The 72,089-nt window shown below is 37.7% G+C and overlaps 5 protein-coding genes across 5 annotated transcripts; 4 read left to right on the top strand and 1 right to left on the bottom strand.

Moving 5' to 3' along the window:
- Positions 1 to 4,649: 4,649 nt before the first annotated feature.
- On the bottom strand, positions 4,650 to 5,609 carry LOC128100965 (olfactory receptor 4F3/4F16/4F29-like). Its single transcript, XM_052723696.1, has one exon. The coding sequence runs from the start codon at positions 5,607 to 5,609 to the stop codon at positions 4,650 to 4,652; it is 960 nt and encodes a 319-aa protein (XP_052579656.1).
- A 15,528-nt stretch (positions 5,610 to 21,137) lies between these two features.
- On the top strand, positions 21,138 to 22,091 carry LOC128101678 (olfactory receptor 4F3/4F16/4F29-like). Its single transcript, XM_052724995.1, has one exon. The coding sequence runs from the start codon at positions 21,141 to 21,143 to the stop codon at positions 22,089 to 22,091; it is 951 nt and encodes a 316-aa protein (XP_052580955.1). The 5' UTR covers positions 21,138 to 21,140.
- A 19,567-nt stretch (positions 22,092 to 41,658) lies between these two features.
- LOC128101561 (olfactory receptor 4F15-like) lies at positions 41,659 to 42,624 on the top strand. Its single transcript, XM_052724805.1, has one exon. The coding sequence runs from the start codon at positions 41,662 to 41,664 to the stop codon at positions 42,622 to 42,624; it is 963 nt and encodes a 320-aa protein (XP_052580765.1). The 5' UTR covers positions 41,659 to 41,661.
- A 13,123-nt stretch (positions 42,625 to 55,747) lies between these two features.
- LOC128101603 (olfactory receptor 4F3/4F16/4F29-like) lies at positions 55,748 to 56,713 on the top strand. Its single transcript, XM_052724859.1, has one exon. The coding sequence runs from the start codon at positions 55,751 to 55,753 to the stop codon at positions 56,711 to 56,713; it is 963 nt and encodes a 320-aa protein (XP_052580819.1). The 5' UTR covers positions 55,748 to 55,750.
- An 11,928-nt stretch (positions 56,714 to 68,641) lies between these two features.
- On the top strand, positions 68,642 to 69,580 carry LOC128101595 (olfactory receptor 4F15-like). Its single transcript, XM_052724848.1, has one exon. It carries the CDS (start codon positions 68,642 to 68,644, stop codon positions 69,578 to 69,580), a length of 939 nt encoding a protein of 312 aa, XP_052580808.1.
- Positions 69,581 to 72,089: the final 2,509 nt, after the last annotated feature.

The following is a 72,089-nucleotide window of genomic DNA, read 5'->3' as shown; positions in this document are numbered from 1 at the left end:
CACCTTCTATTGTCTCACCCTGTTCTGGAAATATAGATTTGACTTATGAACCTAGAAACCCCTAAAGCTCTGTAGTAGGATGAGTGTTCTTGCTGTTTCTGAGGTTTTTTTTTTTTTTTTTTTTTTTTTTTTTTTTTTTTTTTTTTAACAATCCTCTCATGTTTGCATAAATCTCAAACTATTGCAGAATTCTTTCAGTTGATTGTCTTGTTTTACTCATTAGAGCAGTGTGTTTGGACCTTGAGTAGTTTCTCATAACACCTTAAAACTATGAAAAGAAATGAGTCAATACACATTTATGAAGGCAAATACAAATTAATATAAATGCAAAGCCCAAGAAAGACCTAGAAGCGTACGTTCTACATGATACTGTCTGAAGAAATATAGGCAGAGGCCCTGAATTAAGGGCCACCATAAAAAGGTGTTTGCCTTTATTTGTGAAGTAGTTTTAAAGCGAGAATAGGATGCCAAGGAAAAAAGGCCTTCTAAATATAGCAGTACTGACCCACATGTGAACTCACAGAGACTGTGGCAGCATGCACAGGACCTGCATAGGTCTGTGCAAAATGGGGTCCCAGAGCTGAGAGGAGAAATGGACACGGCACTCATTCCTAACCCAGAAGCTATCTGCAAATGATAACCACTCACAAACGAAAATTTAATTCTCTCTGGTGTAGTCTTAATGGATATAGAAACCACTCTTAAGGCAAGATCTTATGCCCAGCAGTAGGTGGTCAACACAAAATGAATTCTTTGGCATTTTTGGAGGTTCTTTGTCTCATAATGCTTTGCCAGGGCTTTTTTGTTTGCCTGTTGTTTTTTTAAACCTTATAGGACCTTTGCATCTATAGTGTGGTTTCTGCTTTTGTGTTTTTTGTGGGATTTCTGTGTGAGTGAATGTGTGTGTCTCCGTGTCTATAGGTACTTCTTGTGCTTTTTCTTTTGCTCTTTTTCTTCTGCTCATTTCTTTGTTTTTCTTTTTTTTTAAAGATTTATTTATTTATTATATATACAGAAGAGGGAGCCAGATCTCATTACAGATGGTTGTGAGCCACCATGTGGGTGCTGGGAATTGAACTCAGGACCTCTGGAAGAACAGTCAGTGCTCTTAACCTCTGAGCCATCTCTCCAGCCCTCTTTGTTTTTCTTATTTCTACTATATTATTATTATCATTATCACATGCCTGTCTGTATTCTAATGAAGGAGGGAAATAGTGTTGGAATGGGTGGGGAAGTTGGGGGTTCTGAGAGTAGTTGGGGGAGGGGAAATTGTAATCTCAATATATTGTATGAAAAAACTATTTTCATAAAAATAAAAAGAGAATAGGTCCATAATACATTTTGTATATTTAGAACATACTTTAAAAACTTAAAATGTTACTGAATGGTCATTGTTGCTATCAAGTCATGCTGTGATAATTTATGGAGAATTATGAATTTTCAGAGTATCACCTGCCAGTATTAAAATGAGAAATTTATTTACTGTAATATATTAGATACATCCTAGTGGTTTGCAGAAGTGTTTGAAAGCAAGTTTTTGGGACACAGAGAGCAATGGCTTTAGAGGAGCCTATGGAAGAAGTCTGATGTTTTTGTCCTGCTGTGCACAATCTCTTGTAAAGCATTTGCAACCGTAAAGGCAGTGTTATGAATTATTGTGCTATTTTTGAAACTAAAATTCATATGTTTGGACAATTGTATCATGATTTGTTTTATTTTTATATCCCTAGTTTAAACTATTTTAATCATTTCTTTATACATTAGCTTAGGATTGATTTTTCTGCAGTTCTACAGCTTTATTTTGTTAAACAAGTATTCACTGACTATTTAAATCTTAACAGAAACTTGTGGATGTAGAGTTCTATGAGGCAATGCTCCTTCTCTGCAGGAGTTTCTATTCTGTAGAGCTAGAGAATGAGAAACAGAGTTTCAATGTCACTAGTTTAGTGTGGTGGAGAAGTATATGCAAAAAGTCAAAAAGACCGCAGACTGTAGTACGCTTGAGCACACCAGTGTGTCAAGTTATCTGAGGCACTTCCAAAAAACATAGTCAAAAGCCTTTAACATTTTTCAAGAAAATAAGAAGGTTCGACTATGTGAGAGCTGTAGTTTCCAGAGACCAAACATATGAATTAGCTTAAACAATTCTGAAGACAATATGACAAATTTACAAGTAGATTAGAATTTATCAACCACAGGAAACTAAAAAGGAAAACAGAATAAGAAAGTAGGTAGGAATATGGTATTGACGACAAGAGACTATTGTGCAGTTTCCTCCTCGTAACATTTTCATGGGGTCAAAATTCTACCCCTCATTCAACATCCACCTCAGTGTCTTTTATAAAAAGCTCTCCCAATATCAAGAACAAATGTCACAGCTTCTCATTTTATACTTTTACTCTTTCTTTTCACATAATATACAAGAAACAAGTTTGCCTAGAACTGATTAAACTGTCATTTAATTAAAGGGAAGATAATTTATTTTCTTTGAGTTAAAGTCTTACTCTGTATCTCAGTAGTTCTCAACCTTCTTAAGGCTGTGTCCCTGTCATGCAGGTCCTGATATTGTGGTGACCCCAAGCCATAAATTTATTTTCATTGCTACTTCATAACTGTAATTTTGCTATTGTTATGAATTATAATGTAAATATCTGATATGCAGGATGTATTTTCATTGTTACAAATTGAACAAGTTAAAGCATAGTGATTAATCACAAAACAGTATGTAATTATGTATTGTGAAATATTTATTTCTAATTATAAATAAATGAATGTTTGTCTTGAAGCAAGGTATAGCATGAGTAAAAGTCTTCCATATAACAACAGTCAAGGACATTGCTACCTTTCGCAACAATATGTGTAAAAAGTTGATTTCAGAACTAAGGTTGGGATTGCTCCTTTCTCACCAGATCAGAAATTCTCTGGTCAGTCTTTGCACTAGCACAATGAAGATCTTCTTCCACAAACCTTCTTCTGTATTTAAACTTGATATCCAACAAGCTGGATACCCTGTTTCACAAAGGTATGTTCCCTTCAGAAAAGAACTGACTTCCCAGAGGTATCCACTGAACATGGCATAACAAGACACAATATATCTCCCAGAGACAACCACTGACACAGCATAAAAAAACACAGTAAGACTAGGCATAAACCCTCATGTATGACCAAGTATTTTGAAAAGCATTTGAAATAATTCAATATTGACTGTTTATCACATAAAATATCATAAATTTACTAGAAGCCAGAACTTTATTATCATTTACTCATGTAGCTGTCAACAACATTGTTTACTGAATCATAACTGATGAATTTGCTTTTCCTCAGAATCTTTTACTTTAGATTTTGCTCTTGCTATAGCTACTAGCTTTCTATATAGACATTCCCCTGTCGTGACCTAGACCCCTGTGGCTCCTTCCTTTCTTCAGCAAGACTTCTAAAGTTCAGTCCAGTTCTTGGCTGTAGATCTCTGCATCTGCTGTCATCAGTTACTGGATAAAGGCTCCCTGATGACAATTAGAATAGTCACCAATCTGATTACAGTAGATGGCCAGTTCAGGCACCCTCTCCATTATTGCTAGGAGTCTTAGCTGGGGTCATTCTTGTGGATTCTTGGAAGTTTCCCTGGCATCCGGTTTCTCCCTAAACCCGAAATGGCTCCCGCTATCACGACCTCTTTTTCATTACTCTCCCTCTCTGTTCCATCCCCAACCCACCCAACCCGATCCCTCATGTTCCCATCTCCTCTGCCGGCCCCCTCTTCCCACCCTCCACCCAGGCCCCCCCAACCCCCAGTTTACTCAGGATATCGCTTCTATTTCCCCTTCCCAGGGAAATCCTCGCTTCCCTCTTTGGACCCTCCTTGTTTCCTAGCTTCTCTGGGGCTGTGGATTGTACCTGGTTATCCTTTACTTTACACCTAATATCCACTTAGGAGTGAGTACACATGATGTTTATCTTTCTGGGTCTGGGTTACCTGGCTCAGAATGTTATTTTTCTAGTTCCAATCTGTTTCTAGCTAAAGATCTTTATTTTGTGCATTCCTGCTGCCTTACAGACACTGAGCAACCCACAAGGTGTAAATCTGGGCAGCTGGTAGATCGGAAGAGTTCTGTCTCTGAGAACCAGTGTCAAAGAATGTTTCCAACATTTGATATAGCAAAGTATGTTGAGTGTGTGAAGTTCCAGCAGTTGCCTTTGCTGTCGTAAGAGACACAGCATCTGATAGAAACCACATTTTAGGTTGAATTACTGCTTTTCAATACTTTTAGAATTCAACTGATTAGATCTGCAGAGAATACTTGAGGAGGCACTTCACAGTAGATATTTAAAACACTAAATTGAAGAGACTTTTAAAATTATCTTTTAGAACTAAATTTAAAAAGTATTTAATTAAAATACAATTAAAGAATTTTTCTCTTCCCTTTTCTCCCTCATACTACCCTCATGTCCCTACCAATTCAAGGCCTTATCTTCTTTTATCACTGTTACATATACATAAAAATTATATACACATATATATTTTTATATACTATATAACATGTAAATACAACGTGGTGAGTCCATTTAATATTGCTTGCATGTATATGTTTCTAGGGAAGACCACTTAGTACAGGATAAAAATGATTTATCTCCAAGAATCTCTATTTTAATCAGAAACTCTTGAACTCTAAATGAAAGAATTTTTTGAAACTTAAAGTCCTAATAAAGAGTCTCCTCATTGCAACCTTCATCTCCTTATTTCTAAGTGTATAGATGACGGGATTCATAAAAGGAGTGATGATGACATCAAAAATTGCTAAAAATTTATCTATGGGTAACGTAGGGAAAGGCCACACATAGACAATAATGCAAGGACCAAAGAAGAAAACCACCACAGTGATGTGAGCTGAGAGAGTGGAGAGGGCCTTGGAGGAAGCACCTGAGGAGTGTTTCCGGACCGTGACCAGGATGAAGATGTAAGACACAACCAGGATGAAGAAGGTGGCCATGGAGATGAAACCACTGTTGGCAGTGACCAGGAACTCCAGTCTGTACGTGTCTGTACATGCAAGTTTGATGAACCGAGGAAAATCACAATAAAAGCTATCCATTTTATTAGCTCCACAGAAGGGTAAATTTACAACAAAAGCCAGTTGGGCCACAGAATGGATAAGGCCAATGATCCAAGCCAGAGCCAAAAGAAAAATGCACATTCTTAGACTCATGATGGTGAGATAGTGGAGGGGCTTACAGATAGCAATGTACCGGTCATAGGCCATGACTATGAGCAGCACCATCTCTGTTCCTCCGACAGTGTGAATGAAGAACATCTGAGTGATGCACCCATTCAGGGAGATGACTTTGTGCTTCCTGAAGAGGTCATAAATCATCTTTGGAGTAGCAATGCTGGACACACCTGTGTCTAAGAAGGAGAGGTTTGCCAGCAGGAAGTACATGGGGGAGTGCAGGTGATGGTCTGAGATGATTGTGAGCACAATGAGAAGATTTCCCAGCATGCTTGCTACATAAAATACTGTGAAGAATAGAAAAAGGAGAATCTGAATTCTCCATGAATTGGTGAGGCCCAGCAACAAAAATTCTGATACTACGGAGTGATTTCTTCCATCCATCAACTTGTGCAAGTCTGACCATAAGGTGACTATTCCCTGGAGGGCACAAGAGGGAGAAAATATTATTATTAAGCAAAGGGGCGTCCTGGTTGTAAAGCAATGACTCAAATACAGAACACTAGAGACATCCTGTTGTTTTACAGGAAGATTTTACAGAGCTTTCATAGAGACCAGGTACAGGACTTTTCCTATGCTTGCATATTTAGGGTCACTTCATTATTTAATCCTAAGTTTGTTTGGAAGTGTATAGCCAAGGAAGGAAAACTAGAGGCAAAGGTACTTGAGAATCTGAGGAGAGTCAAACAAGCTCTGCAGACACTTGTGCTCACTAGCTTCCATACAGGAAATTAGTGCCACGGAATCTAGGCATGCTAAAAGAAATTTGTGCTTTTTGCCTTTGTGAATTGATTCCTTACTTTGTTCTGGAATTTTGTGTGTTTAAATTACTGACACATCTTGGTTTCCTAGGTTTGCATTAGTGTCATCAATGAAAAAGTTACTTTTTAAAAATATTAAATCTTTGCTTGCCCCAAATAGTGCTTTTTCATGCAATAAATTTGTTCTCAAATAATTTAATACATGTACACAATGTAAACTGACCACTCTCATCCCCATCCCTCACCATCTTCTATCTTCTTACCACCTTATCCACACCCCGTGGCAAATCCTCTTTCATGTTCTATCTATTCGTTTTGTTTTGTGACCAGTTAGTCTAATCAGGTCCATCTGTGTAAGCATGAGTCTGGAGGTCTCTGTTGGAGGCTGGTGGGCTCAGTAGTGGGTACACAACAGGAGACAATGATTGTTCCTTTCCTAGAATCTATCAATAGCTAGTGAAGTGTAGTGCCCCATGAGCCTCTTATTCTTTCATGAAAATTGTATGCAGGATCAGTCTGAGGCCCACTGCAGGTAATTGGTTATCAATATATATGAAGAACAATGGATGACTCTACTTCCAGCCCTAGCCATGACTGATACTGAAGAATGGAAATGTCGGTCTTGTTTGGAAAGAAAGGTAATGAAGCTCTTACCTGAATTAGTCAACAGAATCTGTCTTCAGATGGGAATCACACTTTTAAAGAACTAAGAGATAACGAGAAGCTTCAATCATATGAGAGCTGCAATTCCCAATGAGAAAAACAGAAATTTCTTTGAAAGAAGCTTAGGAGTAAGTGACAGAAATCAAGACTATATAGAACACAGAAACTAAAAGTATATTAGAAATTTATTGCTATGAAAAACTAAAAGGATAAGAAAAATAAGCAAGTAATATAGAATAGAAAATAGGAACATATTATGCACTGTTCATTTGTAAGGCTATTTTGTGATTAGCATTCTACTTTTATTTTATCTTGGAGTCTTTTTTAAACTTCTTCTCCAAAAGCATGAGCAAAAGTTACACATACTTATTTGATCCTCTTCTCTGCCTCTTCTAGAACACACAAAGAAAATACGTGAAGAACTAAATTGTAGCTTAAATTGAGGGCAAATAATTTATGACCAATTGTTGTAGGCAGATTGTCTGTCCATAGTTAGGTTGGAGTGATATTTCTCTACTGCAAATCATCTGTTCACAATGTGTTTTACTTACATGGTAATTCTCGAAGTGGGAGAATTTCTCCTGGTTGAGAGGAGAATAACTTCACATTCAGACTGAGAGCTGCACCTTTTAACAAACAAAAGAGCCTTATGTTATTTTTCCCCAGTAAAAAGACTTCTAATTAGTGTGGTCCACTGAGTCTATATTGTCACCCAGGGAATAAAAAGGACAAAAGGAATGAAGAACAAAGGCATTTCACACAGATGTTCAGAAATATTTTTTGCCTCAGAATGAGTGATAAAAGTAACTGATGAGAAAGTCAGAACCTCAGAAATCTAAGAAGCAAAGATGCTAGACAAAAGAGTTAACTACTTATTCTAGAATTAGCAATGAAGATTCAGCCAGTGATATAAACCAGCACACACTAAGCTATCACTCACTTTGGCAATTTGTGTCTTCCAATTCCATAAAGTCCCAAGCCTCAGGCCTTAGACTGTAGAGATTTTCCATCAGAAATACAGTCAAATAATTGGTGCTGATTCCTAAGTAGAAGAGGCAATGCTGTGTCACAGAATTTTCAAACAACTATCTGTGAATATATTTAACAAAATTTTCTTAACATTTTATAATTTTCCTTCACAGTGTTTTCTCTGTTCCTACAATTGCCATCATTCTTCAGATTTTAATGCCTCAAGATAATTTCTATGAAAAAGTACAGTTGGCAAACTCAAAGATCACTGCCATGTTCTCCTACAACTCAATGTATGAAGAAAAGGAAGCAGTGGCATCCAATGTTGAATCTATAGCCAATGCTTAATAAATATTTTCTTTCTACTAGTATATTTGCATCAAATACAGTGGCTATCATCACAAAGACAAAAGATGACAAATTCTTGTGAATGTGGAGCAAAGGAAACTCATACATTGATGAGTGTTGATGAATGAAGATTAGTTTAGATGTCAAGTGAATATATGGAGATTCCTCCAGAAAAAATATTAGCATCTCAGTAAGATGTTTGCAGTCTTATATTGATTGCTGCATTATTCATAGAATAAATTACAATGCACACTATTGAAAAACAGAGAAACTTAGGGAACATTCTGAAAATGTGTAGTCCTTAAATCTTTGAGAGTTGTATCTAGTTTAGAAGGAACACTTGTTTTTAATCAAAATTTCAATTGTTTGATTTTATCAGTAAAGACTTGGGAGCCAGATGCTGGGGTGAAAGCCTGGAGGCTCAGAGAGGCAGAGAAAGCTCCCATATTACCTTCTTCCCTGTCCGCTATTACAGAAAGGCCATTTTTCATATGCCATCACAAACAAACAAACAAACAAACAAACAAGCAAACAAACGTTTGTTTAAACCTCAAACTAAATGTCCTCCCTTCTTCTTGTGCATTTCTCTATTCATCTCCCTAATTCCCTCTTACTCTCAATGTTTTTGCTTGTCCACTTCTTGTCAACTGACAGCTCTGCCTCTTGACCTATGGTTGACTTTATTTAATCCTGTTTGCAATAAACAGAAATCTCTTGAATTAAAGATATGTACTGTGGCTGAGTGCAGGCGGCCATGTCAGAGAAGCAACAGGTGGCAATTGAAGTTCAAGGTGTCAGCCCACCAGGAGGTGAGTCCCTGGTGGGTGAGTCTTGGATAGGCAAGGCCCTGAGACCACAGACTCCAGAATGTCTTTGCTTCTGCTGTGCCTTTACATGTTTGCTGTTGCTATCTTTCTCAGGTATCTGGCATGATGTGAATGAGTGTGGGGAGATCCCCACTGCCTGTAATGTAGTGTGTGTATCTCATGGATACATCCTGCTCTACTGGACATTTTTACCTGTGGATTATTATGAAGATTATTTCTTCCTAAGCTGTATTGATAATAATAATGATAGTTTAAATAGAGTTTTGATGATTAAAAATAAAAAAAGAAGTGTCACACAGCTAGAATACATGAGTATTCTAGTATTGAGGAGCCATGTAGACTGTGGCTTAGCTTAATGATTAAGAAATACAACTGATTCTCAGGATGATTTTTTCTAGATCCATCCACTTGTCTACAAACCTCATGATGTCATTGTTTTTCTCTGCTGAGTAGTATTCCATTGTGTATATGTACCACATTTTGTTTATCCATTCTTCAGTTGAAGGGCATCTAGGTTGTTTCCATGTTCTGGCTATTACAAACAATGCTGATATGAACATAGCTGAACAAGTGCTCTTATGGTGTGGTTGAGCATTCCTTGGGTATATGCCCAAGAGTGGTATAGCTGGATCTTGGGGGAGATGGATTCCCAATTTTCTTTTTTTTTTTTTTTTTTGGTTTTTCGAGACAGGGTTTCTCTGTGTAGCTTTGTGCCTTTCCTGGAACTCACTTGGTAGCCCAGGCTGGCCTCGAACTCACAGAGATCCGCCTGGCTCTGCCTCCCGAGTGCTGGGATTAAAGGCGTGCGCCACCACCGCCCGGCAGGATTCCCAATTTTCTAAGAAAGCGCCATATTGATTTCCAAAGTGGTTGTACAAGCTTGCATTCCCACCAGCAATGGAGGAGAGTTCCCCTAGCTCCACATCCTCTCCAGCATAAAGTGTCTTCAGTGTTTTTGATCTTAGCCATTCTGACAGGCGTAAGGTGGTATCTGAGAGTTGTTTTGATTTGCATTTCCCTGATGACTAGGGATGTTGAGCAATTCCTTAAATGTCTTTCGGCCATTTGAGTTTCCTCTGTTGAGAATTCTCTGTCTAGTTCTATAGCCCATTTCTTAATTGGACTGTTGGGCATTTTGATGTCTAATTTCTTGAGTTCCTTATATATTCTGGATATCAATTCTCTGTCAGATATGGGGTTGGTGAAGATCTTTTCCCATTCTGTAGGCTGTCGCTTTGCCTTGTTGACCATATCCTTTGCTCTACAAAAGCTTCTCAGTTTCAAGAGGTTCCATTGATTGATTGTTTCTCTCAGTGTCTCTGCTACTGGTGTTCTATTTAGGTAACCCAGACTCAGAAAGACAAACATGGTATGTACTCACTCATAGCAGGATACTAGATGTGGAACAAGGATGACTTGTCTGCTACTCACATCACCAGGGAGGCTACCTGGAAAACAGGACCCCAAGAAAGACACGGGGATCGCCCAATGACAGAGAAATGGAATGAGATCTACATGAACAGCCTGGACATGAGTGGGGGTAGTGAAAGGCGAGGGTCGAGGGAAAGAGAGCTTGGGGGAGCAGGAGATCCCAGCTGGATCAACAACAGAGAGGGAGAACAAGGAATAGGAGACCATGGTAAATGAGGACCACATGAGAATAGGAAGAAGCAAAGTGCTAGAGAGGCCCACAGAAATCCACAAAGATACCCATACAACAGACTGCTGGCAATGGTCGAGAGACAGCTCGAACTGACCTACTCTGGTGATGGGATGGCCAAACACTCTAATTGTCGTGCTAGAAACCTCATCCAACTACTGAGGGATCTGGATGCAGAGATCCATGGCTAGGCCCTGGATGGATCTCTGGGAGTCCAATTAGCGAGAATGAGGAGGGTTTATATGAGTGAGAATTGTTGAGACCAAGGTTGGATAAAGCACAGGGACAAATAGCCAAACGAATGGAAACACATGAACTATGAACCAATGGCTGAGGGGTCCCCACTGGATCAGGCCCTCTGAATGGGTGAGACAGTTGATTGGCCTGATCTGTTTGGGAGGCATCCAGTAAGAGGGACCGGGTCCTGTGCTCATTGCATGAGTTGGCTGTTTGAAACCTGGGGCCTATGCAGGATCACTTGGCTCGGCCTGGGAGGAGGGGACTGGACCTACCTGGACTGAGTCTACCAGGTTGATCTCAGTCTGTGGGGAAGGCTTTGCCCTGGAGGAGATGGTAATGGGGGGGTGGGCTGGGGGGAAGGTGAGGGGGGCGGGAGGGGGGAGAACAAGGGAATCTGTGGCTGATATGTAGAACTGAATTGTATTGCAAAATAAAAATTAAAAAAAAATTTAAAAAAAGAAACAAACAAACAAAAAAAAGAAATACAACTGATTCTCAATAGACGAGCTATTTTAAATTTTTTTTTTCGAGACAGAGTTTCTCTGTGTAGTTTTGGTGCCTGTCCTGGATCTTGTTCTGTAAGATCAAGATCAAGCTGGTCTCAAACTCATAGAGATCTGGCTCTGCCTCCTGAGTGCTGGGCTTAAAGGCAGATGCCACCACTGCCCAGTTTTAATTTTTTAATCTTAATGTTGGGAGACGTGTTCACAGGTTTTGGTGTGCATCATAGTTGAAACAATCCTCACAGATATGGATCCATTTACAGTCTACTTCATGTTGACATCCAGTTATGCCAGCCCCATTTGTTGAAGATGCTTTCTTTTTTCCATTGTACATTTTTGGCTTCTTTGTCAAAAATCAGTTGTTCATAGGTGTGTGGATTAATGTCAGTGTCTTCAATTCAATTCCATTGATCCACATGTTGGTTTTTATGCCAATACCAAGCTGTTTTTATTACTATAGCTTTATGGTAGAGGTTGAGGTCAGTAATGGTGATGCCTCCAGAAGTTGCTCTATTTTACAAAAGTGTTTTAGCTGTCCTGGGTTTTTTGTTTTTCCATATGAAGTTGAGTATGTTTTTTTCTAGGTCTGTGAAGAATTATGGTCAAGTCCTGACTGGAGTAGTCTGTAATGCCATATTCTCTGAGCCAGTTGCCTTGAAGCTATTTTTGGATGCTGGATCATCTGAGCCTCTCAGGGGGTCTTCTTTGGACTAACCATATTAGCCTGGAAGTAATCCACAGGTTCTCATCTTCTGTGGAAACAAAAGCAGAACCTCTTTTCCAAAGCAGCATATCCTTATACATAAACTTTGAAGTCCAGATACCTTAACTCAACAGCTTTTACAATCAAATGTCTTTGTGCAGTTAAAAATCCCAAAGACAATATAATCCAGATTCTCTGTGTGATTTTCATCTTTATGTGGCTTATTTTTTATATTACTTTTACTGTCTCTTTAAAGACTATAACTGTCTATATTTATTTTTTTTCTCTCTTCCAAGCCTACATACATTTTTACACATACTGTAAACCATTTAAAGTCTTATTTCATCTGAATCTGCCTTATTGTGAATCTATTGTTTTAAACTGCAGTGGTTAGTACTGAAGCAGCAGCCTTGGCTACTGACTTCTCCCACCTCAGCTTTTCAACATGGTGGAGATAATTCACTGCCAGCTCTGGGAACCATGTTGTCTGCTGACTCTGGGATGCAGTGGGTTTATGCTTCTATCAAAACAGCATGTAGCCCAGAAACTTTTTTTTGTCTGTACTAACAAAGGCTAAATCCACCACGCAGCTTTCCTGCATCCACTCAATTTTTGACAAAGAAATCTAAAATATATATCGGAGAAAAGAGCATCTTTAGCAAATGATGCTAGTGAAACTGAATTAATACATAGAGAAAACTGAATCTGTTTCTCATTTCTCATGCTGCAAAAAAGTCAATTCCAAGTGGACAAAAGACCTCAACTTAAGACCTGATAACCTGGATCTGATGGATGAGGAAGTACTTCAATATAGGGACTAGAACAATAATAATGCCTTGTAGTGTAAGCATTAAGAATAGCAATCAACAAATGAGGTCTTACAAAACTAAAATGCTTTTGTACAGAAAAAAAATTCATTTGAGTGATTTAGGTATCAGGGTTAACTGTTGTTTGTAAATGAATTGGGCAATGTTCCTTCTCTTTCTATTTTATGGAATAATTTGTGGAGTATTGGCATTAACTCTTTTTTGAATGGTAGAATTCTGTGCTAAATCCATCTGGGCTTGGGCTTTTCTGGTTGGGAGACTTTTTTTTTTATTTTGCAATACAGTTCAGTTCTATATATCAGCCACGGATTCCCTTGTTCTCCCCCCTCCCGTCCCCCTCACCTTCCCACCAGCCCACCCCCCATTCCCACCTCCTCCAGGGCAAAGCCTCCCCTGCGGACTGAGATCAACCTGGTAGACTCAGTCCAGGCAGGTCCAGTCCCCTCCTCCCAGGCCGAGCCAAGCGACCCTGCATAGGCCCCAGGTTTCAGACAGCCAACTCATGCAATGAGCACAGGACCTGGTCCCACTGCCTGGATGCCTCCCAAACAGATCAAGCCAATCAACTGTCTCACCCATTCAGAGGGCCTGATCCAGTGGGGACCCCTCAGCCATTGGTTCATGGTTCATGTGTTTCCATTCGTTTGGCTATTTGTCCCTGTGCTTTATCCAACCTTGGTCTCAACAATTCTCGCTCATATAAACCCTCCTCATTCTCGATAATTGGACTCCCAGAGATCTACCCGGAGCCTAGCCATAGATCTCTGCATCCAGACCGGTTGGGAGACTTTTAATGACTGCTTCTATTTCACTAGGTGTTATAGGTATTTTTACATTGCTTCTAAGTTCTTTATTTAGTATTGATAAGTGGTGTCCATCAAGAAAATTATCCATTTCTTTTAGATTTTCCAATTTGGTAAATACAGATATTTTTATTACATAATATTTTTATTGATTATTCAGGAATTTCACATCAGACACTCCAATCATACCCACCTGGCAGTCCTCCCAGGTCTGCTACCCGCCACCCTTGTGACCTCCCTGCCCGCTCTCACTCCCCCAAAAAAGAAGAGAAAAAAGTCCAATTTGTGTTACCCATATAATCACTGGAGCATGGTCAAATTTTCAGTGGCCAGCCCCTTAAAGAAAACTGAGTCCTGCCCACACACCTACCAAAAGCCATCAGTTGTTGAGAGCTACACTTCAACATCCTTATCACAATTTTTAAGAGTTCTTTTTGAGAGATTTCTGTTGAGGCTGTAACTTTATTTTGGGTGGGGAATGGATTACAATTTTTAAGAGTTCTTTTTGAGAGATTTCTGCTGAGGCTGTAACTTTTTTTGGGTGGGGAATGGATCACAATTTTTAAGAGTTCTTTTTGAGAGATTTCTGTTGAGGCTGTAACTTTTTTTTGGGTGGGGAATGGAGTGAGGGTAGAGGTTGTCATAGAAGCTGTCTATGTCCCTCTTTCTCAACTGTGAGTCTGTAGTCATTAATACTACTGCAAAAGTAGCTTCTTTGCATTTTACAGTCAGCAGGAGCATAGATCATGGACTTGCATATGGTTTCTGGTAACAGCACATCTGTATGATCTCAGGTGGTAGAACAGACCTCACATCAACTTGGCCCTTGACAGTTGCATGGCCAGTGGACATCAGCTCAGCTTTAGATAGCAGCACAGACTATGGACATCTGCATGGCCATTGGTGGTAACATGGGCCATGGACATCAACAGAGCCTTTGGCCACAGTAGGACCATGGATCCATACATAGCCTTCTGTGGCAGCACAGCCCACAGACATCAACATGGCTTCAGACAGCAGCACAGACCACAGCATGGCTTTCACTGGTAACATGGACCATAGACATTAACACTCCTTTCCCCCTACACTGCAGGATGATGGACATCCACATGAACCTCAGGCTTCAATGCAGCCTGGGGCAGTGGACCACAGATACCGATATGATCTCCAGGGGAAGTATGGACTATAGAGGTCTTTCAAGGAGGTCCAATCCAGAAAATGAACCATTCTTTATCTTGGACATCTGTTGTTTAGAACCAGGTTGCTACTGTGGCTGGGTAGCATGTTCAGGGGCTTGGTTTGCACATGCTCCAGGTTGTTGCATACCTCCCTGTTAGTCCCACGTGGCATTGATGGGCTTCCTTGTCCTCTGCAGCCTTTTCTCAAGCCTGTCACCGCTGTTGCATCTCCACTGTGCACTCACTGTTCCATTCCTCCATCTTTCCCACTTCTCCATTGCTTATTTATTTATTGTAGTGGCACTGGAAACTGCAATGTGTCACACAGAATATACATATACAGACACACACACACACACACACACACACACACACACACACACACACACACACACACATTCCCAAACAGCTTTGCCTGCAAATATTCATTGCAAAGAGTCGTTAGTCTGGTTCAAGGCTTCTCATTTATGAAGCACCATAAATACTGGACCATTGCTGAGACGTCTCGGATAGCCTGCTGTTGTCCAGGGTCAGGGTGATGTTGTGGCTAGGCAGGGCATCTTGGGCGAGCTTCTGGCTGCCGCAGACCTCCCTGCTCTTGGTGATTGCCTCCTGGAGGCTTGCTCCAGGGCTTGACCGTTATGCTTGTAGCCTGCTGGGCAGCACCTCTTTTCTGCATGCTCCACTACTCAGCAGGATGGGCTGCCACCCTAGTGGCTTCATGTTTGGGGCCAGTCAGATGGTGAGCCTAGGACTGGCCCCATTTAGTAATGACATGGAGCTCCTGCAGGACCTCCAGGCCACTGCACACCATCCTGTCCTTGGTGCCAGCAGCCCCATGGCTCATCCAACATGACTTTTGTGCTTGCAGCCTGCTGGCTGAGACACAGCAGCCAAGGCTACAGATTTGTCATTCACCACACATGGCTCTGTTCCATCATCTTTCTCTCCAATTTCATGAGTCCGGTTTTTAAAAGCATCTTCCCATAAGACTTGCCTCCACCCGCGGGCCCCCCCCCCCCGTTTGCTTTCTCCAGAATAAAATTTTTAAGATTCTCCAGATTTCCTTAGTGTTGTTATTTCCTCCTTTTCACCTTCTTTCTCTGCCTATTAGTTAATTTGGATAAGGGTTTGTCTATCTTGTTGATTTTTCCCAAAGAGCCAGCTCTTTGTTTCATTGATTCTTTGTATTTTTATTTGTTTGTTTCTATTTTATCAATTTCAGATTATTTATTGCCATCTACTCCTTTTGGGTATGATTGCTTTTTTTTGTTCTAGAGCTTTCAGGTGTGCAGTTAAATTGCTAATGTGAGATTTCTCCAATTTAAAAAAAAAGTTTATTTATTGTGAATTTCACATCATGCATTTAGATCCCACTTATCTCCCCTTCCCCTTGCATCTGTCCTCTGCCCTTGCAAGCTCTTGCCCAAACAAACCCAAATTTAAAAGAAAAACAAAAAATCAAACAAAACAAAGAAACAAAACAAAAACAAAAAGTAAAAGAGAGAAGAACCCTGTAGAAGCTGTAGTGTAGCCCATTCAGTCAAACTGTTTACCTTTTAGTCCATTCATCTTTACTTGCAAATGTTCATTGCTATGAGCCATTGATTTGGCTCAAGGACTCTGGCTTCTGCCATGCCACCAATAATGGGCTGTCACTGGGGCTCCTCTTGGATATCCTGTTGTCCTATGTCTTGGAGATCTTGCTGTTTTGGGTTTGTAGGTTCGTTCCCTTCACATGCTCCAACAGTTAATAGATGGGTTGGATGCTGGGGTGGGCCAACTCATAGTCCTGGTTCTGGCCCTGGGTGGTAGCTGGGTTGGTCAACCTGCCAACTTTCTTTCATGGTCACTACCCAGGTGAGCTCTCCAGCAGTGCCCTGGCTAGTTCACCCAATGCAGCCTGCAGCAAGAAGTGGGGCCAGTTCTGCTCACAGGTCCTCAAATATGGCTCATCCAAACTCACAACACCAGGGTCAGCTTTACTGTTTTTTTTCCCCAGGCAAGATGCAGGGCCCTCTCTTCCAATTGCTTTAGGGGGCATTTTTTAATGTAAGCACTTAATGCTATTAACTTGTCTTTTAGATCAGCCTTACATCCCGTAAATTTGGTTATCTTGTCTATTCATTCAGTTTTTTGGTTATCTTGTCTATTCATTCAGTTTTAAGAAGTTCTTGATTTCTTTTTTGATTCCTGTCTTGATCCATTTTTCTAAAGTCTTATTATGATGAGTATGTACTGAAGTATCCATTTGTCGATATTCATTTACATTTATATACATATATATGTGTATTTATACACACACACACACACACATATATATATGTGTGCGCTGTTGTGCTGTCAACTTTATGCCAGCAGCATTTTGTGGTTGTATTTATAGAGTTTGAACTTTCTTGTTAGTGACTTCAAGAAGTTTGAATGTATGAGCATTTTATAATTTCTTAATTTTAATTAAAAACATTTATTTTATATGTAGGAGTGTTTTGCTTACACATATATCCGTGCACCATATGTGTGTCTGGTGCCCATAGAGGTCAGAAGAGGGTGTCAGATCTACTGGAACTGGAGTTATGGAAGGTAATGAACAGCCATGTGGGGTATCTTCAAGAACAAGTACTCTTTACCATTGAGCAATTTCTCCAGCCCCCCTTTAAAAAAATTGATAGATGTTTTAGTAACGCCATTCATGTTATTCACTGGATTGGACTTTGTAGGTAAATCTATGCCTGTAATTATACAGATTGTTCTTTTACTTAAAATGAATGTTTAATGAATAGATTCTGCCTCTCAAATTATACTATTTATTTAGTGCACATTTTAGAGTTGCCTGATTGTTTACTATTAACTTATGAATTAATATTTATTTATGGTCAGAGTTTAATCACAATATAGGATAAATTATTTTTTTAAAGAGCATAGCAATGCTACAACAATTCCATTTCTGCTTCCCTCTTTCTCCTTAGCATCATAATATGAGTTTCAAAATTTTTCAGTTTCACTGGCCCAAACAAATGGTTCTCTAGAGAAAATGTCCCTGAGCCACAAGCTACTTCTAAACTACATGTTTGCAGAATTTTTGGTCATTGGCCTCTTGAGATATGTATAACTAGTTTCATATTTTCCTATGGCAGGATATTATTAGACACTTTATGTTAGGGAAACATAGGACATCTGAGTTTGTAAAGATGCTGTTCTTTTCATGCAGGTAAAAATTGATGGATATAGAGAACTGTAAATATAAATTAGTGGTTTTTATTTATACACACAATGCTGTTGTTGGAATTATTGTGAACTTGGTCATATCATAAAGTTCATGAGGGAGCCATACCAGGGCAAATAACATTCAAGAAAAGGAACTGAGCATCACAAGAGAATCATTGTAAAAATAGTTAATGTCATATTGGGAAACGATAGCAGACTTTTTGAGATAGAAACACTATATGTAGGGAACTATGAAAACATTGGAAACAACAAATAACTTTATAGTGTTTTGGATTAATCATAGATTACAGCTAATCTGTTCTTTGATGATTACAAAAACAAGTTTAACTTCTACCTCTTGATAAATAAGCAAAAATTTAATGATAAATAAAAAAAGTCATAAGGATTATATATTTTTATTCATTAGCTTTCAAAAGCGATTGGTACAAACTGATTGTCTTGTAAAATACAATCAGATTTCCTAGGAACTTGTCAAGCGTCTCAAGGGAAACATCATAGACACCCGAGCAGAAATAAAATTTGGCATGGAAATCAAAAGAATCAACACTGAAAAAGTACTTCTTAATGTAATTTCACTTTGAAATGAGATATGGAAAATTTCAAAACCATATATAAATTTTCCAAGACCTGGAATTATGTTTCTTGTTTTATTCATAATTACTATCGATATAAATTTTATCTTAGAATTGTTAGTAGGATAAGGAGGCGTTGAACTTTTGACAAATCAGCATTTTTCTAGTTTTGATAGAGAATGTGAAAGATAATTGGAGTAATAAAGAAGTTATTGTTAAAAGGGTTGAGTTTCTTTAAGTTTTTGGGCAACTTTCTTTTATGCATGTACCTAAATATTTTAAGTAATATACAATTATTTACATTTACCATAATAAGTAAAAATAAAGGTGTTTTTGAATTAAAAAGGAGAGACCCTGGTTTTGCTTTTGTTTAAAGAAGGTTTGTGACTATTTGGAAGCTAAAAATACAAAATGTAAGAAGATAATGAACTTGCAATGCTTGTGGACACAGGAGGAAAATGGAGAGGATGAATGATTGTTCACATGACCACTAACAAACCTTGTTGGTGTCTATCCATTTAATTCAAGTCTTTATTTGGAAATAATTATCAAATTTGCCCTTCATGATGACTAAATATCTGGAAATTAGTTTAGGAAGATTCCTGAAATCGGTGTAAATCAAGGAAAGCAAACCTACAACACAGGGCAAAGTCTTAGTAACACTGTCCCTTGGCATCTGCATCTAGAAGCCTTTTAAAGACTTTCCCTCTTGACTGTGATTTGGAATTTGACTTTGCCTAGTCAAATTAAATATTTAATGTCAAACTTGATCAGTTTTTATAGTTTTGGATATTTGAATATGTTCCAGACTTACATGTCATTCTAACTTCAAACTATATTTTTTATTTAAAAAAATATCCTAATTCTTGTTTAGATGATGGGGATTGGCAATGTGAAAGACAGATAAATTCTTAACTGACAAATACTCAGCCAGAAACACCTCTAAGAACTTTAGCACTTGAGAACTACTTGGGGGTATAGTGTAGATTTTCATTTCTGTAGATGTGGACCAAAAGCATTGCAAATAATATTTCATAAATTATTTTAATTAACAAATATTATATGCACATATTTGTGTTATTTCAATAAGTACTTACAAAATGAAACAATTAAATCAGGCTATTTAACATATGCATTATTTATATAACATATAACATGCTTATTGGGGACATGATAATTTGAAGTTCTACTCCTAGTTTTTCTCCAGAATGAAACATATGTTATTAACTATAATTAGCACGATGCATAATCTTCTCACGCTAATGATCCCATCTCACTGTTTGTAACTTTTGACCAATATCTTCTCATTCTATCTCTACAATCCACCTTGTTCATTGCATGGCCCACCATTGTGTTCTCTGCTTCTATGACTATGACGTCAGGGTCCACATTTCAGTGAGACCTTGAGTATTTTTCTCTCTCTCCTTATTTCTCTTATCATAATGACTTCCAAGTTCATTAATATTATTACAAAACCCAGAATTCCCTTTTTAAATGTTGAGAAATATTCCAAGGTGTGTGTGTGTGTGTGTGTGTGTGTGTGTGTGTGTGTGTGTGTGTGTTATTATGATTTCATTAATGCAAACAGGTTATTTTACATACTGGTTTCCTGTAAATTATGTTGAAATGAAAAATGAAAGATACTTATTCATTATAATTTTTAATTTCCTCTATATACATATACCCAAAAGTAATGTTGCTAGATCCTGCTAGATCCCAAGTTCTATTTCTTGTTTCTTCTGTTTTTGTCTATTATTTTCTTCTTTCCTTCTCCCAGCAGCTATCAGTTGTCAATAGCTCCTCAACTAGGCATGGGACTTCACGACCACTTGTTTCTATGCTGAGGTTTTGTGTGGCTTGAACTTTTGCAGGTCTTGTTCATGCTGTCACAACCTTTGTGAGTGTGAGTGCATATGTGCAACTGTCCTTCTGTGTCAGGAAAACAGTTTTCTTGTTCACCACTTTTAGATTTTAAAAAATTTCTGCCCCCTCTTCTGCAATAATTCTTGAGCTTTAGGAGGAGGGGTATGATACAGATATCTTTTTTAAGGCTGAGAATTTTCCAATCTCTTATTCTTTTTAGTTAGTTGTAGATCTCTTTGTCAATTGCCATTTACTGTAAAACAGCATCTCTGATGAGGGTTGAGAGATGCATTAATGTATGAGTACAACAGTAAGTCATTAGGAGTGTGTTTAATGCTATGTCAGTGTAACAGAGTAATAGTAGTAGGTTATACCCTCAAATCTGTGACCTTTCTAGTCACTAGTTTGTAGCCCTGTTTCAACTTGGAAAAAATCAACCTAATATTCACATGGAAACGTCACCCTTATTGGTTCTCTTTCATAGTGCTGAAAGGTGCTATGCATACTACTGGTAGTCATCAAACCTGTTATATTTAGACTTTTTGATAATACCACTTTCAAGAAGTGTGAAGTGATGTTTCAGTGTGATTGAAATTTACACTTTTCTGTTAGTTAGTCATGTTCCGTACTTGTTCAGATATCTGTTCGTCTTTAGGTTGATCATGACATTAAAGTACAAAAAGGATTTCACACATTTCAGATTTTTCCTTCTAGTCTATTAATGTAACTATCCTAATTTACAGCTTCTCCTGATTCCCCTTTAGGTAGTACTGATGACAAAGTCAATGGAAAGAGTGAATCATTCTGTGTCATCAGAGTTTGTGTTCCTGGGACTCACCAACTCCTGGGATATCCAGCTGCTGCTCTTTGTGTTCTCCTCAATGTTGTACATGGCAAGCATGATGGGAAACTGCCTCATCATTTTTACCGTGGCTTCTGACCCTCACTTACACTCCCCTATGTACTTTCTTCTGTCTATCCTCTCCTTCACCGATGTAGGTATTTCTTCTGCCACTTCACCCAAGATGATTTATGACTTATTCAAAAAGCACAAAGCCATTTCCTTTAGAGGTTGCATTATTCAAATCTTCTTCATCCATGCCATTGGTGGTGTGGAGATGGTGCTGCTCATAGCCATGGCCTTTGATAGATATGTGGCCATATGTAAGCCTCTCCACTATCTGACCATGATGAGCCCCAAGATGTGCATCTTTGTTTTAATTACTGCTTTGGTAGTTGGCCTTGTGCACTCTGTGATACAACTGGCTTTCATAGTAAATTTACCTTTCTGTGGTCCTAACATATTGGACAGCTTCTACTGTGACCTTCCTCAGTTTATCAAACTTGCTTGCATGGACACATATAGAATGGAATTAATGGTCTCAATCAATAGTGGATTCATGTCTGTGGGTACCTTCTTCCTATTGATCATTTCCTATATTGTCATCATATTTACTGTTCTGAAACACTCTTCAAGTGGCTCTTCCAAGGCTCTGTCTACACTTTCAGCTCACGTGACTGTTGTGGTTTTATTCTTTGGTCCTGCCATATTTTTCTATACATGGCCTTCTTCCTCTACACACCTGGATAAGTTTCTGGCCCTATTTGATGCAGTTGTTACTCCTTTTTTGAACCCTGTGATCTACACATTGAGAAATCAAGAAATGAAGATGGCAATAAGGAGAATATTTGGACAGATAATGGGCTATAGACAAGTCTCCTGAATAGACATTGTGGACAGTCTTAATTGAGCACAGAAATTCATTATCAGCTAACCCTTGAGGAAAACCTTTCTTTGCATATGTTGATATGTTTTTGTATACATGCATACATACAAACATACATATATACATAAATACATATATATGCCATTTTGTCTGATACTTATAAGGAAAGGATAATTTCTTCCGAATGCATATATAAAATTACATGTATTTATAGTGCAATGATTATATTAATCAGGAGCCTTAATTCTTATGGATTAGCATTTGTTTGAAACAAACTCTTAGACATACAGAAGAGGAAATGTTTCTTTAAGACTTTCAGAACAGGGAAAAATTTTCATTTTGAATAGAAAAATCCTCTTATAAGCTGTGGTTTCTGGCTATTATTTCATGGAACATTTATATAGGGATATTGAGTTGAGTAATTTTTAATGTCTGTACCTTGCACACACTCTTTTCCATTTTTGGGACTTTTCAGATATTGGGTGGAGGTTAGAAATTTCAGAACACCTATGGGAGTCTAAAATGTGCAGATTGAAGCCTTGTGAGCTGTGTGAAATAGCAGAAAGAAGCCAAGGAAACATGTTGACTTTTTCTGACTGAGGAGCAGTTTGCTATTGAAAGCCATTCAATTTCTATTCACCTTTCTTCCACATTTTCACCTTTTCCTTCTAAAAATCATAATTCAGTTTTTGAGAAGTTCATGCATGAGTACAGCTTGATATCATTTGCACCTTTCTCTCTTGCCCTGTAACCTCTGATGTCCTCTAATCTGTCCCTAATTCACAACAGCTCCTTTAATTATTGCTGTGCATACACACATACAGACATATAACTTTCTGAGTCCACTTAATATTGCAAATATGCACATGTGTTTATGGCTAACAACATGGGATTGGATACCCTATCAAGGATGTCATCCCTGGTGAATACTGATCCATATTCTCTCAGAATTCATTAATTGCCTGTAGCAGAATGGCAGTATAGGGTTCTTCTCTAGAGTCTATGCTGCCTACAGTTATGGATCGCTGCCTAAGTTTACAGTACCGAGCATGGATTCCTTCCTATTGAGTCCAGTTAGATAATCTTTGCTTATTTTCCAGGTAGAGTGCCATTCTCACACTATTGGGGTTATCTTGCCAGTCTGGTCATTGTTACGGTTACTTTACAGCTGGGTAGCACTTTTGATTGCTTTTCTCTTTTGCAGCTTGAATAGCACCTTCAGATATTATGAAATAACTGAATCATGATAGAGAAGAGATCACATTACTTAAGGCAACAGAGATGGTGGAGTAGTGCTACCTCTGCTCCTTGCCATAATGATGGTGTCATTATGAGCTCCACATGCCAGACATGTATCTGCAAAGGTTGAATTTTAATCTTCTGGAAGTGTTCTTACTTTGGCATCAAAAAATTCAAAATGTATTCTTTGCATAAATAAAGGATATTAATATTAACATTCATATAGAAATATGAATGAGGGTAGAGAGATGGCTTAGTGAATGCATAAACTTGAGGACTTGAGTTATGATCCCCAGAAGCTGGCCAGGTGTAGTAGACACCTGTAATCCAAGTGCTCAGGAAGCAAAGACAGGCGATCCCAGGGTATGTGGGTTATCTAGACTAGCTGATTGTTGAGCTCTGGATTCAATTGAGAGACCTTGTTACAATAAGTAAAATAGAAAGTGATGGAGGGAGACACTTGACATTAAGTTTAGGACTCTTCATGTCTGTGAACCTCATACACATACACACTGAAGGAAGAAAGAAAGAAAAAGATACACTTGACTACAAAGAGCCAAATCAATACCAAGCATATAGAGTAATGGTGGATGTGTCACAATGGGCTACTTCAAACTAAACTACAGGCTTACAGTAACAAAACAGCAGGTGATGGGCACAAAAATAGTGAAATAAAAGAGAAATAAAATTTAACCAAGATTGCTACAGTCCCTGAACTCCCTTTTCCCTTTTATTGAAAATAGTCTTTTTTCCTCTCTTAATATATCCAGATTACAGTTTCCTCTCCCTCTACTCCTTCCGTTTCCTCCCCACCTTCCCTCCCATACAGGCCCACTCCCTTTCTGTCTCTCATTAGAAAACAAACAGGCTTCTGAGTGATAATAATACAACAAAGATATAATAAGATAAAGCAAAAGCTAATACATCAAAACTGGACAAAATAAACAGAAGGAAAAGAGCCCAAGGAAAGTACACAAACTAGATGTAGAGGTAGAAACACACTCAGGAATCCCATAAAAGCACTAAACTGGAAGCCATAATATATACACAAAGGACCTGTAAGGTAAAAAGACAGAAAATAAGTAAATAAAACAAAATAAAAATGCAGCCAGGCTGACCCAGCCCTCCTCGTAGGCACCACTATGATGAATGAACATGTGATGGAGACGTGGGAAAGACAGAAGAGTGGAGCAGGCCGTGCACATTGTGGAGAGAGGTGGAACTGGAGATGTGTTGTGGCCTAGTGGGGTCAGCACGGGTGAGATCACCCTGGCTCTGGGAGACGATGGAGGCCACCAGAGGCCTTGTTGGTGTTTGTTGGCCCATCCTGCTGCCCCAGACCATGAGGACGAAGCCTGAGTTCCATGTGGACATACAAGGTCTGTGTCGGTGGCTGAAGCCTTGGTGATGTCCTCTGACTTTGATGCCTTAGGGAGGGGTGTGTATTGATATGAGTGGCCTGTGTAGCCACCTGAGGCCATGGTGATGTCCGTACCCATGCTGCTGCTGACCTGGGTCTGTACTGATGTGTGTGGCCCATGTTAACCACTGAAGGCCAGGCAGATGTCCATGGTTTTTGCTGCAGCCTGAAACCATGTTGATGTGATGCTGCTGGTGGCTATACTGATGTGAGTGGCCTGCACTGCCACTTGAGGCCAAGTTGATTTCCATGGTCCAGGCTGCCTCCAAGGGCCTTGTCTGGGTCCACTGGAGGTCATCTCAGTGGTCTGTGCCATGGCCAGAAACCATGTGGAAGCCCATGAGAGCAAGGAAGCTACTTTTTCAGTGATCTTGATGACTGCCGATGCACAGTTGAGAAAGAGGGACAAGGAAGACCTCTGTGACAACCCTTATACCCGCAACAGCCCCCAAAGTAACAGCCTAAACAGAAAGCCATTGAGGAGAACTCTTAAAAAGTGTTACAAGAATGCTGAAGTGTAGCTCTCTACAATTAATGGCTTCTGGTGGGGTGTAAAAGGGGAATGACTCAATTCTATTTAAGGCAAAGGCCCCTGAGAGTTTGACTACACTCCAGTGAGTATATAGATAACACAAATGGAACTTTTTTCTTTTTTTTTCTTTCTATTTTTATTGTTTCTGGGAGGGGAAGTCACGAGGGCGGGGCAGGGGTGTAGACATGGGAGGACTGGGAAGTGAGTGTGATCAGGATGTATGTTGTGAAATTCTCAAAGAATCAACAAAAGTATGTTGAGAAAAATAGAAATAAAAAAATAAGGTAAAAAAAAGCCCGGCATGACATTATAAGGCAAGGAACTTTCAATGACAGCATTGAGTTTGTTTTTTGCTGGCCATTTAATGTTGGGCAGGCAGCCTACCTTTAAGAGTAGTTTGTTTCCCGAGTAAGGCTCCCTTGGAGAAAAATAAAATTTCATTTGCAAGTGGTTGGCAGTTGGAGATAGCTTCTGGGTCACAGATGGGGGCATGTGTCCGCCTCTCCTTTCAGCCTAGGACTCCATCTGGTTCAGACCAGTGCAGGCCCTGTGTATGCTGCACCAGTCTCTGTGTGTCTTGTAATGTCTGGCTATGGGTCTCTATATTTGTTCTCATATGTTGCGGGAGGAAGCTTCTCTTATGACAGCCATCAAATTCTTAACTAAGGTGCCAATACTACCCATTGAAAAAAATGGCAGTCTCTGAAGAGGTCCCATGGAGACCCCTAGGACTGAAGGTCACTCTCTAAAAACTGGCAGCAGCACAAGAGGTCAAGCTGGTACAGGCTTGGTGCCTCACCCCCGACGTTCTAGTCTCTTTGGCATGAGAAGGTACTTACAGGCTATAGAAAGAGAAATCTGGACACCCATCTAGCCATAAAGCCCTGTGACCTATAGTCTGTCCTGCCTGAAGAATGTCCTGGGGCAATGGTGGCAAAGAACTTTTGGGAGTTGCCAACCAATGTTTGATTTAACTTGAGGCCCAGAGCACCAGAGGGAGCCCATGCCTTACACTACCTGGATGGCCTGGAACTAGAGACTCGATAGCCTAGAGACCTAGAGTAGTACCAAACAAGACTGGAAAAAAATCAGTGAAATAATTCCTAATGACAGTCTACTGTACTCATAGATCGGTACTGTGTCCAGTTGTCATCGGAGAGGTTTCCTCCAGCAGGAGATGGGAGAGGGTGCAGAGACCCACATCCAGACATTATGGAGAAAGAGAGAGAGAGAGAGAGAGAGAGAGAGAGAGAGAGAGAGAGAGAGAGAGAGAGAGAGTCTAAATTGGAGGTTTCCATTGGGTCACTCCTTTCAGAGATTGGGACTTTCATAGAAGAGAGGGAGGAAAGACTGTTGGAGTCAGAAGGCATGGAGAACACCAGGGGACCATCACCCATTGAACAAAAAAAAACAAAGGAAAACTCATATGGACTCACAGAGACTGAAACAGGGTGTGTGAGGGTCTGCACTAGGTCCTCTGCATATATGTTTTGGCTGTCGGCTTGGTGTTTTTGTGGGACTCCCAACAGTGGGAGCAGGTGTGCCTCTAACTCTTTTGCCTGCTCTTCAGACTCTTTTCCTCCTATTGGGCTGCCTTGTCCAACCTCCATATGAGGGCTTTTGCCTTGTCTTATTGTATCTTGTTTTGTTGTGTTTGGTTGTCATATCTTGGAGGCCTGCTCTTTTCTGAAGAGGAAAATGAGTGGGAGTGGATCTGGAAGAGATGCGAAGTGTGGGGGAACTAGCAGGAGTGGAGGGAGGGGAAACTGTGGTTGGTATGTATTGTATGAGAGAAGAACCTACTTTCAATAAAAATGACAGTCTCTTTAACAAATGTGGGGCTGGTAAAAGTTAGATAAGCATGTGTTGATCTTTTTGTCTCATCTTGCTAAAAAAAAAAAAACAACTCAAAACTGATAAAAAAAATCTCAATAGGAGACCTGAATTTCTGAAACTAGTGATGGAAAACATGGAGCAATGACTTCAATGTGTAAATATAGCCAAAACTTTCTCAATATAACTCTAATGGTTCATGAAAATATAAGTTTTGACAAGTTATACTGCATGAAATTGAAAAGTCCATGCAACAAGAGAAATATTAAATTAAAGAGTAACCCTACAGAATGAGAGACAGTTTGTGCCAGCTATCCATTTAAATCATATTCATATCCTGCATACATAAAGAATTAAACCAAAAAAAGAATTAAAAAATTAACCACTAAATATGCTCATAATTTAGTCAATAAATGGGCTAATTAACTGAATCAAAAGTTCTTAAAGTAAGTAAAATGGTCAATAAATAGATGAAACAAATTGTAAACATACATAAGGGAAGTGAAAATCAAAACTACACAGAGATTCCATCTCAGTTCAGTCAGAATGGCTATCTTTAGGAAAATGACAAACAAATATTGGTGAGGATATAATAGTAAAAGAATCTTTATACATTGTTGAATAAATGTAACATAACCTAGTTACTATGAAAATCAGTATGACAATTCCTCCAAAAATTAAAGACTAGCCATAATACACTCTAGTTATAATATTTTGAGCATACACCTCTTAAATCAATATTAGCTTTCTGTAGAGATATCAGTATTCCCATGTTTATTATACCATTATTCACAAAACCCAACTTTGGAATTAGCCTAGGTACATGAGTAGATAAATGCACAAAGAAAATATAAAATCTATATGCAGTCCAGTATATAAGTAAAAGAAGTAACAAAGTTATATCATTTTCAGGAAAATTGATATCCCTATAGCTTATCATGTTAAGTGAAATAAGCTAGATACAGAAAGATATACTTTTCATATGTGGAACTTAGAGGAAGAAAAAACATGAAAGCAAAAAGTAGTATGGGAAAATGAAACAATATTAGAGAGAGTGAATATGTTTAAAGTTCATTATGTTAATGTGTGAAAATGGCTTTATAGATCCCTTTACTTTGCACTATTGCATAAGATAATGGAAGCAAATAAATTCAATAATATCAGCTATGAAATAAGAGACACTCAAAAGTGAATCTGCATGTGTCTCAGTTTTTTACTTCACTCAGTAATTATGAAGTACTTCTCAATTACCTGACATTTCCTTTATATATTTAGGATATTTCAGTGACAAAATACAAAAAATACAATTTTGGCACCTATATTCTAATTGAGATAAAAAGACAGTAAGTATAGTAAATAGTAAGTTATAAGCAAGATGAAAATGTGTGCAACAACATAATTGAACAGATAGAGATATATCTGGAACTGCAGAAGAGATGTGAGGATGTGGTGCAGTTTTGCTTCCAGGTGAATCAGGGTTAGATTTCTGGATAGGTGCCATTGAAGAAAACTATGTTATAGCTGAGTGAATTGCTATGTAGCTGTTCCATAAAAACAAGAAGGAAGAAGACTATTCCAATTAGTGCAAATGTACAAAACATCCATTCTTTTCAAGAACTAGTAAGAGGTTTAAAAAAGGCACAATTTTGTCTCTGTGTGTGAATAGTGGGAGTACAGGAGGGAAAATTATATTGGATACTGTGCATCATTGCAAAATATTAGCTTTTTTTTTTTTTTTTTTTTTTTTTTTTTTTTTTTTTAATTTATTTTAATTTATTTTGCAATACAATTCAGTTCTACATATTGGTCACGGATTCCCTTGTTCTCCCCCCTCCCGTCCCCCTCACCTTCCCCCCAACGCCCCCCCCCATTTGTGTTGTTTCTTTTTTTTTTTTTTTTTTCCCCTTTTCTATTTTAATAAAAAGGAAAAAAAAGAAAAAGGTTATAACTAACAAAAGAAAAACTATATACAAAAGTACAATGACTATATACAATATATACAAGTAATAAATGTCTAAACAATGTCTAGTCCATTTGTATTTGACAAATTCAGAGAAAATAATTTCATTATCTATCCTATTTTGTTAAGTCCAAAATGTATCTAATTCACTTTCTATCCTAATTAATCTTCAACTATAACTAACTAACCTTCAACTATAACTAACTAATCTTCAACTCCCTCAGAGACCCAAGAAGGAAATAATATTAGCTAACAAAAATAAAAACAGAAAGTGCATGCAAGCAACTTCCAAAAAATTTGTGAGTTGACAGAAACAGCCAGCTGCCTGGACAGTCACCTGAGGTTTCTCCACAGTGTTGGGGCATCATCTTCAGCCTATAGGCTTAGCATATCTGACAGACTCATTTGTGAAGTAGGATGTACACAAGGTCGACAGTTCAACCTCACATTGGGTGAGAGCAGTCCATGTACCAGAAACACCTGAATTCCACTAGTGTCATGTCATGATTCAGGATTTTAAATTCTGGAAATTGTTGTTGATTTTTTAATTCAGCTGTCCATTCTTGGCTGTGTATATATGGCTTCATCTTAACATCCCGTTCTTCTCCACATCCCTCTGTCAAATGCCAGTTTACTATTGCGAGGCGTGAGCTTAGTTACTCTTCAAGAATAACTGTTTCAGCTGCTGTTCCATTGCACATCAGAAGCCATCGGCCCACTGCCTATTCAGCTGCCTTCGAAGAAAAGGGCACTGTACCTTTTCCAAATTGCGAAGGCCACTTCAGGGATGGTGCCATATTGTCCTGGCCTCAGAAGATGCCTTTTGATAAAGCCATAACCACACTCGTTTTGGCAAGAATCAGTAGTCCTTTGTTTCATGTCCTGTCTGTCCATTTTGTCAGCAGTTGATTCAAGGATACTTTGTTGTCCAGTGGCTAACTTTTGCCACAATGAAAGTTAACTCCATATGCAGTTTCTTCAATGCCCATATTTTCTCTGAAGTAGATTGGTACTGCCAGGAGCCGACATGTCTCATAATCATAACAAAAAAGAAAAATTTTCTAAGTTATTAAAACATTTTAAATGCCATATTCTGTAGATCTCTGAAGGGTTTGAAGATGACCTGTCTAAAATATATCTGCTCAATTTTTAAAACATATCTAATATGACTACAACTTCTATTGTAATGTCTAACTACTAACTTTCATTTCTTTTTTTTTTTTTTTTTATTAATTTATTTTGCAATACAATTCAGTTCTACATATCAGCCACGGATTCCCTTGTTCTCCCCCCTCCCGTCCCCCTCACCTTCCCCTCAACACCCCCCCCCATTCCCATCTCCTCCAGGGCAAAGCCTTCCCCACAGACTGAGGTCAACCTGGTAGACTCAGTCCAGGTAGGTCTAGTCCCCTCCTCCCAGGCCGAGCCAAACAATCCTGCATAGGCCCCAGGTTTCAAACAGCCAACTCATGCAATGAGCACAAGATCTGGTCCCACTGCCTGGGTGCCTCCCAAACAGATCAAGCCAATCAACTGTCTCATCCATTCAGAGGGCCTGATCCAGTGGGGACCCCTCAGCCATTGGTTCATAGTTCATGGGTTTCCATTCATTTGGCCATTTGTCCCTGTGCTTTATCCAACCTTGGTCTCAACAACTCTCGCTCATATAAACCCTCCTCATTCTCGCTAATTGGACTCCCAGAGATCCACCCGGGGCCTAGTCATGGATCTCTGCATCCAGATCCCTCAGTAGTTGGATGGGGTTTCTAGCACAACAATTAGGGTGTTTGGCCATCCCATCACCAGAGTAGGTCAGTTCAGGCTGTCTCTCGACCTCTGCCAGCAGTCTGTTGTGTGGGTATCTTTGTGGATTTCTGTGGGCCTCTCTAGCACTTTGCTTCTTCCTATTCTCATGTGGTCTTTATTTACCATGGTCTCCTATTCCTTGTTCTCCCTCTCTGTTGTTGATCCAGCTGGGATCTCCCGCTCCCCCAAGCTCTCTTTCCCTCAACCCTCGCCTTTCATTACCCCCACTCATGTCCAGGCTGTTCATGTAGATCTCATTCCATTTCTCTGTCATTGGGTGATCCCTGTGTCTTTCTTGGGGTCCTGTTTTCCAGGTAGCCTCCCTGGTGATGTGAGTAGCAGACAAGTCATCCTTGTTTCATGTCTAGTATCCTGCTATGAGTGAGTACATACCATGTTTGTCTTTCTGAGTCTGGGTTACCTCACTCAGGATGATTTTTTCTAGATCCATCCATTTGTCTGCAAACCTCATGATGCCATTGTTTTTCTCTGCTGAGTAGTATTCCATTGTGTATATGTACCACATTTTGTTTATCCATTCTTCAGTTGAAGGGCATCTGGGTTGTTTCCATGTTCTGGCTATTACAAACAATGCTGATATGAACATAACTGAACAAGTGCTCTTATGGTGTGGTTGAGCATTTCTTGGGTATATGCCCAAGAGTTTTATTCTGTAAAAGGACAATCATTTCTAAGCAGTGAGGTGACATATTAACATGAAAAATTTAATCTTTGACTGTCATGGTTAGAATAGTACTGATGAATGTACTACAAATGTCTGCATATTGTCAAGAGTTGAATTTAGTTATGAATGGAACATATATAATAGATTCTGTAGCATCACAGATGGTAATTCATACTAATAACCTCAATATATCTTGAAGGGTTCTCTAATAAGCTTAGACAACTGATATAACCACAGGAAAAAGGAAAATTGAGAATAACTCTGTTTTTAATTTGATGTGTAAAGAGGAATTCTCATCATAGAAGACAGGGAAGACTTCTGGAGTTTCAGAAGACTGTAGGGAGTTTCAGAAGCTCAGTATTTTTCAGGTTATATCTAAGAAATTTTAGATATTTTCATTAAAACCAAAGTAGACAACCAGATATACAAATTTGGTATACATGCCAGAAATATGAGGCATTATTTGGCATATAGATATTACTTAAAGGTATGAGACTTGATGAGAAAGACTAGAGAGTAACTGTAGATAGGAAATAGATGATGTTGAAGACTCGAGCCCTGTACCTACATATATGACATGATAAAAATAATGAGGATAGTCAGTGAAGACATAGTATGAGCAGTTAGTGATATATGAGTAAATCAAGATAATTTTTTTAGTGCCAAGAAAATCAAACAAAGCCAATATACTGATGGCACAATAAGATCCTGACTTAAAAAAGATGATTAAAAATCATTCACTTTTTATCTTGGAAAGCATCAGAAACATGTAAAGGAAAGTTTTAGTGGGATGACTAGGGGAGAATCTTCAGTGGAATATTTTGGTAGAAAATAAAAGGAGAACAATGGAGAAAGATTAGGGACTAATCTTCTGAAGAATTTTTTTAGGCAAAGAACTTCAACAGAATAGGAGGTTTTACTATATACTTAAGTAAGAGAGTAGGCAAAACCTTGTTGAATGCTGAGGGTACTGGTGCAATAGTTGAGGAAACATGGATGATGTGGAAGAGAGAGGGAAATGCGAAAGCAGGTCATGGGTTTGTGTATTTGTTTCCTTCTTGTTTTGAGTGACCAATGTGAACTTGAATAGGAGAAGCTATGATCTTATGAATGAGACTTTCACCAGATGGGATCTGTTATCATTTCCTCATGAAGACTGAAGGATACTCTGAGACTTCATAGTTCATGAGGCATTCATGAGATCATCATACATCCTTGAGTTTATATTAGAGCTAATCAATTAGCCATATTTGTTGTTGTCCTCTGGTATATATGTGAATGATTTGGACCATGGGTTGGAGACCTGGTGATGTAACCTCTTCTGAGTTTTTCAACCCCTACAAACAACCACAATAAACTCATTGGTTTACTAAGGTGGACTTGGATGGAATCCTTTGGTGTGTGAGTGGCTTTTCTATCTGGGGTTAGTAGATGCTTCCTTATGTGTTCTCAGGGAAAGTCATACAACACTTGGACCCAGAGTAGGGACAGGGAATGAAAAATGTATCAGTGTGAGAAACTGGAGTGGTGAGCCACAAAGTGGTTATCTTTCTCTGCATGATATGTGGTGGCATGCCACTTTTCTGTGGCTGCAGTTGCTTGGTCTCTGCCATGGGTTATAAGACATTCAACTGAAACTGAAATCAGCTCACAGGAAAAATGGCACTAAATGGAAGAATTACAAGTACAAGATATACAAATGGGAACTTTCATATTAGTCTTTTGATTTTATAGGTAAAGTGGATGAAACTAAAGAACTTTTTGTGACACTATTTTCTGTGTTCCATTCATTGAAAGCCACTCCCAAAGCCCATCACAAATTTATTGACTTCTATGGGTATCACAAAAGGAATAAATACATATCTGAAGATTGAAAGCTAACATTCACAAATGAAAGAAAACATGCAATCTTTATTTTTCTGGGTCTAGGTTACCTCACTCAGAATGATCCATTTCCAGTTTCATATGTCTATATGTAAACTTTATAATTTCATTTTTAATAGCTGAATAATATTCTATTGTAAAAGTATAGGATATTTTCATTATCTATTAATTGATATAGGCTCTTCCCATTTCCTTTCTTTTCAAGGTGTTCTAGGACTTCATATTTTACTTCCAAAACTATACATAAGTTTGATTTTTTTTTTTGGTTTTTCAAGACAGGGTTTCTCTGTGTAGCTTTGCGCCTTTCCTGGAACTCACTTGGTAGACCAGGCTGGCCTCGAACTCACAGAGATCCACCTGCCTCTGCCTCCCGAGTGCTGGGATTAAAGGCGTGCGCCACCACCGCCCGGCCTAAGTTTGATTTAAGTAAGTGATGATAGTTAAACTTTGAGATAATATTTACCTATTATCAAGGAATAATAGCAATGATTTACTAAGAAAAAGACTTTGAGATAGGGTCTCACTAGGTAGCCCTGGACGTTCTGGGACTCACTCTGTAGATAGGGCTGGCCTCAAACTCACAGCAATCTATCTGCTTCTGCCTTCTGAACATTGGGATTCAAAGCATACACCACTATGCTCAGCCATAATTGTTTACTTTTATATCCACGTAGGTCAATGATACCTCAACAACTCCAGTTTTCTTATCATCTTTCTACTTAGTGTTATACTATGAGTTATAAAATTCTTTGATCACATAGACCAAACCAAGTAAATCTTCAGAGTAGAGAATCCTGTAACCATGTGATCCTTCCAAATTGCCATGTTTTTGTAGTATCCCTTGGTCAGTGGCCTCTTGAGATGTGTATAATTAGCTTCTTATCTCCCTAATGGATGATTCCACATAGCACTTTATGTGAGAGGACACAGAGAAACCTGACTCTGCCAAGATGGTGTTGTTATCACTCAGGTAAAGTGGATAGATGAAAATAAACTTAACAAAGCTTGAGTGGCTTATTCAGATGTTAGTTTGTGCTTGGATCTGCTGTGGACACGAGTCACATCTTAAAATGCATGTAGAGACTATAGCAAAGGAGAGAACGATCAGTAAAATGACTTGAACAGCACAGGAGAATAGCTCTTAGACACCAGTTGAAGTATTGGAAAAAGCTAAGCAACTAACTGCCTTTGAGCCAGAACCACATTGTAAATGGCCTTGAGAAGCCAAACAATCTTGCAGCATTTTCTACTAAGTTTATGTCATAATTAATCATTCTATGCTCACTGAAGATTGATTGAATGAATGATATAATATCCTATGAACTGCTAAGGAAAATATAAAAAATGCATATAAATAAAAAGGAAAAATTTGTATGTTTCTCTTCACTTTTAAAAATAGGTGAGTATGAACTATTTGCCTTCCATGAATCATTTGGTGAGTATTCTGTAAACAGAAGCAAATTTTTAGAAATTTTTGTTTTCTAGATTGGAAGAATGTCTCATCGGAAGTAAATTTTAACATGAGACCAAAAATCCTAATGCTGAAAATAGACACTGTCTGAATTGAATGACATTTCTAAATCTTAAAATAAAATGTTACTTAAAAATACCAATTTAATATATTTTTCTTGTTTTCATCTGCCCTTTATAGTTGGAATTTTTGTATTCATTAGATTCTGATCAGTAATCTGTTCAGAAAGAATTAAAGAGGTATGAGGTGAACTTTCACATAAATATTTATCTGAAAAGAATACAGGATTATTTATATTTCTCAAACTATTAAATAACTGTAATGATGTTCTTAAGGTAGGAGAGTCTAAATTTCTTTGGATTTAAGAAAGGCTTTGAAACAATGTGCAAAATAAAAATACAGATAGATTCAACTGAGGGAGTTAAATTCCTAATTCAAAAATGTTTTATGTCTAATATTTTGTAAGCTTTACCACTTTTTTCTTCCCAATTATATACCAACTTTTCAAATTTCATAGTTCCTCTTGGAGTTTCCTTTTATCCTTTTTAAAAAAAATTTATTTTATAATTTAATTTAATTTTACATATCAGCCACGGATTCCCCCTCCTGCCACCCCCCCCCCCCGCCTTCCCCTCATCCCACCCCCCATTCCCATCTCCTCCATGGCAAAGACTCCCCTGAGGATTGAGTTCAACTTGGTAGATTCAGGCCAGGCAGGTCCCGTCCCCTCCTCCCAGGTTGAGCCAAGTATTTATTTCTTTATTTAATTTTTTGAACTTTGAGAATAATTTTATTTGACGTTAGAAGAAAATTACCCCAGAGAAGGCAAGGTGTAAATCTCAGCAGGAGGAGAGACAGGAGAACACACACACACACACACACACACACACACACACACACACACACACACACACGAGAGAGCCTATGAGTTGAGCTAGCATGAAGGTCAGACACATATGACACATATGATGAGTTCTTTAAAGAAAGAGCAAAAAAGACCAAAGAACCTGAGAAACATCCTTAGATTGTGTTTATAGAGAGAAAGGTTGAAAGCAAATACTACAATTCATTTGTTCTATTACTTCATAACTTTATGCAATCCCTTTGCCTATATTTTCATATTATACTATCATATATATTTTATTTGCTTTTCAACAACTCAAACATACTGTTTTCCATTTTTCCTTTCTTTTTACTTTCATTTTCTCTCTTACATTACATCCTGTCATCAGCAGTTTTCCCTCCCTCCCTTCAGCTCCTCTCTCTCTCAGATCAACTCCTCCTCTGCTTCCCTTAAAAAAAAAGAGGCCTCACAGGGATATCCACTGAATATGGCCACTGAACAAGATACAATGAGACTGGGCACAAACACTCATATCACAGCTGTATGTGGCAACCCAGTAGGGAGAAAAGGGTCCCAAGTGCAGGCAGGAGAGTCAGAGACACACTCCACTCCCACTCTTGGGAGTCCCACAAGATAACCAAGCTGCACAACCTAAGGTTTATGCACAGGCCCTAGCTCAGACCCATACAGGGTCTTTGTTTGCTGCTTCAGTCTCTGTGAGCCCCTATAAGCCTTGCTTAGTTGATGCTGTGGACCATGTTCTCATGGTATCCTTGTCCATCCTCTCTGGCTCCTAAAATTCCCCTCCACCTCTTCTTAAGGGTTCCCTGGCTCCACCTAGTGTTTGGCTGTGGCCATCAGCTGCTGGATGGTGTTCCTCTGATGACACTTGGGCTAGCCACTGATCTAAAAGTATAGCAGATAGCAGAATATCAAATTAAGAATCATTTCATTCACTATCTTTTGCCAGTCCTATTTGGTTGTATCTTGGGTTTCTGGGCTGTACTGCCTCTGGTTCCTGGACATCCAGGCAGTGTCAGGCATGGGTTCCCTCTCCTGGCAAGGGCCTCAAGTTGGACCTGTCACTGGTTGGCAACTTCCACAGGTTCTGCACCACCATTACTCCAGCACATCTTGCAGGCAGGACAGATTGTAGGTCGAAGGTTTTGTGGCTGGGTTGATGTCCCAGTCCCACTGCTAGGAGTCTTGCCTGGTTATAGAAGATGGCCAGTTGGGCTCCATATCTCAAATCACCAGAAGACTTTGCTAAGGTCACTCTTGCAGATTCCCGTGAGTTTCCACTGCACTGGGTTTCTACATTGCCCTCATGGCCCCCTAATTCTGGTTTTCTCTCCTAGTAATTTCTCCCTCCATTCCTCCCACTGCCCTGCCTGATCCCTTCTCTTCCCATCCCCACCTGCCCCTAGTCCACCTGTAAAATCTATTCTATTTTCCCTCCTCAGGGGATTCATACATCCCCCTTGAGCCCTCCTGGTTACTTAGCCTCTCTGGGTCTGTGGATTGTAGCATGATTACCATTTACCTAACACCTAATGCCCAGTTATAAGTGAGTACATACCATGTTTGTCTTTTGGGTCTGGATTGCCTCACTCAGGATGATTTTTCTATTTCCATTCATTTGCCTGCAAATTTCATGATGTCATTGTTTTTAACATCTGAGTAATACTCCATTATGGAATGTAACACCTCCTTTTATCCATTCTTCAGTTGAGGGATATCTAGGTTGATTCCAGTTTTTGGCTATTATGAATAAAGTTGCAATCAACATGGATGAGCAAGTGGTATGATGGAACAACCTTTGGGAATATGCCCAAGAGTGGTATAGCTGGGTCTTGAGGTAGATGATTTCCAGTTTTCTGAGGAACTGCTGTATTGACTTCCATATTAGCTTTTCAAGTTTGCACTCCCATCAGCAATAGAAGAGTGTTCCCCTTGATCCACATCCTTGTCAGTATGAACTGTCACTTGTGTTTTTGATCTTAGATATTCTGAGAGGTGTAAGATGGAATCTCATAGTAGTTTTGATTTTCATTTCCCTGATGGTTAAGGATGTTGAACATTCTCTGTTTCCATCCAATACTTATTTTATAGGTTTTCTGAATCTAAAGCTTCAGATACCCTGATGAGAAGACAGATGTAGGATCCAACCATATAGGGGTTGCTGTGTAATTGAGAAATTAATCAATGAATCAAATTTGTACTGAGTACTAAACAGATACAGAGTTCCATGAAAGCAACTGTGTTATTCACATTTGAAATTTTATTATTTGGTCACTAAAATGATGTGAATAATGTAATGTATTACTGAATGGATGATAGTATATTTTGAAATGTATTTTGGACATGGCAGTGTGATGTCCTCTGCTTATTCGTATTCATTAATGTTTTTGAGTAATTTATCTCATGAATTGGTCACTATTATGAACAAGAGGAAGGAACAAAATCATGGATATTATTAGTATTTATTGAGCATTCACAAATGGAGCACCTATCTATTGAGGACATGATTGTGTCTATGGTCAATCCACCCTTATCCTGCCCAATCCTTGCCAAATACAGGATTCTGATCTTTATTTCATTCCTATAGCTTGACTGAATTAACCATTTTAATTTGTTTAAACAGAAATAAATCACAAGGTCAATGGTTTCAGTATCTTTTTTGATAATATACAGTCCATGGCTGAACCATAAGCTTAATCATGGGTCCTGAATCCAGAGCCCAGATGTATGCTGTTTTTTTCTCTAGAGGAAACTAAAAATATAATATAATATGATAAATATTTTTATAGAATTATGGACAAAGTACCCTTTTGTGGTGCTGTCTTTGAGAAGTTTAAGCATCCAGATCATGTGGCATACACTCTATGGCAATAATTATGTTCACACCCAGGCTTCATGGACTGATAGCCTGGAAGAGTGTAAATTTTGATATTTGAGTTGTATTGTAATGTCAAATTGCTAGAGAAATTTCTTAATACTTACAATTTGTGTACCTAACATGATGTACACCAGTATCTAGTGTTTTATAGACTTATCCTCCTCTGTGAATCCCTTTTTCTTTTTTTAAATTTTTTAAAATTCATTTTACATATCAACCACAGATTCTCCTCTCATCCCTCCTCCTGCTTCCCCCTGCCTCCCCCCATCCCCTCCCAACAGGATAAGTTCTCCCATAGGGGGACAGCTAAGCCTGGTGCATTCAGTTGAGGCAGGGCTAAGACCCTCCCCACTTTATCAGGAGTGAAGAAGGTGTCTGACCATAGGTAATGGGATCCAGAAAGCTGGCTCATGCACCAGGAATAGTTTCTGATCACATTGCCAGGGGCCCCTCAAACAGACCCCACTACACAACTGTCTCCTGTATGCAGAGGGTCTAGTCTGGTCCCATGCAGGTGAACTCCCTTTTCATTGTTTCAGATAAAGGAAACATATATAGGTGTACCTATATTTGGATCATAAGTCTTGAATCCAGTTAACTCAAAGAATGAAAGAAATGCTAATGGTATAAAGGAAGATATAACATCTGATAACCTTGAAGTTAAACATTTTTTGGAGATAAGAAGAAGTAAGGGCTTATATGTTAGAATAATCTCTGTAATTTTTGGAATGGAAGCAATATTGAAAAAAACCTGAACAATTTTTTTTTTTGGTAATTGACAGAACCAGGCTATAAAGAAAAATGAAAGAACTTAGGTTTTAATTGATATTTTTCATGTTGGCTGCTCCATGTCACAAGGACTATCTCTGTATTAAGTAGGCTATTAAATTTAGAAGTTTTCACGGAACATAACATTATACCGTGACTGCCACCACCTTCTGTGTATGATCACAATCTAAAAATACAAGCATAAAAGCACTTTCATCCTTCATCTTTTATAGAAGTTTAATTAACAAATACATATACATATTTATGGTGTTTAATGAGATGTTTTAATACATGGTAAATTGCATGACTAAAGGGAGCTAAGTAACATTCACCTCACATACCTATTTGTGATAATAACATTGAAAAACTTGGCAGTATTCAAGTATGTGACATAGAGCTGATTTTAACCACAGTCACCATGTTGTATAGGAAATCTCCAGGAGCTCATCTTGTTAACTGAGTATTTTTCTCTTTTGACAAATACCTTCCCTTTCCCCCTTCTGACCCCACCTAACTTGCTTATGGTACATCATTGTATTTTCTTCTTCTATGAGCATAGCTTTTTTTTGGGTATTTATTTGCTTATTTTTTTCATAAATATATTTTGATTATACTCTTTCCCCTCCCCCAATTCTTCCCAGATTCTCCCCGAAATACTACCTGCCCAACTTGGTGTTCTCTCTCTCAAAAAAATCTGAAAATCAAAACAAACAACTTGAAAAGACAAAAAAACACCAAAACAAAACTAAGTAAAGAAAAATCAACAGACCACCCACCCACCCACCCTCTCCCCCACCCACCCACCCACCCACCCACCCAAACAACTAAACAAACAAAGCACACAAAAATGAGTGCATTTTGCACTGGCCAACTTTTCCTGAGCATGGAGCCTACCTTGGAGTGCAGCTGACATCCCCTGCATTGGACAAAACTAAGACTCTTCCAGCAGGTATGCATTCAAACACAGCTTCTTGATTAGGTGCAGAATCTTGTCTACTTCTCTTCTCAGTGCTGGGAATTTGTCTGGCTTAAACTTGTGCAGGTCTTGTGCATACTATCACAGTCTCTGTGAGTTCAACTGTGCATCATCCCAGCTGTGTCTGGTCCTGGGGTCATCCACCACCTCTGACTCTTACAACTTTTCGACCTTCTCTTCGTGGCTTCTTTATGTTTCATTTCCACTGAGATCTTTCAGTAACTGTTTCAATGACTTTATTTTCACTTACCACTATGACTTCTAGGCTTGTTCATGTAATTACAGAATACAGAATTCCTTTTTTTAGGGTTACAGAATTCCTTCTTTTAGGGTTACAGAGTAGTCTGGGGTGCTTGTATGTATGTATGTTATGCATGCATTTATCAATGAAGGCAGATCGTTCACATACAATGTTTATGGATAATGCTATAATAAAACTGAAAAAAGATAGTTTTGACTTGATAATGTCATTTCTTCAGGATATATATACCCTGAAGGAGAGAATTTCTCTATCACATGATAGTTACTCTTTAGTCTTTCCTATCTTTTCTCTTCTCTTCTTTGTCACCTTACACTCTGTGCCCTTCTCTTTTTGTTTTGTATTATTGAGGACTAAGCTCAGGGTTTTATATATGTTAGGTAAATATAAATTTATTGTGCTACAAATCCAGTATGTTTTTAAAATTTTGATGACATTACATTATTATTTTTTAGTGGATGTATTAATTTATATTCTCTTTAACAATTTATAATGATGCCCTCTTTTAAAAGAATTATTTATAAAAATTTTATGTGTATTTACATCTGTGCATATGTCATGTGTGGACAGGTGCCTGTGGAGGCCAGACAAAGGCATTGGATCCTCTGGACCTGAAGTTACAGGTATCTGTAAGCTGCTTGATGTGAATGCTGGTAACCAAACTTGGGTTCTATGAAGGGCAGAAAGTGCTCTTAACTGCTGAGGCATATCTCCAGCCCCTTTAAATCTTCCCAACCTTGTTATCTTTTGATTTCTTTTTACAAAATATTTTTTCACATGTGTTAAGTCATAGTTCATAATAGTTTTAATTCATAATACTCTTATGATTGCTCATGTTCAGCACTTATTCATATCTGTTTGACTTTAGGCTAGTTGTAATGCTGAAGTAAAAACAGGCTTCCATAACTTGGGGGTTCTCTTATTCTGTTAATACAATTGTAATTTACAGTTTCTCCCATTTTCTCCTCAGGTAACATTGCCAACCAAGCCAATGGAAGGTGTAAATCAGTCTGTGGTGTCAGAGTTTGTGTTCCTGGGACTCACCAACTCTTGGAATATCCAACTATTCCTTTTTGTGTTCTCCTCCACATTTTATGTGGCAAGCATGATGGGAAACTCTCTCATCGTGTTCACTGTGGTTTATGACCCTCACTTACACTCTCCCATGTACTTTCTGTTGGCCAACCTCTCCTTCATTGATTTGGGTATTTCTTCTGTTACTTCCCCCAAGATGATTTGTGACCTGTTCAGAAAGCATAAAGTCATCTCCTTTAGAGGTTGTGTCACTCAAATCTTCTTCATCCATGTCATTGGTGGTGTGGAGATGGTGCTGCTCATAGCCATGGCCTTTGACAGATATGTGGCCATATGTAAGCCTCTCCATTACTTGACCATTATGAGCCCAAGGATGTGCATCTTGTTTTCAGTGGCCTCCTGGGTTGTTGGCTTTATGCATTCTCTGGTTCAATTGGTTTTTGTAGTAAACTTACCATTCTGTGGACCAAATGTGTTGGATAGCTTCTACTGTGACTTTCCCAGATTCATCAAACTTGCTTGCACAGACACATACAGACTAGAATTACTGGTCTCAATCAATAGCGGATTCATGTCAGTGGGCTCCTTCTTCATACTGATCATTTCCTATATTGTCATCATAATCACTGTACAAAAACACTCTTCAAGTGGCTCCTCCAAGGCTCTGTCCACACTTTCAGCTCATGTGACTGTGGTGGTCTTATTTTTTGGTCCTGTGATGTTTTTCTATACATGGCCTTCTTCTTCCACACACTTGGATAAGTTTCTGGCCATATTTGATGCAATTGTCACTCCTTTTCTGAACCCTGTGATCTACACATTGAGGAACCAAGAAATGAAGATGGCAATGATGAGAGCATTTAACCAGATACTGGGTTATAGACAAATAATTAAACATTTGACCTGTGAACAATCTTAACTGAGCATAGAAGTTCATTGTTAACCAATTTCTGAGGACAATACTTCTTTGAAATAATATTTCAATATGCTTATTTATAATATAAATGCTATTTTGTTTTATACTTAGCAATAAGGAACAACATTTATGAAAACACAAATTACATTATAAGTTTAATGAAGCTCAATTGCTTAGGAATAATACCTACATGATGTAAACTCTTAGACATAAAGAAGATGAATGTTTATTTTAAGGTCTTCAGAACAGGAAAAACTCTCTCTCCTTTAAAAATATTTATATGTATTTTAAGATTATGTTTGTATGTGTGTGTCTTTGCACCTGTAAGGGCAGGTCCCTCTGGAGTCTAGGAGAGGGCATTGGATATGCTGATGGGGAGTTATAGGTTGTTTTGAACCATCTGAATTAGGTGTTGGGATCCAATCTTGGGTCCTCTGAAAGGGTAGTGCATGCCCTTAAAAGGTGAGCCATCTCTCTAGACTGTCTCTGTTTTTGAATGGAACTGTTTGTTTGTGGTAAGCAGAGACATCTTGTTATATTCCACAGAACATTCATACAAGAATTATTGAGCTAGGTCATTTTTTTTCATGTGTGCACCTTGCATACTGCCTCTTTCTCTCTTGACTTTTCCAGTTATAGAAGGAAGTTAGAACTTTTGAGTGCACATCAGAGTCTTACATATGTATGTGCTTGGTAGGAACTGTGTGAGTTATGTTTGGAACAACAAAAAGGTGCCAAGGAAGCATGTTGGTTTTTTCTGCTGATTATAACAGACTACTCAAAGACATTTAATACCATTTACCTTTTCTTCCCATTTTTCATCTTACTTTTTAATTTTGTCTTTCCATACCACTCCAAGAGAAGTTTGGGTGATATTTGGATGGTGGAGTACTCTTGTTTTATAGGTTGATGCAATGTTGGAATCAAAACCAATATACATTTCTTGTGGCATGCTGGTGCTCTACAAATTTATGGGATCACTAATATTCTGAGTTTTCTTCCAAAAGGGCATATGGGATATATAAACAATTTCACAACAGTTAATCAAAAGAAACCTAAGAAAATGTCCCAAAGCAGCAGAAATTAATATTTTTCAGTAATTACTTTTTTATTAATAGTCTGAATAATCCATTTAAAAAATACAGACTAACATGCTGGATAAGAAAACAGGCTCCATCTTTCTGTTGCCTCTGAGAACACACCCCAACATTAATAATAGACACCACCTTAGAGTAAAAGGATGGGAAAAGGTATTCTAAGCTAGGGAACTAAGACACATGTAGGCATAGCTATTATAATATCTGATGAAATAGATTTCAAGTCAAAATTAGTCAGAGAGATAAGGAGGGTCACTTCATATTAATCAAAAGAAATCCAACAAGAGGCTATTACAATTCTAAGCATATACACACTAAACACAGGAGAACCCAGTTTATAAATGAAATACTATTATTCCTAAAACTACAGATTAACCACAAAATAGTGATAATGGTTGACTTTAATAGCCCACTCTAGTCAATGAGTAGGTCATTAGGACAAAAAACAGAGAAAATCTGAAGTGAAATGACATCATAAATCAAATAGACTTAATAGACATCTACCGTACATTCTACCTCAATACTAAACAACACACATACTTCTCAACAGGGCATGGAACTTTCTACAAACCTGACCACTTATTAGGATGCAAAGCATGTTTCAAGAAATGTAGGAAAGCTGAAATAACATCCTACATCTTATCTGACCACAGTGGTATAAGCTCGTATATGAACACCAGTAGATTCTACAGAAAGCATACAAACTCATAGAGACTGAACAACACACTACTGAATGAAATTGACTCAAGGAAGAAGTTGAGAAGGAAATGTAAAAAATTCTGTAATTGAATGTAAATGAAAACACAGTATGCAAAAATTTATGGAGCATAATGAAGGTAGTCAGAACAGGCAAATTTAGAGCACTAAGTGCCTATTCAAAAAAAAATTTGAGATATATCAAATGAACAACTTAATGATGTATTTGAAGGAAATAGAGAACAAATAACTTACCCAAACGGTAGACGGGAAGAGATGATCAAACATAATAGAAAGAAAAAATCAATAAAATTAAGAATCAATAAAATGGAGTCATTTCTTTGAAGAGGTTAACAAGATTGATAAACTTTATGCAATTTAATAAAATAAAGAGAAAGAGGATCCATAATATTAAAATTAGAGGTCAAATGCAATATATTACAAGAAACACTGAAGAAATCAGTGAATCATGTAGAAATACTTAAAAAAATCTATATTCTACCAAACAGAAAAATATAAAAGAAATGTGTGAATTTCTAGATATATATGATCTACCAAAGCCAAATCAATATGAAATAAGTATTTTATACAACCATAACATCCATTTGAGGTAGAATCAGTAGTTAAATATTTACAAACTAAAAAGAAGACCAGGGAAAGATTGATTCAGCATAGAATTCTCCAGACCTTCAGAGATCAAACACCAATACTTTTCAAGCTATTATGTAACATACAAAATGAAGGAACCTTTCTGAGTTCTGTTTCTGAATGCAGTATTACCCTGATATCAAAACCAGACAAAGACCCAATAACAAAAAGAAGAAAGATAATTATAGCCCAATCTCTGCTGAACATTTAGATTCACAATGGGCTACAGAATACAAACAGTAAATCTACTGTAAACCAAACTCCACACTCTCAGAACTGTACTGTATCTCATCCCTTAGCACAAATGTATGCTTTTTTGTTTTTAAATTAGTACCTTGCCTTTCCCATTTAACTAGATATACCACAATCTTAGAGACCCAGTGGAAAAAATGTGTCAGGTACTTGAAAATGTAATGTGCTGTAGCTTTTCCTTCTTTTTTCTGGGCTCTAAAGAATGGTTTTAAACAATTTAATACTCCAGTTAGAGTGTGTCAAAATACACCACAAGAGAAAGAAATGAAACATTTTGAAGTTGTACAATAGTGCTACTACATTTTCTAATGGCCACTGATGAGTAATGGAGAGTCACACAAAAAGTTCTCAACAAAATGTTATATATACTGAATTCAAGAGCTAATCCAAAAGATTATCTGTGAATCGAGTTGGCTCCATCCCAGTGATGTATGAAAGGTTCAGTGTATGTAAATTAATACATTAATACCACAGTTATAAAGGTTTTGCCTATGCATGAGGCTATGCACTCTGAGGTGACTCTGGAGCAGGAAAATAATATGTAAATTTTGTAGGAGAAAAGATTGATGTGCAGTGTAGAGTGTCACAGTTTCCTGTATCCTGAGCATGTGCACACATACACACACACACACACACACACACACACACACACACACACACACACACACTCTCACACAAACAAACAGTTTTACACAGGGTCTCTAGGTAAAAGAAACAAGGAGACAACGATCTATATCTATAAGACAATCAGAAGAATTCTGCAGGAGAGGCTCCCTACCCAGGTGATTCTAAATTGTGGCAAGTTAACATTAAAACCAATCATAATGTACATATTCTCTGTCTCTCTGTCTCTCTGTCTCTCTCTGTCTCTGTCTCTGTCTCTCTCTCTCTATGTGTGTATGTGTGTGTGTGTGTATGTGTGTGTGTGTGTGTGTGTGTGTGTGTGTGTGTGTGTGTATGTGTGTGTTTATGTGTGTGTGTGTGACCTTGGATTGTAAACTTATTCACATACAATGCTGGCCTGTCCTGGAAGTGAATAGCCACTGAAAAAGATCTGATACAGAAGTCACCCAATTATATGGGCACAATTTGGACTCTATTTCACAATGGGGACTGGGAACATGAAATTTAGAATTTAGGGATTGTATTGGTATTCTTTTAAAATCTCTGATAAGTGGTTTTCATACATTGTAAATAAATAATGATATGTATGAAATTTATCATTTCAAAATTGATCTCCTAATGTAATGAAACGTTTTTTAGTTTATGAATAGGGAATCCTGTACAAACCAAACCTGATTTAGGATAAGATAATCTGAGGGAAACTGTGCTATTAGAACAAGCCTCATGATAACATGCAGACAGTTATCAGGCAATGATATAATAACTATTCATTAAATGGCCTGATGTTTTTCTAATTTGATATTATTTTCCCAGCTCTGCTCAACCCTCAGATAGAAGAGAAGATAGGGTACAAATAGTTCACCCCTCTAGTTACACCTAGATTCCATTTTTCTCCTATTTGTGGATTTATTAAACACCTGTCCAAGCCCTTGACATGAGTATGCCATTCCTTGTAGCAGCCATTTCCTTAAAAGTTGTATAAAATTAAACCACAGTATACTTCACTGTTCCTAAAACCCTTACTGTGCTGTGACACTTATTGAAAATAAGTCTATTTTTGTATGCATTCGTGTTTATTCACTTGTGCAACAGTTTATCACATGCTGGTCTGCTGTTTAATCTTTGTATAAACTGTGTTGTGACTGTTCTTAGAAAGTCTCAACTTTCTTTTTAGGGGGTCCTAGGACTTTGTGTGTGTACCATTGTTTCTTTATGTTATTATTAGTTGACAGATGTTTTAGTTATTTCATTCACTTGTAAGCTTTATTTTATAATAAGTTTCTATATAGATAGTTCTATGCACACTGCTGTGGGAATCTTTCTGTACGCTGTGAATATGTGTTGCTCTGATTGGTTGTTAAATAAAGCTGTTTGGCCTATGACAAGGCACCTTAGAGGCAGGAAGAAAATCTGAGAGAGACAAGAAGGAAAAAGGCAGAGTCTAGAGACACTGTGAGCCGCCGGCAAGAGAAGCAAGATGTGAAAATACTGGTAAGCCACAGTCACATGGCAACTTATAGATTAATAGAAATGGGCTAGTTTAAGATATAAGAGCTAGCTAGCAAGAAGTTTGAGCCATAGGCCATCCAGTTTGTAATTGATATAAGCCTCTGTGTGATTACTTGGGTTTGAATGACTGCAGGACTGGGTTGGACACAGGAAAACTTCCAGCTACATTTGGCTGCCCAACATGTTGGCTCAATTTTCCACCTAAAACTTGAGAGAACTTAAAAAAAAGATTCTAAAACAGAGCTAAAAATAGCTCCTAAGTGTGCCTCTCAGGCCAGGTGCAGCCTGCAGGCTTGAGCTACAGTATGGCAGGTTTGAGGCATATGGGCCTGACCTGGAGCATGGCAGATTCCTACTATGGTACAAGGAGGCATTTCCAAGCCTCATAGTATGCTGCGTGGTTGGTTTAGCTTTTGCTAGTACAGACAAAAGAAAAAAAAAGATTTCTGGGCTACAAACTGATGGATGGAGGCATGGACTCACTGCCTCTCAAGAGTCAGTGGAGAGCATGGCTCCCAGAGCTGGAAGTGAGTTACCTCCACCATGTTGAAAAGCTGAGGTGGGCAGAGCCAGCAGCCAAGGCTGACATTTCAGTCCTAGCCATGCTATAGATTAAAGCAATAGATTCACAAAAAGACAGATCAGATGGAGTAACCTTTAAATGGTTTATGTTATGTGTAAAAATGTACATAGACTTGGAAGAGAGAGGAAAAGTAATATATGCAGTTGTATAAAGAAATAGATAGTTTTAAAAAATAAAGTCTTTAAAGAGACAGTAAAAGTAATATAAAAAATAAGCCACGTAAAGATAGAAATCACACACAGAGTCTGGATTATATTGTCTTTGGGATTTTTAACTGCAGACATTTGATTGTAAAGGCTGCTGAATTAAACCAATATATATATTTTAAAGGTATCTTGACTTCAAAATTTGTGTCTAAGGATACGTTGCTTTGTAAAAGAGGTTCTGCTTTTGTTTCCACAGAAGATGAGAACCTGTGGATTGCTTCCAAGCTAAGATGGTCTTCAGATGTTCCAACATCCAGATCAACTTCAAGACAACTGGCTCAGACAATGCAGCCTCACAGACTACTCCAGTCAGGACTTGACCATAATTCTTAATTTTCTCAGGATCCCCATTAGATTGCCAGTGTCCCCATCCAGCAGGAAGCAGTATAAGAAGCTATACTCAATTTCCCAAAACATTGTTTATGTTTATTTTTATTTAAAGGGGGTTGATTATAAATGCAATCTCTTTCTAAAGAAGAAAAGGGGATATGTATATATATATATATATATATATATATATATATATATATATGATAGGATAAAAGGGTAAATTATTGAATCTAATTTTAAAGAGTAGCAACTTGTTTGAAATGTTTTACACTGCTATGGATTTTAATTTAGTGATACAAATTTAAAGTTAATTGTGTTATACTGTATGTATATTTCTACTCTTGTTTGATATTATGTTTGTATAGCTCATTTGAAATTGTAATATATAATTAAGAAATACAGATTAATAATTAGCCATCTATAATAATCACATTTATAGTCATGTTAGTTTAGTTTTCTAGGTATACACAGATATATTTCAATTAGGTAGGTGGTCTTCAAACACTTCAAAGACCTATAGAATATGGCATTTAAAATGTTTTAAGAACTTTGACTTTCTGGACATTGAGACATGTCTGCTCCTGGCAGCACCAATATACTTTAGAGAAGATGATGGGCATTGAAGAAACTCATTATGGAGTTTACTTTCTTTTTTTTTTTCCTCTGTTACTGGTTTTTATTTTATTTTATTTTATTTTATTTATTTATTTTGCAATACAGTTCAGTTCTACATATCTGCCACGGATTCCCTTGTTCTCCCCCCTCCGGCCCCCCTCACCTTCCCCCCAGCCCACCCCCTATTCCCACCTCCTCCAGGGCAAAGCCTCCCCCGAGGACTGAGATCAACCTGGTAGACTCAGTCCAGGCAGGTCCAGTCCCCTCCTCCCAGGCCGAGCCAAGCGACCCTGCATAGGTCCCAGGTTTCAAAGAGCCAATTCATGCAATGAGCGCAGGACCCAGTCCCACTGCCTGGATGCCTCCCAAACAGATCAAGCCAAACAACTGTCTCACCCATTCAGAGGGCCTGATCCAGTTGGGGACCCCTCAGCCATTGGTTCATAGTTCATGTGTTTCCATTTGTTTGGCTATTTGTTCCTGTGCTTTATCCAACCTTGGTCTCAACAATTCTCACTCATATAAACCCTCCTCTGTCTCACTAATTGGACTCCCAGAGCTCTACCCGGGGCCTAGCCATGGATCTCTGCATCCAGATCCCTCACTCATTGGATGGGGTTTCTAGCATGAACTGAGAAGCTTTTGTAGAGCAAAGGATAAGGTCAACAAGGCAAAGCAACAGCCTACAGAATGGGAAAAGGTCTTCACCAACTCCACATCTGACAGAGGACTGATATTCAGAATATATAAGGAACTCAAGAAATTAGACATCAAAATGCCCAACAGTCCAATTAAGAAATGGGTTATAGAACTAAACAGAGAATTCTCAACAGAGGAAACTCAAATGGCTGAAAGACATTTAAGGAATTGCTCAACATCCCTAATCATCAGGGAAATGCAAATCAAAACAACTCTCAGATACTACCTTAAGCCTGTCAGAATGACTAAGATCAAAAACACTGAAAACAGCTGAGCTGGAGAGGATGTGGAGCAAGGGGAACTCTCCTCCACTGCTGGTGGGAATGCAAGTTTGTACAACCACTTTGGAAATCAATATGGCGCTTTCTTAGAAAATTGGGAATCAATCTCCCCCAAGATCCAGCTATACTACTCTTGGGCATATACCCAAGGAATGTTCAATCATACCACAAGAGCACTTGTTCAGCTATGTTCATATCAGTATTGTTTGTAATAGCCAGAACATGGAAACAACCTAGATGCCCTTCAACTGAAGAATGGATAAATAAAATGTGGTACATATACACAATGGAATACTACTCAGCAGAGAAAAACAATGACATCATGAGGTTTGCAGGCAAATGGATGGATCTAGAAAAAAATCATCCTGAGTGAGGTAATCCAGACTCAGAAAGACAAACATGGTATGTACTCACCCATAGGAGGATACTAGATGTGGAACAAGGATGACTGGACTGCTACTCACATCACCAGGGAGTTTTCTTTCTTTATGGCAAAAGTTAGCCACTGGGCAAGAAAGTGCCCTTGTGTAGACTGCTTGACAGTATGTTGTATTAAGTGGACATGCAGGACCCATAGGAAGGTGACCACTGAACTTTGCAAGACAAGATGGTTCTTCAGGTTCCTGCTTCACAGAGGAGACTGCCAAATAGTCTACAGGACACAAGGAGAAGCAACTAAAAAACTTTAGGCCTATTGGCTGAAGATGGATGCCCCAATGTTACAGAGGAACTTTGGGTAACTACCCAGGCAACTAGTTGTCTCTGTCATTCTAGATTTTTTGGAAGTTGCTTACAATGCACACTTCCTGTTAACTTAGGTAATAGTATATCCTTCTTAGGTCTTTGATGTAGTTGAAGACTAGATAGTTATAATTATAGTTTTCCTTAGTCATGATAAAAGATAAATTAGATATAAAACTTCAGACTCACAAATATAGGACAGATGATAGAATATTTTCTTTAATTTTGCCAAATACAAATAAACTAGATATTGTAACTGTAATTCTTGTTTAATAACTGTTTTGTTATATGTAATTTTACTGTGTTAAAGTTAAAACCTTCCTTTTTGATCAGACAGAAAAGGGAAAGTGCCAAAGGAGATTGCTCTGTATGCTGTGAATGTGTGTTGCTCTGATTGGTTGATAAATAAAATGCTGATTGGCCAGTAGCCAGGCAGGAAGTATAGGCAGGGCAAGCAGATGAGGAGAATTCTGGGAAGAGGAAAGGCTGAGTCAGGGGTCGCCAGTCAGACACAGAGGAAGCAAGATGACAAGGCAGAACTGAGAAAAGGTACCAAGCCACGTGGCTAAACATAAATAAGAATTATGGGTTAATTTAAGTGTGAGATCTAGTCAATAATAAGCCTGACCTAATGGCCAAGCAGTTATAATTAATACAAGCCTCCATGTGTTTACTTGGGGGACACGAGTGGGAGAAATTTGTCCCAACTGCTGCCGGCTGGGACATAGGAAAACTTCCAACTACAGTACACATCTGTGATTATAGGTCACATTTTTACTGAAAATGAAGACTTCACACACATTCTACTTCTTAAACTACACTATAATTAGTATATTAGTTTGATTTAACTCTGATGTTAATTAAACTTTGGGAGAATATTTACCTATTATTAAGGAATAATAGCAATAAGTAATTTTTACATTGAGACAGTGTCTCACTGTAGCTCTAGATGTTCTGAAAGTCACTATGTAGATAGGCTGGCCTCAAACTCACAGATATCCACCTGCCTCTGCCTTCTGAGTGCTGAGATTAAAGGTGTGCACCACCCTGTTAAGTGTTAACTTTTATATTCATGTAGGTTAATGATACCATAACAACCAAGTTTTCTTTTCTTCATTCTCCTCAGTATCACAGTGTCAGCTACAAAAATTCTTTGGTCACATAGATCAAACCAAATACATCTCTAGAGAAAATAATTCTGTAGGCACATGATCCTTCTAAATTACCATGTTTTTGCAACATCTCTTGGTCAGCAGCCTCTTGAGGTATATATAATTAGCTTCTTATGTCCCTAATGGAAGGTTCCATGTGGCAGTTTATGTGAGAGCATACAGAGAAACCTGACTCTGCCAACATGCTGTTGTTATCGTTCAGGTAAAATGGATGGATGGAAATAAACCTAACAAAGCTTGAGTGGCTTATTCTCAGATGTTAGTTTGTGCTTGGATCTGCTATGGACATGAGTCACATCCTAAAGTGCTTGAGGAAGATGAGCAAAGTAGTGAACGGCCAGGAAAAGGACTTGAATAGCACCGGAGAATAGTAGTTAGACACCAGTTGAAGTAGTGGAATAGGCTAAGTAACTACCTTTGAGCTAGAACCACACTGTAAAAGGCCTTGAGAAGCCAAACAATCTTGCAGCATTTTCTACTAAGTTTATGCAATAATTAATCATTCTATGCTCACCAATGATTAATTATATGAATAATATAATATCTATGAGCTGCTAATATAAAATACACATAAATGAAAATTGAAAATTTGTAGTTTTCTCTTCACTGGCTTTTTGTTTTTTGTTTTTTTTTGGGGGTTTTAAAAATAGGTGAGTATGATGAAATATTTGGTGATTATTCTGTAAAACAGAACCAAATTTATCAGAAATTTTCATGTTTTCCAGATTGAAAGTGTATTATAGATACCTGACCAGAAGTAAATTTTAACATGAGACCAAGAGTCTCAATGATGAAAACAGATGCTCTGATAGAAGTCATTTTTAATTTTTAAAACAAAATAGTACTTAAAAATACCAAAAGTTGTTTATTTTCTTGTTTTCATCTGTGGTTTATAGTTGGAGTTCCTGTATTCATTTGATTCTGATCATTGATCTCATCAGTGAGACTTTAAAGAGGTATGAGTTGACTTTTACCTAATTGTCTATTTGAAAAGGATATAGAACTATCTATATCTTCCAGACTACTAAATAGATGTAGTTATGTTCTTAAATTAGGAGGGTCCAAATTTGGTTAGGTTTCCTTGGCTTTAAGAAATGCTTTGATACAAGGTCTGCATAGTGAAATTATAGACAGATTCAACAGATGGTGGGCGATAAGTTCATAATTCAAACATTTTATGCCTAATTTACAGTAAGCTTCCTCATTTTTCTTCCCTGTTATATACCAGCTTTTCAAATTTCATAGTCTTTATATGTGCATTCTACATGATCTAGATCTAGATTTTCCTCTTGTTCTCATTTATTTCTTCATTATCAATTTTTTGAAGCTTGAGAATAATTTTATTAGTGTTTAGAAGAAAAATACCCTAGGGAGGGCAAGTTTTTAAATCTCAGCAACACTTTAGGGGAGGAAGTAAGAGTAAAAGTAACACTTTAGAGAGAGAGAAGCAGAAGCAGAATAGAGACTGAGAAAGAAAGAAAGAAAAAAAAGAAAGAAAGAAAGATAGAGATAGAGATGTGTGTGTGTGTGTGTGTGTGTGTGTGTGTGTGTGTGTGTGTGTGAGAGAGAGAGAGAGAGAGAGAGAGAGAGAGAGAGAGAGAGAGAGAGAGAGAGAGAGAGAATTAATTAAGCTAACATAGTGGGGAGGGAAACTTTAAAGAAAGAGTAAGGAAGACCTAAAAACCAGAGGAAGTATGCTTAGGATAAGCTTAGGGCAGAGTTAGAACTGTTTAAAGCAAAGATTACAACTTATTTTCTATCACTTTATAACTCTATCTAATCATTCATATTATATAATCAAGTATATTTATGTGGTTTTAAAGAACATAAATACAGAATTTTCCATTTTAACCAAATACTTATTTTCCCTCATTTTCTAGGTTTTCAGATTCTAAACTTTGGGATGCTAATATGAAGACAGATATAAATTCTGCTGTATAGGGGTTGCTGTTTGAGAAATAAATTGCTGAATTAAACTTTTTTTTTTTTTTTTTTTTTGGTTTTTCGAGACAGGGTTTCTCTGTGTAGCTTTGCGCCTTTCCTGGAACTCACTTGGTAGACCAGGCTGGCCTCGAACTCACAGAGATCCGCCTGGCTCTGCCTCCCGAGTGCTGGGATTAAAGGCGTGCTGAATTAAACTTTTATTGAACACTAAACATACATTTAATATTCCGTGAGAGCAAATGCACTAATTTTACATATAAAAAGTGTTTTTTTTGGTTGCTAAAATGATGTGAAATAATGTGTTACTGAATAGGGGATAGTACATTTTGAAACATATTTTGGGAATGGTATTTGATGCACTCTGCTTATTCATATTCATTACTGTTTTTGAGTAATTTATCTCATGAGTTGGTCACTATTATGAGCAAGAGAAATAGGAAGTAAGGCACTGATATTATAAATATTTATTAAACATCCACAAATGGAGCACCTATCTATTGAGGACATGACTGTGTCTATGGCCATCCCACCCTGTCCTGCCTGATTCTTGCCGAATACATGATTCTGATCTTTGTTTCATTCCTATAACTTAACTGAAGCAACCATTTTAATTTCTTTAAACAGAAATAAAACACAAGGTTGAGGGTTTCAGTATCTTTTCTGATAGTAGACAGTACATAGCTGATTAATCATGGGTCTGGAATCCAAAGCCCTTATGTTGTCTACTATGCTGATTCTTCTCTAAATAAAATGAAACTACAGTATAATATGATACATATTTTTACAGAGTTATGAAAAAGTATACTTACATGATTTTTGTGTGTATATGTATGTGTGTTTGTAATCCATGTGTCTACCAATGCTCAATGAATAGAGGTTGTTCATCATAATATTAACTTTTATGCATAATGGTACAATGAAAAGGGGAAAACATATTGACATGATAATGTTTTCTTCTTGATATATACCCTTAAGGTGAGGATTTCTATATTATATGGTAGTTCTATTTTAATCATTTGTATCTTTTCTTTTGTCTTCTTTTTTCTACCTTACAACCCTCTCCCCACTTTTCTTTTTGTTTTGCACTGTTAAGAATAAACCCAGGGTCTTAAATATGTTAGACAAGCACACCAATACTGTGGGGCAAATCGAGTCTGTGCTCTAGTTTTTGAAAACTTTCCATACTTTTTTCTTTAATGGATGTGTTAATTTACAATGTCATCAACAATCTGTAAGAATATTCTCTTTATAAAGGTTCATTTAAAAATTATTTATAAGTGTCTTTGTGCCTAAGTTTATGCTCCATATTTATGGAAATCTCCTGGAAACCAGGAAGTGTCATTAGATCCCCTGAAACTAGAACTGTAGACCACTGTCAGTTACTTGATGTGGATGTTAAGAACAAAACTGGGGTCTTTGGAAGAATAGCAAGTGCTCTTTACTGATGAGCCATCTCTCTAGGCCCTAATATCATCTTTTAAAATCCATCAAACCTTTTTATTTTTCATGTTTTGATAAAAGCTTTTGTTACAGGTGTTAAGTCATATTTCAAACTAATTTATAATTTATGATTATTAATTATGTACAGAACTTACATCTCTCACATTACTCACTTCAAAGTTAGTTGCAATGTTATAGTAAAAACAGGCTTTCATAACTTGGGGGTTCTCCTATTTTTATAATTAATAGTTTCTCACATTTCCTCCTTCAGGTAGCACTGCCAACAAAGCCAATGGAAGGAGTGAATCAATCTGTTGTGCCAGAGTTTGTGTTCCTGGGACTCACCAACTCTTGGGACATCCAGTTATTCCTTTTTGTGTTCTCCTCCATCTTTTATGTGGCAAGCATGACAGGAAACTCCCTCATCGTGTTCACTGTGGCTTCTGATCCTCACTTACACTCTCCCATGTATTTTCTGTTGGCCAATCTCTCCTTCATTGACTTGGGTATTTCTTCTGTTATTTCCCCCAAGATGATGTATGATCTGCTGAGAAAGCATAAAGTCATCTCCTTTAGAGGTTGTGTCACTCAAATCTTCTTTATTCACTTTATTGGTGGTGTGGAGATGGTTTTACTCATAGCCATGGCCTTTGACAGATATGTGGCCATATGTAAGCCTCTTCATTATCTGACTATTATGAGCCCAAAGATGTGCATCTTGTTTTCAGTAGCTTCCTGGGTTGTTGGCTTTATGCATTCTTTAGTTCAACTGGCTTTTGTAGTAAACTTACCGTTCTGTGGACCAAATGTGTTGGATAGCTTCTACTGTGACTTTCCCAGATTCATCAAACTTGCTTGCACAGACACATACAGACTGAAATTACTGGTCTCAGTCAACAGTGGATTTATGTCAGTGGGCTCCTTCTTCATACTGATCATTTCCTATATTGTCATCATAATCACTGTACAAAAACACTCTTCAAGTGGCTCCTCCAAGGCTCTGTCCACACTCTCAGCTCATGTGACTGTGGTGGTCTTATTTTTTGGTCCTGTGATGTTCATCTATACATGGCCTTCTTCTTCCACACACTTGGATAAGTTTCTGTCCATATTTGATGCAGTTGTCACTCCGTTTCTGAACCCTGTGATTTATACATTCAGGAATCAAGAAATGAAAATGGCAATGATGAGAGTATTTAACCAGATACTGGGTTATAGACAAATAATTAAACACTTGCACTCTGATCATTCTTAATGGAGGATAGACGTTCATTGTTAAACAATTTCTGAGAAAAATATTTCCTTACCTATTGTGACATTTATTTATATTCATATATATGCTATTTTTGTCTTATACTTAGTAAGAAATGAAATATCCCATTTATTTATATAGCAAAAATATAATAAATCTAAATCCCTGCAGAATAACATTTCCCTGAAGAAAGCTATTAGATATAGAAGAGTGAATGTTGTTTTAAGGTCTTCAGGTAAAGGGACACTTTTTACTCTTATTTCCAATAACTAATTCTATTAAATTATGTATATGCTAAATGCAAGTGCCCCAAATAATTGTAAGCAGAATTCAAGAAATACCAAAGATTTTTTGTTAGTATCCATTCGGCTTCATTCATAGATACAAGGGTGGTTCAACATGCTAAAATCAATAAATGTGGTTAATCACATAAATAGCCTCAAAGTCAGAAATTGTAACATCATCTCTGTAAATACAGAGACAGCCTTTGACATAATTCATTATTCTATGGTAAAAATCATGAATATATTAGCTTTAGAAAGAAGCAATCTCAATACAATAAAAGCTGTACCATATAAATCTATAACCAACATTATGCTAAATGGAGAAAAAAATTTGAAGCACTCTATTTAAAATCAGAAGAAAAATTTCTCCTTCTCTCTGCTGTTATTCAATATAAGGATTTGATTATTAGGTAGAGCAAAAAGACAACAGAAAGTGCTAAAATGGTTTTGAAACTCCGAAACTGTTAGACGAAAAAGTGGATAGTTGTATTAGTTACTTTTTTTTTGTTGTGACAAAAAACCATGACCAAAAACAACTAATGGAAGAGTTTATTTTGGCTTATGGTTCCAGAGGGGAAGTCCATACAGCAAGGAGTGCATTGCAGTGGGTGTTGCAGGTGGAAGCTGGCTAATCGCATTGTCAGCCATACACAGAACGTAGAGAATGAACTGGAAGAGGCATGAGGCTAAAACTCTCAAGACCCACCTCTGAAAATGTACTCTTCAGCAAAAGTCCATATCCTACAAGTTCCATAACTCTCCAAACAGCACCACCAACTAACCAAGTGTTCAAATACCTGAGTCTATGAGGGGCATTTCTCATTCACACCACTATAGTAGTTAGTACATTGTATGATACAGGCTAGGGAAATATTTTCTAAATAGGACTCTGGTTGCTTAGGAAATAAAGCCAACAATTGGCAAATGGGTCTTTATGAAATTATAAAGCTTCTGTATAGTAGAGAAAATTGTCAATTGAGTGAAGAGGTAGTCTACTGCATGGGAGAAAATCTTTCCCACCTACATATCTGACAGAATATTGCCATCTAGTCTATATCAAGACCTAAAATCTCTATGAAGAAAACAACCTAATTAAAATGGGTTATAGAGATAAACAGAACATTCTCAAAAGGGAAGTTGCAAAAGTTAATAAATGTTTTGGAGGATATGGAGCCTGAACTGGCCTTCTTCTGTAACCAGGCAAGGCTCCCCAGTGGTGAGACTGGGACACTAACCCGCCACAAAACTTTAGACCCACAACCTGTCTTGCCTGCAAGATGTCCTGGGGCAATGGTGGCTCAGAGCTTGTGGGAGTGCCCAACTATTTACTGGTTTAACCTGAGGCCTAAGCCACAAGAAGGAGCACATGCCCAACACTGCTTGGCAGGCCAGGACCTGGAAGCTGGATGGCTCTGAAACCCGGGATAAAATCAAACATGACTAGGGAAAAAGTCAATGAAATGATTCCTAATGATATTCTGCTATACTCATAGATTGTTGCCTAGCCCAGCCATCATTAGAGAGGCTTCCTCTAGCAGATGATGGGAGCAGATGCACAGACCCAAAGCCAGGTGGAGCTTGGAAAACCTGCAGAAGATTGGGGGGAAGGATTTGCAGGAGTCAGAGGACAGCAGGAGAACAAGGACCACAGAATCAACAAAGCAAGGCTCACATGGGCTCACAGAGATGGAAGCAGTAACCATGGAGCCTGGAGGTGTCTGCACCAGACACTCTGCGTACATGCTATGGTTGTTTAGCTTGGAGTTTTTGTGGGACACATAACAGTGGCAGTGGGGGTATCTCTGACTCTTTTGCCTGCTTGTGGGACCCTTTTCCTCCTACTGGGTTGTCTCCAGCCTTGAAATGAGGGTTTGTGCCTAGTCTTATTGTTTCTTATTATGGCATGTTTTGTTGACATCTCTGGGAGGTCTGCTCTTTCCTGAAGAGAAACAGAGAAGTGGATCTGGGGGGAAGGGAAATAGGGGGCATTGGGCGGAGGATGGGGGAGGGGAAGCTGCAGTTAGGATTTATTGCATGAGAAAAGAATAAAGAAAAAGAAGAAAAAATGTTTTAAAATTTCAACATCATTAGCCACTAGGGAAGTGCAAATTAGAACTATGATGGAATTCCATCTCACTCCAGTCAGAGTCAAGAAAACAAATGACAACAATTGTTGGTGAGAATGTCAGAAAAGTAGAATCCTTATTCACTATTATTGGGGTTATAGATGCAGTCACTATGGAAATCAGTGTGGAGCCATCTAAAAATTACTGACTAGTGTTCATAGTGCTGGAAGGTACTATGCACAGTGCTGGAGAAGAAAAGTAATCATCAGTTTCACCAAGTCACAAACCCTGTGAGTTACAGTAGTGACCTACCTGCTGTGAAATAATCCTTCTGTACAGTGTGAAGATGTGCTGCTTTCATTATTAATAAAAAGCTGATTGACTGATAGCTAGGCAGGATTTTTGGGGCAGAGAGAATGCTGAGAACAAGTAGGTCAGAGTTGGAGGAGTTTTGGGCCAAATGCAGAAGAAACAGCATGAGAAGTTCATAGATGAGGTAAATGAGCCTTGGGGCAGCACATAGATTAATAGAAATGGGTTAATTTAAGTTATAAGGGCTAGTTGAAAACAAGTCTAAGTTATTGGCCTAGCATTTATAATTCATAATAAGTCTCTGGTTATTCCAGAGTATTTGCCGGGATACAGAGAAACTCCACCTACAAATGATGCCCAAGCATGCAGCACCTACAGCCACTTAAGACTTGAGAAATCTTAAAAAAAGGTTTTAAATACACAAAAATGAAGCCAAATGTGGCTTCCTAGTCTCATGTCCGTCATGCCTATGGGCTTGAGTCGCCAGAATGAGACCTGCCAGCACATCATGAACTAAGCCTTATGGTGGGTTTAAGTTTTGCTCATGTAGACAGAAAAGATTACAGATAGGCAGTAAGACAGATCCAGTTGGAAAAAACCTTCAAGCAGGTCACAGTGTGTTTGAAATTGTACATAGACTTGGGAGAGAAAAAGAGAAATGCTATAGACAGTCATGGAAAAAGGAGTTTAAAAATAATAAAGTCTTTAAAGATGGAATAAAGTAATATAAAAGGCAAAAGCCATGCAAAGACGGAAAATAGATGGAGAGTCTGGATCCTGTATGTTATTGTGTTGTATCTGAATTTTCTGACTGCTGAGGAAGGAATGACAGCTGCCAACACACATTGGATTATGGAAACACTGGATCAAACCAACCCATATATTTAAAAAATGTCTTGATTTCAAGTGGAAGTCAAAAAATGTGTTACTTTGGGGAAGAGGTTAGTATGCTTTTATTTCCATAGGAAATGGGAGGCTATGAATTCATTCCAGGTTGATATGGATTAGGTTTGATCGTGGAAGACTCCCTGAAAATCCTGCCTACAGACATAAAGAAATAAACCTAAAAAAAAACTACAAAAATTGTAATGCATATTTTACCTGCTCAAACATAAAACAAAAAAATTGTCTATGACTACTTGCATACAACACTACTTGTATTAATAGAGACATGTATGCAACCTTTACAAGTTTATGTATTTTTAGAACAAGGGGACCAGAAGCTAATGAAAATGGATGGCTCAGGTGATCCAGCATCTCAAAATGCCTGTTTCCTCAGAGTTCTGCATCCAGAACAGGTTCAAGGCTACTGACTGAGATGGTCCAGACTCACAAACTACTCCAGCCAATACTTAACAATTATCCTGATTTTCTCAAGGTTCCTCCAAAGATGCCAGTGCCCCCCAGACAATAGGAAACAGTCTAGAGAAAACAATGCCCACATTCCCAAAAGATGGGTTATGAATATTTGTTATCATTTAAGGGGGTTGATTACAAGTTGTTATTGGTCATAGTTAGAAAAAAAGTTAAATTTAAAGATCTAATTCTACAGGAAAAATGGTGGATATGTTATAGGAATGGTAGGAAAAAGGGGTAGATTATTGAATCCACTTTAATCCTAAAAGCAACTATTAATGTCAAAAATTTTACATTGGTATGGATTTTTGTATACTGATACAAATTAAAGGTTATTTTTGTTATATAGGACATGTATTTCTATTTTTGTTTAAGGTATAGTACCTATACAGCTTATTTAATTACGCACTGTAAAGTTTTAGCCCTTGAAAGCTATTTAGGATAATAAAGAAATATAGGTTAATAGTCACCCATAACTATCAAACTTATAGTCATGTTAGATATGTTTTCAAGGTCATACAGAAATAGATTTCAATAGATAGATGATCTTCAAACACTTCAAAGATATATAGAATATGGCATTTAATATGTTTAATAACCTAAGGCTTTTTATGACAGTGAGACATGTCTCCTCCTGACAGCACCAATTTACTTCAAAAGAAGATGATGGGCATTGAAGAACCTCCATATAGAGTTTGCTTTCTTTATGGCAAAAACTAGCCATTTGAGCAAAAAACTGCCTTTGCCTCAATTGCTGACAATATATTGTTCAAACTGGGCCAGCAGGATGCAAAAGAAAACAACTGCCAAACTTTGCTAAGACAAAGTAAGACAGTCATTCAAAATCCCCTGCTTCTCAGAAATGTCTGTCAGATATATTAGGCCTATAGGCTAAAGTTGGATGCCCCAACATTGTAGAAGTACTTTGGGTGACTGTCTAGGCAGCCAGATGTTCTTGTCATTAGGTAACACTACACACTTATGGGGTCTTTGATGGGGCTAAAAACTAAATAATTATACTTAAAGTTTTCCTTAGTTATGATAAAAGATAAATTAGGTATAAAACTTTAGACTCACAAAGATAAGATAGACAATAGAGCATTTTCTCTAATTTTGCCAAATATAAATGAACTGGATATTGTAAATATAATTTTTACTTGATTATATATAGTTTAACTATGTTATATATAGTTTTACTATGTTAAAGTTAAAACCTTTTTTTTAATTAGACAAAAGGGGGAAATTCTTTAGAATAATCCTTATGTGCACTGTGAACAACTGATGTGTCACTATCATTGTTAATAAAAGCTCATTGGTTGATACCTAGGCAGAATTTTCAGGGCAGAGAGAATGTTGAGAAGAAGGTGAGTGGAGATGGAAGAGTCACAAGCCAGATGAGGAAGAAGCAACATGGGAAGTTCACAGATGAGGTAAACGAGCCTTGGTGTAGCACACAGATTAATAGAAATGGGTTAAGTTATAAGAGCTAGTTAAAAACATGTCTAAGCTTTCAGCTGAGCATTTATAATTAATAATGTCTCTGTGTGGTTATTTGGGAGCATCTGCCAGGACACAGAGAAACTCCATCTATACCTACCTGCAAGATATATCCACTTTTGCAATAGTGACACAAATTCTATGGAAATAACAAACCATTATTTGATTGGATTTAAAACCTATTCAGTGATATGGAACCCACATCTGACACTGCTAATTATGTCAAGGACCTGAGACTACATAGGATATAGACACAATAGAAAAATGTACTACAATTATTCTGCTAATAAAATGACTCTAAACAACATGTTACTATACCCATAGATTATTGCATCACTAAACCCTCATCAATGAATCTTCTTTTTGCAGCAGAGCATAATTAACACAGAGACCCACAACTGGACAACATGCACAGGGTGAGAGAGTTTGAATCATCCATCCCTAAATGAGATGGCTGTATTTCACCTCTCCCCTCAAGGCTCAGAGATCCATGTGGAAGAGGAGACAGACAGATTGTAAGAGCCAAAGGTGATGGATGATTTTAAGGAAACAGCATATTCCAGACACAGAATGGCTGTTGGGCAAATGAACTATCAGAGACTACAATAGCATGCACAATATTTGCACAAGTTTAAACCAGGAAATACCCCATCAGGAAGAAGGGGAAATGGGCATAAGTTTCCACTGCCAAGAAGCTATTGCAATTGATAGGTGTTGGACAGGGAAAATCAGTTTCCTTCATTGACCCCAGAGAAGGCTGTATGCTCAAGAAATAGTTATCCAACACAAAACAGACTCCATGTTTTTGTTGTTGTTTGTTTTTAGTGTTTATTAAAGCTTTTTTTTTTCTTTGGTTGGTTTTTTTAAAGAGAGGGTAAGAATATGAATTTGGGTGGGTAGGGATGGGGAGTGGGGAGGAGTTGGAGTTAGGGGAAAGAAGGTGACCAAAATACATTGTATGAAAAGTTTAAAAAGTAAGTTAAGAATGAAAAAAAAAACCCTAAAATAGAACTACCATTTTACCAGTTATACTGCTCATGGCCACATACCTAAAGGACTCTGTCTTACTTACCTTTTCATTTATATGAGATAAAACATCATGACTGAAGCAACTTCTAGAAGGAAGAGTTTATTTGGATTTATAATTATAGAGAAATAAGCATCCATGATGGCAGAGCAGAAGCATGGTGACTGGAACTAGAGCTTACATGCCTTACTGTAAGCACAAAACAGACAGAGCACTGGGAATGGTGCAGAGCTTTGAACCATCAGAGTCCATCACAGTAACTTACTTCTACTGGGTAGGGCACACCTCCAAAAACCTACCCAAACAGTGCCACCAACTGGGGACCAAATATTCAAACATTTGAGCATATGGGAGATATTCTTATTCAAATGACCACAGACTATATTCTACTGCAAATATATTTATATATTCATGTTTTTTGCTATTCTATTCATAATAGCTAGAAAATGGAATAAGTTACAGATCACCTGATGAATAAATAATGAAAATGTGGTACATATACACAAAGAAATTTTATTCAGCACCAAAACAATGAAGTTATGAGGATAAAAATTTTTCATAGTTAGTATTTATTTTTGTAAAGGAAGGCTTGTGTGGAGATAGAGTCAACTCTTAGGAGTCAGTTCTCTTCTTCCACACATTAGTTTCAGGGGTTGAACTCAGGTCCTCAGGCTTGATGTTAAGTGCCTTTATTCATTGAGCCAACTCATTGGCCTAGCATATTTCTAATCCATTGATTATTTGTAGTTAATTTTGAGAAACTATTTATCTTAAAGGAAGGAATAATTGCAATGAGTAATTATCAGTTATTGTATCCAAGTAGCTTAATGAGACCAAAACAATTCCACTTTTATTTCTCTCTTTCTCTGTAGTATCTGAGTTTCAGAGTTCTTTACCACACTGACCAAAACAAATAATCCTCTAGAGAAAAATTCTGTAATCATGAGCTCCTTTGAAGCTGCCATGCTTTTGCAGTGTCTCTTGGTCAGTGGCCTTCAAGGTGTATATAATTAGCTTCATATATTCTTAATGGAAGATTCCATGTGCCACTTTATGTGAGAGGACACAGGGAAACCCGACTCAGACAAGATGCTATTGTTATCATTCAGGTAAAATAGATAGATGGAAATAAACTTAACAGTGCATGAGTTGATTATTCACAGAAGTTAGTTTGTGATTGGAATTGCTGTGGACATGAGTTGCATCCTACAATGCTTAAAGTAGAGCACAGTAAGGAAAAGGAATTGAACAACACAGGAGAATAATTGTAACAATAATCAATGTATAAAGAAGCATTGAATTTGATTGGAAAGAGATTAAGGAGGAGTGTATGGGGTGATTTGGAGGGGGGAAGGGAAGGGAGAAATGATGTAATTTTATCATAATCTTAAAAATCAAATAAAAGATGTTTATTAAAATATTGGATAAAGCTAAACAACTGATTGCCTCCTGTAATGAGCTAGGACCACATTATACATAGGGGAATATAAATAGTACTGGAAAATGCCAAAAACTTTGTGATGTTTTGTGTGAAATTTATGCATTAATCAATTATTTCAGCTCACAAATGAGGATCTAATCTCTTACTAAATGACAAAAAATAATTTGATAGCATGTACAAATAAAATGACAAGAGTTGTCCTTTCTATTGTCTTTTCAAAAGAGATGAGTATAAACTTACCATTTTCTGTGAAATAGAAGCAAATGCATTAGGTACTTTTTGAGTTTCCAAGATGAAAGTGTCTCATGTATTCCTGAGTAGAAAATAATTTTTAACATGGAGAATACAAGACTCAATGCTGAAAGCTGACTATCCTATGTAAGGTCATTTTTCAGCAAGATGAGGGCAATTTCAGAACCCAATAATACCTGAAGGTACCAGGAGTTAGATTTATTTTTCTTGCTTTATTCTAAAGAATGTAAACAGTGCTGATATTAATTTTGTTTCTAAACTATAAGAATGGAGAAGGGTTAAAAAGTTTTGCCAAGTAGGGGTGGTAGAATGTGAGAAAGAGAATCAATGATACAAAGGTATTACAAAAGCGATTTAGACAAGTGCGATCATTGTAATGTTTGACTTTATTCTCATTTATTCTCCATCAATTCTTCAGTTTTAACAATCTTGTTTTTTCTTTAGTTTGCTGTGTTGCTTCAAAATTCTGCCTAGACTATCTCATTAAACTACATAGCCACATATAAAGTTTTTAATCAATAAAGAACATCTTTTAGCAAATATTGTTTGTCCCTATTTTAAAGTTTTTCTGCTTCAAAGGTTTGGGATGAGTAGACAGGAAAACAGATGTAAGATTAAACCTTACAGGTTGGTATCTAATTGAGGAGGGTTTAATGAATATATTTTTATTGAGTAGTAGATACAGATTAACTGTTCTTTGAGAGCAAATGAACTAAGTTTACATTTGAAATTTCATTTATTGGTCAGACAATAACTATGGGTATTAAAATATATTATTAAAAAAAGAGAGTTAATATATTTTGGACCTGTATTTTTGGTGCTTTCTGCTAACTGGCATTCACTTTTTAAATTACTTTGTCTCAAGTGTTGGACCCTGTTATGGACAAATAAAAGGAACTAAAATGATAACATTTATTGAAGACTCACATTTGGATACTAATTAAGTGTATGGTTATGGTATTTATTTTAGTCTGACAGTTAAATATCAATCAATATTTTAGTTTGTTCAGTAAATATAAGTAATATCAACTCTCAGATTTTTAAGTATTTAGCCTAATATTAAACTATCAGTAGTTAAAGTATGGCATTAATCTTGGCTTTTGAATAAAAAACCCTATCCTGTCTACTATGCTAATTCTTTAAATAAAATAAAACCCTACAGTATAATGTGACAACCCATTTTGCAATGAAACAAACATATAGTTACTATTAAATGATGTCATCTTTCAGAAGACTCAGGTCATTAGGAATAACTTCAGGGCAGTGTTTCATACCATTCCCAGTACTTCAAAGGTTAATATTTTGCAAGAATGTTGAGTTTGGATGCTTAATTTTGTCATGATGTCAATTGCTAGAAAAATTTCTTGACACAATTTGCAAACGGGTAACTGATTGTTTCACAGAATGCAAAAATGTATCAGCCTACTTCTGCTTGGGGAGCTAGTCTCATGTTCAGTTAACTCAATTAAAGGACAGTACATTAATGTTAATGGTGTAAAGCAAAACTTCATGATAAGGAGAAACATTCCATAAACCTTGAGGTTAAATATTTTCCAGAGTTGAGAAGTTAGAAGTAAAGGACTGTATGTCAGAATCAGGTCTGTAGTGTTTGCCATGGATATCAACGTGGATAGTTAAAAAACAGTGAGTAGTTTTTTTATTTTGTAATTGAACTGATAATGTATTAGTCTTCAAATGAAAGTGTAAAGAACTTGGCAATGAATTGCTCTCTTTAGTGATGGCTAATCTTCTATCTTATGAAGAACATCTCTGAATTCACTCTTCTTTGAATGATTACAATTTCAAATTACATGAGCATAATAGGGAACCTTTCCTCCGCCAGTTTTATGAAAGCACAATCAGCAAATAGATGTTGTATATATTGATAGTGTACAGTTTGATGTTTTATATATGTGAATATATTAAAATATAAAAACATAAAATATATGTGAATGTTGTAAGTCGATTAAGTCAAGCTAACTAGTATATTTGCCACCCATACTGATTTGGAATATGAATGGTGAAGTTCTATGCCTACTAGTTTTCATGTAGGCACTATTGTTTCTAACAGTTGCCACACTGTGCCATGAATTTCCAGAAACTATCCATCTTGTCTAATTGTGTATTTTCCCTTTTGACAAATATCTTTTTCACCTTTCTACACCATTCCATTTGCTCATGATCCATTGTTAGACTTTCTAATTCTATGAGCATAGAGTCGTCAGAGTCCACTCTGACCAAGGTATTTCAGAATTTGACTTTCTGTGTCTCTTTAATTTCAGTTATCACAGTGACTTCTAGGCTTGTTCATGTTAAAAGAAAAAAGGGATTCCTCTTCTTTAAATGGGGGCAAAGAATAGTCTATGTGTGTAGTGTGCGTGTGTGCGTTCGTTCGTTCGTGTGTGTGTGTGTGTGTGTGTGTGTTTTATACACTCATCTATCATTTAACACATCTTATTTACCTATATCAGGCTTTATTTGTGAATGCTACTTCTGAATATATATTCTTTAAATTAGAAGTGCTATATCATATATTTCTATATTTAAATTAAAAAATTGATTTTATAATTATTTTTCTGTGTATGTGTGATTGTGGTATATATGAGTATGGTCTTTGTATACTTGATGTGTGTGTATGTACGTGTGCATGTGCGTGTGCGTGTGCGTGTGTGTGTGTGTGTGTGTGTGTGTGTGTAGGTGTGCATGCACACACACAGTAACACAGACCTATGTTAGAGGCCAGAAGACAATGTCCTGGGTCCTGCTCTCTCATTTTCCACTTTATTCCTTTGAAACTGGGTCTCATGATGAGCCTGGAACTAGTCTGGCATTCCCCAAGCTCAAGTAATCCTTCTTTTCCCATCTTTCACAACACTGTGGGCACAGACACACACGGCCACAATTAGCTTCTTGTTTTGATGCTGGGATCTGAGCACAGATCCTCACGATTGCACAGCAAGTGTTCTTACTAATCAAGCCATCTCTCTAGCCTGATATTTCTAGTTTTTAATCTTTTCCTTTTTTTCTTCTACCTTTTATTTCTCTACCTACATCCTCTTTGTCATTTGTGGTGTTGAGGATCAAATATCGGACCTTACTCATTTGAGTTTTAATTCATTGGGCTACAAAGCCAGTCTGTATATTTATTTTTTGAAGTACCACCAAGAATTTTTTGTCTCCATGAATAAACATACTAATTTATATTCACATCAAGTTTTTTAAAATCCACCCAAACTTGTCTCTTAAAAAATTTTAAGGGGCTGGAGAGATGGCTCAGAGGTTAAGAGCACTGGCTGTTCTTCCAGAGGTCCTGAGTTCAATTCCCAGCAACCACATGGTGGCTCACAACCATCTGTAATGAGATCTGGTGCCCTCTTCTGGCCTGCAGGCATACACGCAGGCAGAACATTGTATACATAATTAATAAATAAATCTTTAAAAAAAATTTAAGCTTTTGAAATAAAAATCCAGTTACTTCCTTTCCTCTTCCTTTCCTCCCTTAACACTTCCCATGTACCTTCTTTTGTTATCTTTGAAAACTGTGAGGTGATACTTTGCTGCAGTTTGAAGTTATGATCCTCTGGTGATGAGTGATGCTCAGCACATGTTTACATATATGCAGGACTTCACATTAATACAGTTTTAATTTATAGTTTCTCTTGTTTCCTCTCTCAGGTAGCACTATCAAAAAAGCCAATGGAAGGAGTGAATCAGTCTGTGGTGTCAGAGTTTGTGTTCCTGGGACTCACCAACTCCTGGAGTGTTCAACTATTCCTTTTTGTGTTCTCCTCCACATTTTATGTGGCAAGCATGATGGGAAACTCTCTCATTGTGTTCACTGTGGCTTATGACCCTCACTTACACTCTCCCATGTACTTTCTGTTGGCCAACCTCTCCTTCATTGATTTGGGTGTTTCTTCTGTTACTTCCCCCAAGATGATTTGTGACCTGTTCAGAAAGCATAAAGTCATCTCCTTTAGAGGTTGTGTCACTCAAATCTTCTTCATCCATGTCATTGGTGGTGTGGAGATGGTGCTGCTCATAGCCATGGCCTTTGACAGATATGTGGCCATATGTAAGCCTCTCCATTACTTGACCATTATGAGCCCAAGGATGTGTATCTTATTTTTAGTGGCTGCCTGGGTGGTTGGCCTTATGCACTCTCTGGTTCAACTGGCTTTTGTAGTAGACTTACCTTTCTGTGGACCAAATGTGTTGGACAGCTTCTACTGTGACCTTCCTCGGTTTATCAAACTTGCTTGCATAGACACTTACCAACTGGAATTCATGGTCACAGCCAATAGTGGGTTCATCTCTGTGGGCGCCTTCATCATACTGATCATTTCCTATATTGTCATCATAATCACTGTACAAAAACACTCTTCAAGTGGTTCCTCTAAAGCCCTGTCCACACTTTCAGCTCATATCTCTGTGGTGGTCTTATTCTTTGGTCCTTTGATATTCTTCTATACCTGGCCTTCTCCTTCTACACACCTGGATAAATTTCTGATTATTTTTGATGCAGTTGTTACTCCTTTTCTGAATCCTGTGATCTACACATTCAGAAATCAAGAAATGAAGGTTGCAATGAAGAGAGTATGCAGACAGCTAGTTAGTTATAGGAAAACTGTTTAACTAGATGTGCTGCACTGCCTTCAATGAATGTAGAAGCTTGCTGCTCATCAACCTCAAAAGAACTTTTCATATATGTATATATATTTCACACACACACATATATATATAAAAATTATGTATATATCTCTATCCCTCTCTCTCTCTCTCTCTCTCTCTCTCTCTCTCTCTCTATATATATATATATATATATATATATATATATATATATATATATATATTCACCTGCTTAGTCAGGATTAACAATCTCTCCTGAAAATAGAGAATTACATATATTTATAAAGCAAAGATTATAATAATCTTGAACTTACATTCCTAAGGAATAATCTTAATTTGAAGTAACTGATGCTTAAAGCCTTTAGAACAAGAAAACTCTCTCTCTCTCTTCTTTTATATTTATTTCATATTTTGAGAATTTCTTACATGAATATTATATTCAGATAATTTCCACTCCTTTGTCTCCTCACTCCAGTTCATTCCTAGCCTCCTTCATTCCTTCTCTTATTTATGACTTCTTTAATTACATATATATAATTAAATATATATTAAATATGTAATGTTGAATCCATTTAATGTTGCTCATATGTGTATGTGTTTAGGGATTAGGATCACCTTATGTTTGGATAACCTATCAAACTATACATTGTCTCACATGCAGGAATTTCTGGATGTATTTACTGGTGTGCTTATAAAGGATTAGTCTACTGAGCCATTTGTCTGTCTCCTATAGCTTGTACACATTATCCATTTGGAGTTTTTCTGCTGTGGAAGGGGGTTCAAATCAGGAGAACACACACAGGGGTATAATGGATACATATTTAGTATAGAAGATATGAGAGCCATTTGGAATACCAACAAGTAACTAAGAAAACATGATTTTCTGTCAAATTAGCATTATTCTATTCAAACACATTCAGTTTCGATTCATTTTTATTTCCTATTTCTTTTTTCTTAGTATATTTCCCCATTAATGTGAAACTTAAGAAAAAAATTGTGTGACATTTGAAAGGAGGAATTGGAGCAACACACAATTCATTTTGTGAGTTGGTGGATAATAGGTACTAAGATGCTGCATGTGTTGCTAACAGTACTCTGTGATATGGCAGTAAAACCACTTCTGAAGATTTTCTGTCCTTTATCGATCTCACATTTCAGTTCCTCCAGGCCCCAGTCATTTGCAGGTATACTGCCACTGTGATGAAAGTCACAAGGCAAGCAATCATCTGCATCATCAAATTTGGTGCACTGAGACAGACACAGTGTAATTTTGTCCTTGCTCTTCACTACATGGCATTTTCATTTCTGTTATACTAGTTCACTGGCTTGAGGTGCAGGATAAGATTATTTGGGATCAGACTTCCCTGCACTGCTGAATGACTTCCTTATTGTGTAAAGTCTTGTTCATATAAGTAATCACTTACTGTATATCCTTATGTTGGTTGTACTTTACTAAGAAACCTGTGAGTGATTGGTGCCAGCCCTATCATTTGTGCATTAAAAGAATATTTTATTATTTTCTATGTTATTCAAATAACATTGCATTGAATCATAGGACACTTTTTTTTTTTTTGCCGTGTTTTTTTTTTAATTTTATTTTAATTTATTTTGCAATACAATTCAGTTCTACATATCGGTCACGGATTCCCTTGTTCTCCCCCCTCCCGTCCCCCTCACCTTCCCCCCATCGCCCCCCCCCCCCATTCCCATCTCCTCCAGGGCAAAGCCTTCTTCCACAGACTGAGGTCAACCTGGTAGACTCAGTCCAGGTAGGTCTAGTCCCCTCCTCCCAGGCCGAGCCAAACAATCCTGCATAGGCCCCAGGTTTCAAACAGCCAACTCATGCAATGAGCACAAGATCTGGTCCCACTGCCTGGATGCCTCCCAAACAGATCAAGCCAATCAACTGTCTCACCCATTCAGGGGGCCTGATCCAGTGTGGACCCCTCAGCCATTGGTTCATAGTTCATGTGTTTCCATTCATTTGGCTATTTGTCCCTGTGCTTTATCCAACCTTGGTCTCAACAATTCTCGCTCATATAAACCCTCCTCATTCTCGTTAATTGGACTCCCAGAGATCCACCCAGGGCCTAGTCATGGATCTCTGCATCCAGATCCCTCAGTAGTTGGATGAGGTTTCTAGCACAACAATTAGGGTGTTTGGCCATCCCATCACCAGAGTAGGTCAGTTCGGGCTGTCTCTCGACCATTGCCGGCAGTCTGTTGTGTGGGTATCTTTGTGGATTTCTGTGGGCCTCTCTAGCACTTTGCTTCTTCCTGTTCTCATGTGGTCTTCATTTACCATGGTCTCCTATTCCTTGTTCTCCCTCTCTGTTGTTGATCCAGCTGGGATCTCCCGCTCCCCCAAGCTCTCTTTCCCTCGACCCTCGCCTTTCATTACCCCCACTCATGTCCAGGCTGTTCATGTAGATCTCATTCCATTTCTCTGTCATTGGGCGATCCCCGTGTCTTTCTTGGGGTCCTGTTTTCCGGGTAGCCTCCCTGGTGATGTGAG

The sequence above is a fragment of the Peromyscus californicus genome, unplaced genomic scaffold (assembly GCF_007827085.1).
Source record: "Peromyscus californicus insignis strain IS unplaced genomic scaffold, ASM782708v3 Scaffold_7__1_contigs__length_154581171, whole genome shotgun sequence".
Classification (NCBI taxonomy): domain Eukaryota; kingdom Metazoa; phylum Chordata; class Mammalia; order Rodentia; family Cricetidae; genus Peromyscus; species Peromyscus californicus.
Note: the sequence above shows the minus strand (reverse complement) of the source record. Positions and strands in the feature narration are given on the sequence as shown.

Bases quoted from the DNA above. Each gene is read 5' to 3' on its own strand.
- LOC128100965 (XM_052723696.1), bottom strand. From the start codon at position 5,609: ATGGATGGAAGAAATCACTCCGTAGTATCAGAATTTTTGTTGCTGGGC.
- LOC128101678 (XM_052724995.1), top strand. From the start codon at position 21,141: ATGACAAAGTCAATGGAAAGAGTGAATCATTCTGTGTCATCAGAGTTT.
- LOC128101561 (XM_052724805.1), top strand. From the start codon at position 41,662: ATGGAAGGTGTAAATCAGTCTGTGGTGTCAGAGTTTGTGTTCCTGGGA.
- LOC128101603 (XM_052724859.1), top strand. From the start codon at position 55,751: ATGGAAGGAGTGAATCAATCTGTTGTGCCAGAGTTTGTGTTCCTGGGA.
- LOC128101595 (XM_052724848.1), top strand. From the start codon at position 68,642: ATGGAAGGAGTGAATCAGTCTGTGGTGTCAGAGTTTGTGTTCCTGGGA.